The sequence below is a fragment of the Zootoca vivipara genome, chromosome 12, assembly GCF_965207765.1.
Source record: "Zootoca vivipara chromosome 12, rZooViv2.hap1.1, whole genome shotgun sequence".
Taxonomy (NCBI): Eukaryota; Metazoa; Chordata; class Lepidosauria; order Squamata; family Lacertidae; genus Zootoca; species Zootoca vivipara.
In genome coordinates this window covers 19669010-19728587 of record NC_142595.1, presented here as the reverse complement: position 1 = coordinate 19728587, position 59578 = coordinate 19669010, and the positions used below count along the sequence as shown (strand labels likewise).

Here is a 59578-nt window from a genome sequence, read left to right as displayed (position 1 = left end):
GCTTAAATGCACAGAAGCAGCCTTGGGTGGCATGGCAAGAGGGTGTATTCATAGACCCGTCCCCGCTTAGGGGACTTGTGCCCCCCCTGGGGGGGGCACAGTGGAGACAAGCGAGCGGAGGTCACACAGAGACCACTTTGGGAATTCCTGCTTCTGCCCTTGATGGCCAACCCCCCCCAAAAGGTCTTTGTACAACGTAGCAAATGCTAGATCAATGGAGGGTTGTTGTTGTTTTTAAATACACACAGGTCCTTAGATTGCACGACACATAAAACCACACCTTTGGGGTTGGGGTGGAACACAAGAAAATAAATTGGTTGGCATGTTGGCGAACATTTCTCAGGCCAGAATCCCAGGATTTCAGGCACCCACCCAGCCTACGAGAATTAGATCCCCAAATCCTCTTTGGTTAATTCCAGAACAGGTCAGGGTTTCAGAAGTTCCTCCCCATCACAGGGTTGTGTTGCTTGGAGAGATCTCGGCCGGGGAGCTCCACCTGTTGAGCTTCCATCTCTTACCACTTTTGGTATCACGTTGCCCTACTTTCAACGAACCTCAGCACTTAGTTATACCAAAAAGAAGGGAAAGATGTCTACCCTGATCCAGAGAACCCGTCATCATCTCTGGGTCAGGGCAAATGGCTTCCTCCTTGATCTTGACCCGTATGTTTTAAATGGGTGACCCTGGGGACTTATACGGTGAAAACCTGTGCATGTCTACTCAGTGGTAAGCCCCATTTAGTTCAATGGGACTTGCTCCTAGGTGTGTGCATGTATAGGATAGCATTATCAAGGACCTTAAACCCCAGGTTTAAATTGCCACCTGCCCCAGGTACTGCTGTAGAAAACAAACTAGTGTGTCTGAATCCCGCTCCCAGGGAGCTCGAGGAGTCCAATATGAACAAAAAAGTTATATTTGGATTTTGATCTGGGGGTTGGGAAGGGAGGAAATACTGGGGGGGGGGGGCTAAACTGAAACCAAAAGTAATTTTTTCTTGAGAATTGGAATGATTTAATTTTGGGGAGGGGGGGGGAGGGAAAGATCTTTTCTGCCACAGGAATGTCGAACGTCTTTATGAGGCGATACCAAATATAGACATCAGAAGAATGTAATGTGGTTACTGATCCCAGTCACTCTTATGCGAACTTTAAAAAGAAAGAGAGAGAAATGTGTTATACGAATATGAATACAATGAATTTGTGAGTATCTGTGAAGGACAGGAAACTGCCTGCCTGGCAGCCAGATTACCGAACAAAGTTTTGTCTCTGCGTTCAATCAGGCACTTGATGGGTTAAATTTCCCCTGCGGAAAACCCACCCACCCAATCCCCACAGTGCTCCAGAGAGCTTCAAACTCAGGTGATTCCAGGGCTAATTTTCCTGCGATTTGGATTCAAAATGGATTTGCAGCAGTATCATCCAAAGCATGCTCCTCTGTGTGTGTTTATGTTCCCCCGTTAACCTAAAAGAGCTGCAGGCCTGATCCCCCACCATTTAGAATTAGCCCTGCCCACTCACTAGCTTCTAAGAGGGCTTTACTCCAGGTCCGTGTGCATAGGATTGGGACCTACACAGGTTTACATGCAAGCGAGTTCCACTCCAGTTCAGTTCCAAGTAAGTGTACATGGGATTTCCATTGCCATGGCACACCCGATGTTGCTTAGTCTTAAAAGAGCAGGACGAGCTGTCAAGTCACCTTTGCAGAGGCAGCTGGGGAAGGCAATGTACCAGCCTGCTTACAAATTAGTCTTTTTCTTGCACATCTGTCACCCCCAGGGCAGTTCTGAGTAGTGAGCATGGACATCAAAACTAGCCCAGGAGGAATCATCATGTATCCAGGGCAGAGAGCAAACTATATGACTTTCTTACATGTCCAAAGATCTCAATTCCATTCAGAGAGGCTGCTGCAATGGACTTTTCGATCCGAATGTGCAGATTCTGGGGAAATCAAGATTTCTGGGTTTTAAGCTCTCTCAATTTGGGAATAAAATTGCATAGAAATAATTGAGATTTAGTCTAGAGGTACATGTGACCTGATTTTTGAAGCTAACGCTGTGATCTTAAGCCAAGCACATTGACATCAGCATGGGTTTCGGGTCGTGGTGGATCAAATTTTGCCATCCCTGAAAGAAGGGCAGTGAAAAAGAGTTCTGTGGGGCAAAGCAATCTTTGCATTGCAATGCACATCTGTATTAGCAGAGACAAGACTTCTGTTCTGATTTGACTTGCTGGATGTCCAGGTTTAACAAGTACCTTTGGAACTGGGCCTGTTTGTCCCACCCACAAAAGCCTCGAGATCCAGGTTTGGGTTGAGCGACAGCAGGCAAATCCAGTTCCAATGTGTTTTCCACGTTCCTAATGCTCGACTGACAACTTTGAATTTTAGATTGAAGCGGCTGCATGGATCTTGCTGTTTACACTGAAGCAATTTCTGTCCTTTTTTAATGCCTTCCAACAAAGAGACGTGTGCAGGAAGGTCAGGCATTGCTGTGTGTTTTAAGGGAAAAGGACGGGGGAAATAGGGAAAAAAAAGAAAAATGAGAGAAAAATGTGGAGGGGAAAAAGCTACCTCAAGGTATGAAGTTACCTCAGCAATTGTTTTGTTTTTGGGCTTGCTGATATTTTATATAAAAGCTGATAGTCTTGAATATTTTATTTTTTTAATGAAAAGAGAAGTTAAGTTTCATAATTTCTTATGAGCCAGAAGTTGTTATGCAGGTCGGCAGTGTTATGAGCTCTCTATGGAGAACGACAGAGACTTCAGACGTAGCGGAAAAGATGGCAGATCTCCTTCCACCCCTAAAAACGACAGCTCAAGTCTTTGCCTTTACTCCAAGAATCAAATAGTAATTTTCAGCCCCTCAAAAGTATGGCTGGTATAGGATCTGCACCTTTTGATTACAGTGTCCAAATCGTTAAAATTTGTGTGATTAGACGCCACCCTCCGAAAGGCATATATAAGAAAAACAAAACACCAAGCTGTAGTCTAGAGTCTGGTCCTGATTTAAATTCACTTAATTTGGGTGTTGGGGTGAGTTTACTTGATCAATGTAGGTGGTTGGTTACTTGGATTAATTAAAGTTCAGGCCTGTTCTCTCCGGATTTGGATATCAATGGATTTTGCTGTTTGGCCTACAAAAGGTGGGATTTTCTCAGCCATGTTTTCCAACAGCTGGTCCATGGTTGAGTGTCCAAGCTAGGGAGATAGTAGCTTCCCCAGCCTCATGGGACCAGGCTGTGCTTAATTTATACAAGTGGCCAGGTGAGGAAACCACCAGAGACATCACACAGTTGAGGGCCTTTGGTTGCGTAAACTCAACCTTCACTGCAGCAAAACCAGAGAAATCGAAATGGAGGTTTGAGTTAGTCGAGGATTCGGAGGCTGATGATGATCAAGGAACTATGCAGATCAGGAACAAAACTTTAAGAATCAGAACCCAACTCTTGACCTTGTAAACATTTGACCCTCTTTTCCGCTATAGTGCTGTGACATTTTTTACAAAGATTACCTCAGTTTTACTGAGGGAGAAGCAGGCCGTTATTTTTTTTAAGAAAAGAAAAAGAAATGGGAGCCCATTTTGGGTGTGGTTTTTGTACCTTCTCAAGGATAAAAAGCGCAACCCCAGCTGACATTATTTGAAAAGGTTTGTGGAGGGTTTGTTTGTTTTTTTAAAGGAAGTTGCGTTTGCTACTCTCCATTGCACTTGGAGCAGAAAGCCCTCTGAATGTGTAATTTTTCATCTGTTGTAAATGAATTCCTGAGAGGCCAGTTTGACACAGTTTTCCCCAGAGACTCCTTTACCCACATATAAGCTGGGAATTCTGGTGTTTTTGAGGGTTGCTTTATCAGGCTGCTCAATGTATCTTTGCTCTTTAAAAAAACAGCGACTACCCTTTTCTGTAGAGATTATAGAGACTGAGAAGAACAACCCCCAAAATTCCCAGCTTCTAGAATCATCAAGTACCAGATTTTCCTTTTGACAACACATACAGCTAACCATATGGCTCTCTAATCTGCTTTTTTGACTGGAAAACTTTGATGTTAGCCCATGATCAATGTTACGGGCTGGTGTGGTTTCTTTTTCTTTTTCTTTTTTCTTTTGGCCCCTTTTATCAGTTTAGGAAAGTTGCAAGGTACTCCCTTGGTAGGAAAGGAAACCAGGAACGGTTTATAAAATTAGGAAGGGAGAAGAGTATTGTTTCAAATGCATCTTATCTATTCAGGGGCATTGCTAGATCCTTAAAAATACCTGGGCCATGCCACAAATTTGCATATGCTTAAAAACGTAGAGATGCAAATTCAGGCGAACCTTTCAGAATGTAAGCAAAGAAAGGCGCTTTTAAAGTTTTAAAAAGGAGGTGGGAGGGTCAGGGAAACTGGGGTGTTTTGCAAAAGACCTGGGGCAGAGGGGCCCCTCGGTCGCCCCCTAATATCACCCCTGCATCTGTTCTTTTCCCTACAGAAACTGGGTGGGTGGTAAATCACTTTCCTTCTTTTAAAAAATAAATCTCTCACTTCTCTGCTTTTAATACAGACTTGCATACACCAGTTTTTAAAGATTATTATTCAGACATCAGCCATGACAAATAAAGTGGGTGTTTTGTTTGTCAACAGCAAGCAATTTTGGGTATTTGGTTCAAACTGCAATCTTAGAAGAGGTGGGGGGGGGGCACACACACTCCCGCCCTTCTCCCAACGCTCTTAGAATCTAATTGTTGCTGTGTGCAGTTTTTAAAACAATTCTAGATAAATGGATAAATGTTTGTTCTGGGTGGGGTGGTTGCCATTTTCCAAATAGGCATAGAATTAACCATCAGAACCAGGCAGCTTCAACACCCTGGGCTTTTTGGTGTTCAAATCATTGGCAATGCAGGGATCCTGTAAACTTCCATGATAGTTTTAACAGGCCGTGATTGGAAGAAGGGAGCTTCTGTATGTGATGGGGCGCGGGGGGGGGCACTGGGCCTGTTTTTAACTCAAATGTAGATGATGACTAGATATTGCAGTGACGAGAGTTCTGTACAAAGCTGGTAAAATGTTAAGGTTTTTGCTTTCAGTAATTTGTTGGGTTGTTTTTTTGTGGTTGTTAATGCACAGCCATTGGAGTCCGGTCGCACTATATCGTGCCACTAAGGCATGCCATTTTTTTCCGCCACCAAATTGTGAGTTTTGCACAGAGATTTGCCTCTCTTTAATGTCCACATTTGTCGAACGCTTTTGAAATTTTTGTTCGATGACTTACAGCTCCCAGTTTTACAGCTTCTGGGAAGCAGAAGCCACCACAAATTTCTAACATACTAGGACTATGTTCGTGGCTTCAGTTGAAATGAGAATTTGACATATTCAGCCTTGGACCTGGCGCCTATTTGCTGTTTCGATCTGCCTGTTCCTGCCCGTCTTCCCCCAGGACCTCAAGTTGATTCCTTCCTCCTGCTACAATCATTTTTAATTTCATGGCCGTAATGGGGTACTGAGGGCTTTGAGTTCTCACCCAAAGTACTAACCCCAGCTTTACCTCAAATTCTGATTTGTAAACAGCCAGGAAAATGCTGAAAATCCCACTGGCTTCTCTTAAAATAAAATAAAATGTTGGAACAAGCTCTCTGACAGAAAGAGTTCTGGGAATATAGGACCCCCCTCAGCCATTTCCCACCCATTGTCAAAAGTTAAATATGGGTTTAACATGATTGTGTAACGTGAGTAGCTTGGGAAACCACTTTTATTGGTTATTTGTTTCTTTCTAACTACCGAGCAGTCTGAAAATGGCTCGGAGACAGTACGCAGAAAATCTGTAACATGTTTCTGTGTAGCAAAAGCCTACTTGGCAAGGCAAGGAAAAGTGACTCCTTTCCAAAAGGGAGGGAACGAAAAATTATTTTGCTGGTTACGTTAATACCTCAGCCTATCACTGTGAGCTTAAGTTGGAAAGTTAGGTGCACTGGAACTCCACAAGAACACGGTTTGACCCGTTTGCTGCCATTTTAATTATGGTTTAGTGTGCATCCTATTTTGCCCCAAGAGTGAGGGTGAAGGCATCCCCCTGCTTGTTCAGTGCTGCTAAGCATCTTGGCTTTTAACTGCACATCATCCCATGTGCTGAAGTCCTTCTGAACTTGTTAGGGAGCAAGTATATTTTGAAAGTCCATTAAGAGAACAGGAAATGTCGTCCTTAGCGCAACACGACTGCAAATCCAAGCCAACGTAACTCTCCCGGCTCCCTCTCCCAGCCCATTGCGCCCTGGGAAGTGTAGTTATTTGAGGAGCCTAGAGATCTCTTAATCAAAGAGCTCTCAGCTCCACCAGAAAATGTTGGAGATGAGGGTGATGCTTTTTAAACAGGCACAGAACCCTGCAGTTTGTTAACAGATGCTGAGCCATTGATAGGAGACCCTTCTAAGACCCCAATTCCCAGAGTGGTTTAACACTCAACCCCTCTTCCGTAGGAACTCTGGAAATTGTAGGTTTGTGAGGAGTGTCGGGGTCTCCTAACAATGTTCAGCACCCTTAACAAGCTACAGTTCCTGAAACATAAAGAGCGTGGATGAAGCCTTTCATATCTTCATCCAGCCTTCTGCAAATTAAGCTGGTATAAATACCTCACTCAGGCTGTGTTATGGGGAACTTAGAGGGCTCAGAAGAGGCCGACAAGATTTCCCAAGGGATGGCTTGATTGCTAATACCCACCTTACCTTGCACCCAGGTGGGGGGGGACCCGTGTTCTAAGATGCGCTCTCCATTTAATGTGGGGCAATAATGGGGTCGTGCATAGCAAGTACCCCACAGAAATATAGTGTGCACCCCTTAGAATGTGCCCCAGCATCCTCTGCAATGTGCTGGGGTTTGGTGTCAGGCATGCCAGGATTCCTTGGCAAACTCAGACCTGTCCAGGCACCCTAGCCTTTGCACAATGGTGGGAGAATATCCTTACCGGCCCATCGCCCTCTGCCATATGCCCACCAGCTACGGGGAGGGACCGATTGAGAAAGAACGAGCCTCCTCTTTTAGAATTTGACATAAATGGAATTCATTGGCATGCTGGTTTGGTTTTTCCTTACTTTTAAAGGCCTGCTGGAGAGGAGGAATGGGGCGGTGGAGAAACTTAAAGACTTCAGGGGCACAAATGACTTAGGGGCGATGGGGGCAGGGCAGGGAGCTGTGAAAAGCAAATAACCCTATGACCATTGGAACTTCCATCAAGGCTATTTCTGGCGGTTGTTTTTAAAGCATGGATTTAAGCAGTGCCAGGAGGTCTAGAAACCTTAACCTGAGAGTGGCCTTCCAGATTCTTAGTGAATATGTGGAATATTCACAGCCGTAAAGGTAAAGGGACCCCTGACCGTTAGGTCCAGTCACGGACGACTCTGGGGTTGCGGTGCTCATCTCGCTTTACTGGCCGAGGGAGCCGGCGTACAGCTTCCGGGTCATGTGGCCAGCATGACTAAGCCGCTTCTGGCAAACCAGAGCAGCACACGGAAACACCGTTTACCTTCCCACCGGAGCAGTACCTATTCATCTACTTGCACTTTGTCGTGCTTTTGAACTGCTAGGTTGGCAGGAGCTGGGACCGTTCAAACTGTCGACCTTCTGATTGGCAAGCCCTAGGCTCTGTGGTTTAGACCACAGCGCCACCTACAGCCTACACAACAGTTAATATTAGGTTGGGATTTCCATGTGGAGTTCTAAAGGTGTGGGGGGGGGGTACAGTGGAACTCTTAACGGCTAATATGTTTTGGAAAATTGACTTTGTGCTCACACTTCGGTTCTCTTAGGACCAAATCTGGAATGTTTTTAAATGGAATCTGGTCCAAGGACCAGATTACTTTCGTCGTCTTCTTTTCGGGTTTTCCCCCCTCATATGCCTTCTGAAGATTTCTCAAGGTATCCCGAGTCTTAGGTCACCCACAAGTACTGGCATGTCCAAAAACGGTTGCTTAACTTGCTTTAGAATTAAGAAACAAGGCTTTGGAATCCAGGCGCATAGCCGTGAAGAGGAATCAGACTCGGGCGGTCATAATGATCCCAGAGTCATTCATCTGACCTGGCTTTCTTTTCTTTTTTTCTTTTTGAAAGATGGGAACAAAACAAGGTCTTTCTTTCTTTTTTCAAAGATGTGTGCCAGATACGAATTTGGCTTTTCAAAAAGTTTTTTGAAATTTAAGAGGCTCTGTCATAACTTTATTCCTTGGAGGATACACAGGTGTTAATAGCTATGAAATTTACGCATGCATATACTACCTCAAAGTTCACAGTAAGATACGAATTCTAGAAGAGTGTGTGTGAGTGTTTGTGTGAGTGTGTGTGGGAGAGAGAGAGAGAGAATTATCCACACTCTGAGGCTGTTTCCCTATATAAGCCTTGAATAAGATGGGAAAAAAGAATCCTAGGATCGTCCGGCTACCACCATTTCCCCCTAAATTGGGACAGCTACCTCAAGGAAGAGTAGTAAAGATAACGTATGCAGTGGAATGGTGGCTTCTCTTAACTTTTGCCATAGCTGCATCACAAACTCTTACCCTTCACTTTAGTTCTGGTGCAGTGGGATTCAGTAAAACAGGCTTAGTGGCACTGTCTGGCCAAAATACGGCAGGGAGCCCCAAAGGCAGCCCAAAAGCTCACAAGCATGTCACCTGTGAATTCTGCTCTCTCGGGAACTTTGTAAGTTCTGCAACAAGGAAACTCCTGTGGTGCAAGCAACACCAGTTTTCACAACCAGGATGTGTTATTCTGAAGATCGGCAACACTAGCCATAGCTGCTCAGAGATTACCTCCCACTTACCTCGTGGCAGCTGGCATTGCTTGGCATGGGTTTGTGGGGCAGGGTATATAGAAACATAGGAAGCTGCCTTATACCAAGTAAGGCCAATGGTTCATCTAGGTCAGAATTATCTACAACACTGACAGGCAGCAGCTCTTCAGGGTTGCAGGCAGGAGTCTTACCTGGAGATGCCAGAGATTGAACCTGGGACTTCCTGTATGCAAGACATAGGCTACATCCATCCTGGGACAGGGGCTTCGAGTTTAAAGAACCTGTGCCTTTGTTCTGTCCTTTCCTTGAGTCTCAAACTTGGGTCTCCAAAAACTTGTTTTTGGACTACAACTCCCATCACCCCTAGCTAGCAGATCCGGTGGTCAGGGATGATGGGAATTGTAGTCCAAAAACAGCTTGGAAAACACTGTTCTCTAGACCATAATGGACCTCTCTTATTTCACAGTTGAATTGATTCATATGCCAGAAGCACTTGCAGGCCTGATTTCTGTTGCTTTTCATTGAAAGGCTCTTAAGTCTTTTCAGTCTGTTACGTAGTTCAGTCACAACATCAGAGCGAATAAGTCAGTCACTAGCAGGTGACGCTTCCAAGCCACGTGCTATAATAATTTTAATAAAGAGAGACACGTCCCGTCCCCCCCAAGCCTCCTGTTTGAATCAGAGTGTTTTTCTGATACCTTCAAGAAGCAACAAGCTGGATTCTGCTGCACCAAACCTGGAGAAGAGAGGGAAGAAGCCATTACCCCTTTAGCTGTAGTTCCCCCCCCAGAAGAACTCGGAAACATGAAGACATTACAGATCTCAAGTTCCTTGGGAAGACAGCTTGAAAATGCCTTGGGGGCAGTGTTAGTGCATCCTGCTTTTCAGCCCAGGAACAACTCCTGAAAATCCAAACAATGAATTTTAGTAAACAGGCTAGATAGAAAATAAAAAAATTCCTTCTGGTAGCACCTTAGAGACCAACTAAGCTTGTCATTGTTATGAGCTTTAGTGTGCATGCACACTTCTTCAGATACCAAGCTCATACCAATGACAAACTTAGTTGGTCTCTAAGGTGCTACTGGAAGGAATCTCTTTATTTTGTTTTGACTACGCCAGACCAACACGGCTACCTACCTGTAACTAGAAGGCTGGATAGCTTAGTCCAAGGCATCGTGCCAACTGGAATTTTCTGTAAGGCCACGTTGGATGAGAGGGATCACCTACCAGCAGCTGCATGGAAGGTCCGTTCAGATGAAAGAGTTTGACTTGCACACAGCCAGCTGACCCAGGAGTTCTTCCGTAGTTGTTCTATACCGAACAGAACTGGTGGGAGGCAAGACGTTCGGCCATGTCTTGTGAAAGCAGGGAAGATTCCGATAAGGTGGATGTAGGCCATATTTTACTCTTCAGTAGCTTAAATCACTGTGCATGTGGAGCCACGGAGGAAGCTGACCATTCAAGTGAAGTTTTAGCAAGCATCCGTAGTAAGAATGAATGCAAGTGGTGTCTCTTATGCGGGAGAGTACAAAATCCCCCCCCCCAAAATCCCACAGCAATCAGCTTAAACACATTGGAAGCTGATTGTAAGAATCTGCAAAGGGTGAGAATCACTTGCCTTCTAATAGGCAAAATACAATGGTACATCACCATTTGTTCCGTTCACACCCTGGCTTAAATTTTGGCTAAACAACCCTCTTGAAAATAAAATAATAATAATAATAATAATAATAATAATAATAATAATAATAATAATACAGTGTTAGTCTTCTCACTCCTTTAAATCTGTATTTGAATCCTGCATCCTCATCATCGATTACAGAATCTTTTTACACGTTTTGACTTTTTGAAAGCTAAATTATCTTCCTTGGTTTGCAGTTGGGTGTACAGGCAAAAGAGGGCAGCCGTTTCAGGCAAGGATCGATTTGATACGAATGGCATTCAAAGCATGAAGCACGTCTAGCTGGGTTGGCAGTGACAGTAAACTAAGTAGTACCGTAGCTATGTGGGGAGTGTCAAGAGAGAAGAAGGTAAGATTCCTGTCACTGGTCCCTGCCTACAATATATAGCATCCCCTCTACCCCCCAAAAAGGGCATGTGCTTTTTGATGGAATGACTGGTTTACACAATTTTCAGGGAAACTGGTGCCTTTTGGGCATTTTGTTGCCTTCATACAAGATGATAACCATTTGGCGCAGGGGTCTGATTTAAATTGTAAGCAACTATCAGATATCCTGAAGCAGCGGGGGTGGGGGGATTGACCGGGACCCACTTTGTCCTTCAAAATATCCCAATACTGAATATAATAAGCTGGCCTGGCCTTATCTGCCTCCCAAGGGTGGTGCAATGGCCCAACAGAGCAGGTCATGGAGCAATACCTTCTACTTCTTTGATTCTGTAATCGCAAAGGGAATACAGAATTAATTTCCTGGCTGTGCCTATAGAAATGGAACCCTCTCGACCAGGATTTAGCTGTCCAGGGATCTAAACAGTTTCCCTGTTCTAGAGTGGCAGAATCAAAGAGTGCCTACTATGCAGGGTAGAGTATTTGAGGTTGTGCGTGCATTTTTAGCTGGCAGTATGAGTACCGCGCTCGCCCATTGAACACCGGCAGAACCCTTTTTTAGTAGATATAAAATCCTACTTGCACCAGATCAGGGCTGCTGTCTGCTTCCAAAAAGCAGAAACTTGGCTGGACCAGCTTGAGTCTAGCCCTACCACCTCTGCTTCCAGTTTTGCTTTCAAACAGTGAGGCCTGAGTAATAGAGAGTTTTCTGTGGGACTCGAAAGCTCACTTCTAGCCTTTAAAATGCCTGCCCTGGTCCTGCATTTCTCCAGCAGTAGGAATCCTAAGTCACGGCTTCCTTAAATCTGACTCTCTCCCTTTTAATCAGGGTCATTCCGTGCACTGTGTGTTCATGACGGAAGAGGGAAAAGACCCCTCCCAGCACCAGCCCGTGCCTTGGCTTAATTCAGGTTGGGTGCCACCCCTCCGACCTCCCCAAGCCTCTCAGCCAGCGTTATCAAGCAGCACCCCGAAGTGCCTGTTTGAGCTGCATGTCATGCCAGCCTAAAGGGCATGATGACCATATATACATATAATATGAATGAATATAACCAATTCATGTTTGTTTATCTACCTCTTAGCACCGATAGATTGAAAAAGAAAAAGTAAATAGGGTAGTGATAATACAACATGCTGTGTAGTGTAGGGAGAAAAATACTTCTGTTTGTTTTTTTCCAAAGAAATTATTGTTCTGCTTAATAAATGAATGAACTAGAAATTACGGGCGCTCTCTGCATTTTAAAGCAGCCTTGGGGGAATTTGTAGAGGGCTGTGGAATGATGGGCTAGAGGCAAGGTGTGTTTGCAAGTAGAAGCCGCGGTCTTGATTCCTGCTACGGAATCACTGGGACAAGTCGTTGGCCCAGATCCAAAGAACAACGGGAGCAGGGCGCGTTTAAGCTGTGTGTGTGTGTGTGTGTGCACGCCCAGAAGCATCAGAAGTGAGCAGGATAGGCACATACAGGAAACCACCAAGTCTGTGGCTTCTACAGGTTAGATTGCGTTTATTGCCAGGACAGAGAATCACGGCTGCTCGAGCATCCGCCTGTAAAACGGTGGCAAAATAATCCCTTGCCGCTTTGCTGTGAGGGAGGGTAAAGGCAACGGAGACTGGGAAGTAGTTTCTCTATTGAGAAACAATTCATAGCCACAAGCTATTTTGACAACAATGCTGTCTGGCCAGCTGCTGGTGGTCTACCAAGGCTGCATTATTACCCAGCTCCCCTCTACAAGTCGATTGACCCTGGTTTTTAAAGTGTGTGTTAGTTTGTAAGAGCCCCGCAACCTCAACTGTTTCATCACCCCTTTTATGACTTTGTTTTAAATACACCACCCGATTACGTGTTTCTCCTCTTTCCTAGCAAAACCCCACCATAAATCCCCACTCCCATTTCCTTTCCACGTTCTTAGCATAAGCGCTGACAAGAGTTGAGACAGCTATCCAGCAGTGATTGATTGAATTATGCCTTAGATCCACAAGTGCACAGTCTTTTGCAAATCTTTTCCTCATTTGAGGGTACTGAACACACACACACACCCCAACAGCAACCTCACTAGATCTGTGTCAACGTTTAATTGAAATAACTTGAACTGGGAGGCGAGGGTGGGGACTCGTAAGAATTGTTTTGTTGGATGGGAGTCCGTAAGTCCAGCTTTAGGCTAGCAGTCTTGATTCCAACAGTAACAACTTAGATGGCTCTGGGAAGATCAGAGTGAGGAATGACAGTCATTTTCCAGCCACCCGTTGTTTTGCCACCAGCATCAGAAATACTGCCTCTGAACACGGAAGGGTTAGTTTAGTTAACCTTGTGAATGTCTCTAGTCTTTCTCTGAAGCCATCTCAGGTGTGAAAAAGGCAACAGCAAGAAGTTTACAACTTTCAGTAACTTTGCTGGAGACCTTGTATTAAAGCTATTTTGCTACTTGGGTGTAGGTCCCAATTTACCTTCCTTCAGAGCAATCGGTTGTTAAAACGATTTTATGACAAGTCACATGTATATGCAACAAGGTTATGTGAATTTGGGGGAAAATATATCTGTCTGCCGTACAACGTTATAAGGACATGTAAAAAAAACAACAGTGTCCACTGTTTTCTCTTTTTTTATTCTAAGCCATTGAAATCATCACAAATTCAGACTAAATCTGAAAGGCTGTGCTCTTAACAATTGTTTTCCTCCCTTTTGGTCAACTGTATTAAAAGTTTTGTTTTGTTTTTTTTAAAATCGTTTCTCTCTTTCAATTCCCCTTTCTGTTCTTAGACTTCTTGTCTATTGCATGAGGCAGGTTCGTTGGCTCAGATCCAAAGTTGCGACTACAGATGGACTGCTAGCTCCATTTTTACTTCCAGCTTGGTTATTGCCACAAACTGCTTTACTCCACTGTTTCATTTTTTTTAATAAAACGGAAAAAAATATTTTAATTTGTGCCCTGAATTAATATTCAAATCATCATTAATTGTGCTTTTCATGTGCTTTCATCCTTACAACAACCCTGTAAGTAGGGTGGGGGAACTTTTCCAGACCAAGGGCATTTCTGAACATACATTCCCTGAGTTTGATGGGTAACCGCAACTGACAAACCATGGCTGCATGCAAAATGCCTAGCCCAATTGAGCAGCTACAACCATACATGATTAGAACCAGTAAATCACTTTGGGAATAGGATGTGAAGTTCTGACTTTGGTATTCCTCTCCCCCCCCCCAAAGTTGATCAGGGTATTATCACTGACCACCTCTGGCTAGGGCTACAGTTCCATTGCTTTGGCTGATCCGAGTCCCATCTTCTCAACTATGGTTCAGTTGACTCTTTTCCGATCACCCCATAAAAGCTATGCTTCTCTTCTTTTGTAGGGTTAGAACATTTCAGACAAAGCATCCCAAAGACCATTCTTGGGAGCAAGTCTGCAAAAAGCAGATTGTTCGGGACCAGCTTCCCTCGCTCCAGGCCTGCTGCAGCTGGCCAGGCACCGATCTCCCAATCGCCTTGCACAGGAAGGGAATAATACGAGACCGCTCAGTAATATTTCTAAATGCTCTGGAGTCAGGAGGGCGTCTCCACGTGGGGCCTTCTCGCCATCCCTTTCAAGGCATTGAGCAAAAGTGTAATGAGGCATTAACCACTCCCTGCACCCACTGAGTCAATCCCCACTTTTTATTTATTTATACATACCCCGCCCATCTGGCTGGGTTTCCCCCGCCACTCTGGGCGGCTTCCAACAAATACCAAAATACATTAAAATATCACAGATTAAAAACTTCCCTAAACAGGGCTGCCTTTAGGTGTTTTCTAAATGTCAGGTAGTTTATCTCCTTGACCTCCGATGGGAGGGCGTTCCACAGGGCGGGTGCCACTACCGAGAAGGCCCTCTGCTTCCCTGTAGCTTTGCTTCTCGCAGTGAGGGAACCGCCAGAAGGCCCTCGGCGCTGGATCTCAGTGTCCGGGATGAACAATGGGGGTGGAGACGCTCCTTCAAGTATACTGGACTGAGGCTGTTTAGGGCTTTAAAGGTCAGCACCAACACTTTGAATTGTGCTCGGAAACGTACTGGGAGCCAATGTAGGTCTCTTAGGATCGGTGCTATGTGGTCTTGGCGGCCACTCCCAGTCACCAGTCTAGCTGCCGCATTCTGGATTAATTGCAGTTTTCGGGTCACCTTCAAAGGTAGCCCCACATAGAGCGCATTGCAGTAGTCCAATACTAGATTTTATCACCCACGTTGGGCTGAGCTCAAGAGGGTATGCACTCAGCCTCATGGCCACAGGTGTCCTGTCCATGCCATCATCAGCTGGAATTGGTCCCCCAACAGTGCTGCTTGTGCGATCTCCCAACAAACCTGGACTAACTGGCATGGATCCGAGTGGTTTTTTGCCCTCAAAAGTGCCTTGCAGATTTTTCACAGCAGGCTACTGAGTGGTCCATTGCAAATGAGGAGGTACCAACCAATTTAACAGTCTCTAGACAGCTCTGCTGAGCGATTCATTCGGGAAGCAACAGGGGGCTGAGATACGTATATGCTCTTTGCTAGAAGCACATGAAAGGTGAGACTGTGTACTTGCACCTCTTTGTGGTCGGATTCAAGCCACAACTTGTACCACCTGTGCTCCAGTTGTCTAGCTTGCTTCATTGCCCAGAGGGCCTCAGAAAACCACAAATTCCTTAACTATTTGTGGTCAGAGAGGGAGCTTTGGAGTGATTGTGCCGATGGCCTTCTCTCCATCTCAGTATTACACTGTGAAACGTGGGCCTTGACAGGAGTACCAGTCATACTGCCTGGAAAATTTTCCCAAAACTTTCAGGAATATATCAGACTCCATCTGTCTCCAACTTAACTGGTCCCCCAGCCCTGCGGGTAGGGGCCAATCCACAACAGAAAACAATCTGCCCATGTGAAAATAGAGTGATGGCTGCCCACTCGCCATATCCTTGCCAGTCCCCTATGTGGCAAAAACCAGGCACAGGGTATATACAGTAACCTACGGCATATGTCAGGTGCATGTTGTACTGAAACAGCCCCATGGTTGTCATGGAAAGCCATGAAGTCTAGAACCAACACCAAACCAGAGATTGGCATCAAGAGAGGGAGGTGGATGGGCAGCAGGATAGTGCAGATAAGATCCCCATTGTGCCAGTTCACATTGAGTTCCCTGAGGGACTGGCCTCATGTTGGGAATGACAGGACTTCTGGATGACAGCCGTGCGCCACCTTGTCCCTCTGACCTTGACTGATGCTGCACAAAATACCCAGGTGGACAAAGCTGGGTAGGGTCAGCCGCCACCACCTGCTTGCCCTCCTGGGTCTCCGTAACATGCACCAGGTAGACCATCTCGGCCATGATCTCTTGTGGACTCACCCATGGGCGTACCCAGGAGCAAAGCTAGGGGGGCACACCAGCCACGCCCCCCAGCCACCCGATTGGCTAGCTGGCAATGACGTGGCCAGGATCCCCCCAGGAGGCATGGTCAACGTCCACGCCCCCCCCCCAGAGGAAAAGGGGCCGTTTGCAAGGCAGCACACAGAGCCACCCGCGCTTGCACTCCTGCCTCTCCCGCTCCTTTAATGGCAGCAGTGGCTAAAACGAGGCAGCAGCAGCAAAACTGCCTCCGTTGAAGGAAACCTGGACCTGGGCTAACTTCAGCCCACACTCTTTCAAGTCACGGTGAGCACATGCCGCGGAGCATTGTGGGGCAGCACTTTCTGTGCTGTGCTCACTGTGACTTGAAGGAGTGTGGGCTGAAGTTAGCCCAGGTCCAGGTCCAGGTTTTTTTCAACAGAGGCAGCTTTGCTGCCGCTGCTGCCGTTTCGCTTCAGCCAAGCAGGCTGAGGCGGAGCACAGCAGGCAGCGTCCCTGCCTGTCCTCTCCAGCTGCCCTGCTTCTAGGGGGGGCAGCTGCCCCCCGCCCCATGCTGGGTACGCCCATGGACTCACCTGGTGTTAGCCAATAGTATCACCAGGTCAGCATAGGTACTGAAGTCTACTGGGGGTGCAGCTGAACAGGGACAACCAACATCAAGAGTCTGGCTTCCCACTCTCCTATGACGATGTCGCCTACTGCCCTTTCCATAGCTCTCTTCCCCAAGACCACTGGATCTTCCCTACCTGTTCCCTGTGACTCAGACTTTTGTCTTTTGTTCGCTGTGTTTGGTTTTCTCCATTCCAACGCAACTGCTCAACTCCACCAAAGGAGAACTTAAGGCTTCCCACCCTCCCCAGTTAGGAGTTAACGGGAGGAACAAAATAACAGTATCCTACTCTGCGGGAGGATACTGTGCTCCGAGTGCAAGTGAACAACTGCCCTGTGAAAAGTGCAAAAGGGTCTAACCACCTCAATGTTCACTCCAAACCAGCTCCTTACCTTCCCACTTGCACCAGGGGCTTGACTGTCACTCAGAACCCAGATGCAGCCCCAAACTCGCACTGAGAGCCAGTGTGGTGTAGTGGTTAAGAGCGGTAGACTCGTAATCTGGGGAACCGGGTTCGCGTCTCCGCTCCTCCACATGCAGCTGCTGGGTGACCTTGGGCTAGTCACACTTCTTTGAAGTCTCTCAGCCCCACTCACCTCACAGAGTGTTTGTTGTGGAGGAGGAAGGGAAAGGAGAATGTTAGCCGCTTTGAGACTCCTTCGGGTAGTGATAAAGCAGGATATCAAATCCAAACTCCTCTTCTTCTTCAAACTCATACTCGCAAGTCCACTCCACCTTCTATCATTAAGCCTGTCTACCACAAAAATGTAACATGGGTTCTTGTTCCTGCCCCATGTCTCCCCAAAGGAGTGGTTCCCTTTGGAGTCTCCCCTTTGGGGTTGTCCCCACTGGAGTCGGCCCACAGCTGACTCCCTTTTTAATCTCTTTCAACCCAGTTAGCTGATAATTATGCTCTTAAGAGGACCAGGGGCTTACATTCACTCCCTTCAACACAGCCTCCTTCTGTTGCATTAAAAAAAAACATTAAAAAGCAACCTGAAATAAAACCAGAGTGGAAAGGAAAGGTTTGCTTCATGGTTTGAGCTGGCTTTAAAAACAGCCAGGGTTAAAGTCCGTAGAGGAATTAAATTCCACTTTAGCACAGCATACAACTTCCATATACTGCCTTTTACACAGAGTAGATAACAAAAATGGCTGCCGTCTCACCACACAGGTGTTTCAATGGAAGAAGGGAGTGTTTGTGGAGATCCATGGCACTTCAAATACGCATTTCACAGTAGGGTCCTGTTGCGAGAAATCCCCGCAACAGGGAAGTCCCACAAAAGATGATTTTGAGCAAGAACTTTGGTTTTCACTCTAGGTTTTCTGGCTCCAGTCAGTTGCTTGCTCAAGATAATCGAGAGTCCCTTCAGATGAGCCCATTTGCCACTTGAAGGGTGCCATCTAGGGGATTCGGGAGCAGTAGAGTTGAAAGACGGCCTTTGGTCAAGCCTTTGTGTAGCATTTCATCCTGTTCTTAAAGTAATGTAAAGCCAGTTTGAACCGGACCTGCTCCTCAGTATTGGCCCGGAATCTGCCGTAAGTCTTCTCGACGTCAGCCTCTCGTGCGCTTTTCGCACTGCCGTGCGGCTGGTGACCAATGACAACATGATTGCAGGAGCCGACCCGCAAAATCCCCAGTCCATCCATAAAATATTCTGAAGGGAAGATTGGGGGCGAGAGAAGTCAGTCGACTAGGGTTAGGGAACCTCTGGGCCTCCAGCTCTTGCTGGACTACAACTCCCATCATCTCTGACCATTGGCCATGCTGGCTTCGGCTGATGCGAGTTGAAGTCCAGCAACACTGGGGGGGGGGGCGGTCACAGACTCCCCATCCCTGCAGTAAGTCACTAAGAAGACATACGGTACTTTTGAATAAGAGACCTCTGTTCATACTTGTTCTCTGCATGTAGGAAGTGTGTGGAGCAGGGCCGCAACTCCTGGCCAACCCACACATTAAACCCATGGGGCCTTTCCCCTCCAAACCACACCCACCTGCCCCTACGCCACAGGGGGATCAGTGGCATAGCATGGGTTGCCAGTGCCCGGGTGTGTGGGGGGAGGGAGGGAGGGACATCCATCCATGCACATCCAACTGCCTAATGGCACCCACGTCACCCAGGAGATTTCAGCCACAGAGATGAGAAAAGAAGAGTCGTTCCGTTGTCTGGAAGGGTCACTTCCTGGTTTGCATGGAGAAGCCACTTTTAAACTGAGTCCAACAATGGAAGCGAGCAGCTGTACTAAGGCAGCACCGGGTTGAAATTTTGTGCCCTTCACAATTTTGTGCCCAGGGCAACTGCTCCTCTGCCCCCCCCTAAACTATGCCACTGTAAGGTGACGTCAGGTAGAGAGACCTGCTAGGTTGGCAGGAGCTGGGACAGAGCAACAGGAGCTCAACCTGTCGCAGGCGGTGATTTGAAGTGGCAGCCTTCTGATTGGCAAGCCCAAGAGGCTTGGTGCTTTAGACCAGCGTTTCTCAACCGCTGTTCCGCTGGCTGGTGTGCCGCGACGTGCGGCGACGAGAAGGGCGATTTGCATTGTCACGTGCCTGGCGGCCGCCAATGCACAGCACTGACCCGCCGGAAAGGAAGCCGGCCGGGTCACGACGCAGAGCGAGCGCAGCTCTCAACAGCCACCACCACGGGAGGGTGGCTTTAAACAAACTTAAAGAAGCTGGCTGGATGAGCTCAACCTGAAACTTGCTGAGCAAAGGATTGTGCTGGCAGAGAAATCAGCGGCTTGTGAAGCCTTATTACAGGAGATTGCAACCAACACAGCAATTGGCAAGTGTTTCTTACAGTCATAATTATATAGTCAATATAGGGCGGCACAGAGTTAATTTTTTTTAACTTTTTAAATGGTGGTGTGCCTCATGATTTTTTTCATGGAACAAGTGTGCCTTGGCCCAAAAAAGGTTGAGAAACACTGCTTTAGACCACAGTGCTACCAGGGACAATGTTAGCACTATGGAGGTTTTTGGAGTGGGCGGGGCATATGGCCTTACCTGAGTGAGCCACCCTTTGCAGCTTAGGGTCAAACCCAACACGCCTGCTCTCTTCAGTACGAGCGAGGAAGAAGTTGACTACGCCACTGGCGACCACACAACTGGGAAAGCCTTTCAAGCGGTGGTAAGAGCCATATCGGATGTGCAGACAGCTGCTGTCCTCTCCTTCCTCATAGATGACCTTAAACTTGTAGTCATTGCCACCAACGCTGCCTCCGACCTATAAACCACACAGGCTCCTATCAGCACTTAACAGACTTCACCATGGTAGTGCTGCCATTGAAACGCCGAGTCCTTTTCACAGCAGGGCTCCAAATCCCCTATCCCTGACCATTGGGCCATGCTGGCTGGAGGTGGAGTCTAGCAATATTTGGAGGGCCAACACTTCACCATCCCTGGACTAAAAGATGCACCCAACTAATTGGACAGCTGGTTACATATTAAAGCTGGCAATTTATTTCCAGAAGAAGAATCTGGACAGACTTACAGATGGCAGGATATTCTCACATGGAAATGAGTCTTCAAAGACGATGCTTGCTTGTGACCCGTGGATGCAACCTCCAAAAATGAAATATGCTTTCTTAAAGGTAAAGGGACCCCTGACCATTAGGTCCACTCGTGACCGACTCTGGGGTTGTGCGCTCATCTCGCATTATTGGCCGAGGGAGCCGGCGTATAGCTTCCAGGTCATGTGGCCAGCATGACAAAGTCGCTTCTGGCAAACCAGAGCAGCACATGGAAACGCCGTTTAACTTCCCACTGTAGCGGTTCCTATTTACCGTGTTTCCCCTTTTTTAAGACGTAGTCAGAAAGTAAGCCATGGCAGCATTTTTTAGCATTAGTGAAATCTAAGACACCCCCCGAAAATAAGACATACCTCCATGCGAGACCGCCGAGCGCCCCAGCCAGCCAGAGGGGCCTGGAACCGGCTGCTGTTGCTGCAGCGAATGCATGGAGCGCCCTGCAGCACCTGGACTCTTTTCTTTTCTTTTCTTTTCTTTGGGCTGCCCGAGGCCTGCCGCCCCGCCACCGGAACCGGCGGCTGCAGAGCGGAGCGCTCCGAAGCAGCGAGCGCTCGGAGCGCCCTGCAGCGCCTGGCTTCTTCTTTTGCGGGGGGGGGGAGCTGCCCGAGGCCTGCCGCCCCGCCGCCGGAATCGGCGGCTGCAGAGCGGAGCGCTCCGAAGCGCCAAGCGCTCGGAGCGCCCTGCAGCGCCTGGCCTCTTCTTTTGGGGGGAGAGCTGCCCGAGGCCTGCCCCCCGCCGCCGGAACCGGCGGTCTGCAGCGCCGAGCGCCCGGAGCGCCCAGCAGCGCTGGGCGGAGCACCGAGCCAGCAGCCTGCCGCCTCGGTGCCGCGCAGAGCGCCCAGCAGCACCCCGAGCCAGTGGCCTCTGGCCCCCTGAAAATAAGACACCGTGTGTTTTTTTGAGTAAAAAAAGTTATAAGACGGTGTCTTAAAAAAGGGGAAACACGGTATCTACTTGCATTTTGACGTGCTTTCGAACTGCTAGGTTGGCAGGAGCTGGGACCAAGCAACGGGAGCTTACACCGTCACAGGGATTCGAACCGCCAACCTTCTGATCAGCAAGCCCTAGGCTCAGTGGTTTAACCACAGCTTTCTTAACCACGTACAAATTTATACAGATTTAACTGGGCAATTAAATGCATGCAATTAGTTGGCCTGCAATCTTACACATTCTTACCAGACCTACTGAGCACAGTGGAACTTGCTTCTGAGTAAACAGGCACAGGATTGTGGTGTAAGATTTATTTAACTGGGCTACAGCTGCAACCTAAAAGCACAGCCTCCTTAGGTCAGGCATAGGCAACCTTGGCTCCCCAGATGTTTTGGAACTACAACTCCCATGATCCCTAGCTAACAGGTGCTATAGAATCTGTTAGAGCAGTGTTTCCCAAACGTGGGTCTCGAGCTGTTGTTGTTTTTTGCACTACAATTCCCATCATCCCTGACCACTGGTCTTGCTAGCTAGGAATGATGGGAGTTGTAGTCCAAAAACAGCTGGAGACCCAAGTTTGGAAATCACCGTGTTAAACGGATTCAGAAAGGGACCAAAAAGTTGTTCGGAGCAACCGTTGATCTCTCAGACCCATTCCTGTTGTGTGGCTTCTTCTAGGAATGCAGCAAAAAAATCCACACTGGCCAGAATTGGGTTGGGAGGCTAGTGGACAGCATGGCAAAGAAATACATACCACATCCAAGTTGCTGTTCTCCAACACATCCACTAGTTTCTCGATCTTGGTGTTTGCAGTGAACACGAAATCATCATCCACCCAGAGGTAGTATTTGGTTGTGACCTGAGATATGGCCAGGTTCCTTCCTGCAAACCAGCCCTGATGAAGTGAATCAGGAAGTAGCATCAGGCAACAAGAATGGCTTATGTCAGTGGTGTGTTTTTGTTAGGGGGCTCTTTCCACAGCAGAATATCTGCCTCTACCCCCTGCATAAAATCCAGCCTGTTGGTTGGGTGCTACTCCTGATGCAAGGCTTTAGGACAGTCTGTCTTGGTGGCCTTCCCAATGTTGCAAGGCTTTAGAGCAGGGTTTCCCAAACTCCATCTGTTTTGGACTACAGTTCCCATCATCCCTAACCACTGGGTCCTGCTAGCTAGAGACCAGAGGGACATCGCCCGTGAAGTCCGCTCCCTGCAAGGCCCTTTCCACCTGGCCTAGCAGACGGGGCCCAGACTCACCAGCTCTACTAAAGAGGCGCCGGGTGAGACCAGAGGGACATCGCTATGCCTGACAACGAACCCTAACTTTTGGATTCTTTTGCCCCATCTTTTTGTGCCTGCCAAACAGTTGTGTCATGCTTATTGTCAGGGGGACTCCCTACAGGGAGCCTCCCCCCCATCATCCTGAGCAGCACTTCGCCCAGCGACAGCGCTAGCAGCGGGTCAGGGGGAAGCGGAATGGAGGAGGGAAGGCTCAGTGAAGCGTCAGAGCCCTGGCAACGCTCTGGGGAACAGATGGTGGAGGAAGGGCTCAGCGAGGCATCTGAGCCCCTGCACTACTCTGACCAAGAATTGGAGGAGGGGGACGGCTCAGGGAGGCGTTGGAGCCCAGGCACTGCCCCAGCCAGCAAGGGGAAGAAGGGGCACAGCTCCTTCCGGTGCCCGAATTGAGGTGCGCGCCCAAACGCAGGGCTAGGGGGCGGCGTTTCGGGGTGCCCAGGTTATTATGCTGGCCCCGAAGCAGAAAGGCGCCATTGCCGGATTCTGAGAGTGACTAGGAGGTCATGTTTTCTGCTATCTCTGCACTGTAAATAGTATGCACAATAAAACCTTTAAAGACAGAACGGACTGGAGCGTCTTTACTCGGGAGTAGCTGCAACAACTCCCTGACACTTATGATAACATTTTATCCTCTTGTTAATTATGCTGTTTTAAATGTGCTTTTAATATTTGACTTCACTTAGCAATGTTTTTTTTTATGTTTTAAGATTTTTTTTTGTTAACTTTGTTTATGCTAAATACAGTGGTGCCTCGCTAGACGAATTTAATTCATTCCTCGGGTCTTTTCTTATAACGAAAAATTCACCTAGCGAATCCCATAGGAATGCATTGAATTTTTTTTCAATTTTTTTTTGCCCATAGGAACGCATTAATTAAATTTCAATGCATTCCTATGGGAAACCACGATTCGCTAGACGAATTTTTCATAAAACGAATTCGTCTAGCGAGGCAACCTCCGCTCGAAAAATCCTTTCGTTAAGCGGAAAGTTAGTTAAGCAGGGCATTCGTTAAGCGGGGCACCACTGTACGTCTTCTGTAGTTGACCTCTCCTTTGTAATGTTTTATTTTGAAATCTTCAAGGTAACATTTTAGTTTTCTGTTAATTATATTGCTTTGACTGTATACTCTATATCAGGCATCCCCAAACTCGGCCCTCCAGATGTTTTGGGACTACAATTCTCATCATCCCTGACCACTGATCCTGTTAGCTAGGGATGATGGGATTTGTAGTCCCAAAACATCTGGAGGGCCTAGTTTGGGGATGCCTGCTCTATATATTTCACTTTATTCAGATTGGTTTATTGATGTTTCATTGATGTTTTAATCTTCCGTAAACCGCTTTGAGATTTTTCTTAAAAATATAAAGCGGTATAGAAATGAAATAAATAATTAAAAATGATGATGGGAGTTGTAATCCAAAAAAACCCTTCCAAAGCAGCTTACAATTAACATCCAAATATTTCAATAAGCGGTTTTTTTAAAAGCATTATAAAAATGTAAGTTTTCACAATTCTACTCACAGGCCAATAGTTGGTGGCAGATGGCCCTAGAGATAGTTGGGTGGGAAAAGTGTGGACAGTTCAGCTCAAATAAGCTCAGGGTCCCTCTCTTTTTTACTCAACACATACATTCTTCTCCTACTTCATCTCACAGAGCAGTTAGGGGCAAATGGTCCTCTCTGGGGAGGGAAGCAGAGAAAGGCATTCTCCCTCAGCCTTGCAAGATCCTCTTTCCATATTGCCTCTCTTCTCATAAGTGCTCTCAGCTATTTTAGTTGGGACACAGAGGACACCAAAATACAGCGGTACCTTGGTTCTCAAACGCCTTGGTACTCAAACAACTTGGAACCCAAACACTGCAAACCCGGAAGTAAGTGTTCCGGTTTGCGAATTTTTTTCAGAAGCCGAACATGCTCCATTTTGAGTATTACACTTTCAATTTGAGTGCCATGCTTCTGTTTTGAGTGCCACATTTCCAATTTGAGTGTCACATTTCCGATTTGAGTGTAACGCTGAGGTCTGTCTGTTTTTGCCATTTATTTTGCATTTCTGTTTTTGCGGCGCTTTTTTGTTTCATTTTTGTGACTGTGTGGAACCCAGTTCAGCTGCTGAATGATCTCAGAGCAAAGGTGCTTCCAATTAAGTTGTCCTCCCCCCCCCGGTCATCATCACTTCCCCTTCTGGCAACCTGACCTCGCAACCACTGAGCCTTCTGCGTAGCAACTATAGGCTGGACACTCTCAAATGAAGGGGAGTCAGTTCTCTCTCTCTCTCTCTCTCTCTCTCTCTCTCTCTCTCTCTCTCTCTCTCTCTCTCTCTCTCTCTCTCTCTCTCTCCCTGTTCTGCTGCTTCTAGCTGTTCCCCACTGCCCAGCTGTTGTTTTCTGAACTATGTCCCTCTGCAAACCAAGTCTCTAAATCTATACTGCTCCCCTATTCCTGAGCAGCATCAGGATCCTGGTCAGAAGCAGGAAGAGAGGGAGGTTCCCACCATTCCTCTTCCGAGCTGTAATCCTCAGCCTGGTCTCTGACAGGCTCTCAGCACCCTTCACTAACTTCACCTCCTAGGATTCTTCTGGGAAAGCTGTGGCTGTAAAAATGACACGATACGGCTTTCAATTTATAGCGCAAACTATATCAAATTAAGAGGGAATCATCTCTCTTAATAGCTAGGAACTAGGCACAAAGTCTGGAAGTTCAGCATACAGCTGGGGTAGGGAACCGCAATGTTATAGCGCTTATTAGAATCACAGAGTTGTGGAGATGGAAGAAACCCCCGAGGGTCATCTAGCCCAACCCCCTGCCACAGAGGACTCTTTCGCCCAATGTGGGGCTCAAACCCACAACCCTGAAATTATGAGCCTCGTGCTCTAGCGACTGAGCTATCTGGCTTGGTTGTTGGGACTGCAGCTCCCATCAGCCCCAGCCAGCACGGCCAATGGTCAGGGATGATGGGAGTTGCAGTCCAGCAACATCTAGAGGGCCACCAGGTTCCCCCATCCCTAGCATGCATCATGGGCCCATCGAGCTTCTCCATGTCACCTGCCACACTGCTGCCAGAAGGGCCCAGGATTGGCTCACTTGACCAGGAGCTGGGAAATCCCTCTCAGCAGTGGAAGAAGCTACACCTGCACATGTCGGTAGGTACCTTTCCAAAGGGCATAATGTACTGCTCAACGTTGGCTTGTTGAATCATCTCGGGGTGTTCGCTGTCGTCCGCCACAATGACCTTCATATTCGGATAATACTGCCGTATGCTCTCGAGGAGGACCCTCAGCTTGTGGTAGCGCAAGAAAGTCTTGGTTGTGATGGTCACCATATTACTGATGTTGTAATCTGAGGGACAAAGACAGGGAAGGAAGAGTGAGCCAACACACTCTTTTTTTTTTAAATTTTAAAAATAGCTTTATTTTCGTATTAAAATTACAGAATAATACAAAATAATATAACGTGAAACATAACATAACATAATTAAGCATAATTAAACATAAGCAAACATAATCTCCAATCAAAACATGAAAAGAAGAGAGAAAGGAAAAAGGGGAAAAGAGAAAAAGAGAAAAGAAAAAGGTGTGTGTGTGTGTGTGTGTATATATATATATATATATATATATATATATATATATATATGAAAAAATATGAGGGGGGGAAATGAAGAAAAGGATAAAATTGAAAATAAAAATATCAACTTCCAAACATTTAAGATCGGTTCCCTCTCATCAATAATTTCTACTAGACTTTCCCTTATAATTTGAAATCTAAACCATAACCGATTTCCTTATAATTTCCACTTACTTTACCAGCTTGTGCATTTCATTCTAAACATATCACCAACTTCGAATTTATACCTTGTTTATAAAAGTAATCATCTACATATTTCCACTCTTCCTTAATTTTTTGTTTGGGAATCCTCCTAATTATCACAGTTAATTTTGCTAAGGTCATATATTCAGCCAATTTCACCTGCCAATCCTGTGTAGATGGGATTTTATCTCCCTTCCCATTTTGTGCAATCAACGTTCTAGCCGCCGCGCACGCATAAAGGAGTATGTTCTTTCTGTCAATCGGCACACTTTCAGGGATCATGCTCAGCAATAAGATTTCCGGTTTTTTCTCAAATGTAAATTTTAACATTTTTTTCAATTCCTCATATATTTCTGACCAAAATGTGCTAATCTTTTTGCAGCTCCACCAACAATGGAAGTAATCCCCAACACACTCAACAATCCGTGTGGGTTTGTTTCCCACGGCTGTCCTCTAGGAGTCTTGTATCCAGCCTCCCATTCAAGTAGAAACATTTCCTACCACAACCCAGAGTAGGACTCTTCCTTGAAGGTTCTGTTCCTGAGCCACTGTTTTCACTCTGGGTGCCTGGTTAGGTCACCTTCTGCAGAGCTGAAGTAACTTCTCTCCCCTACCACAGAAGTAGCCCATGTGGTGCCCTCCATCAGCCCAGGCCCTCCAAGTGTCCCTTTTTTTCCAGGGCCAGTCTGGGTTTACAGGAAGCCATCCTGGTTTCTGATTTGATCCGATCCCGGAATGTCCTGCTTTCCCTTTGGACGCTCCTGTTTTCACCACAGAAACGTTGGAGGGTGTGGAGTTATGCAACTCCCAAGCCAAGAAGATAAGTAACTACACAACATTTAGAAGACACCTGAAGGCAGCCCTGTATAGAGAAGTTTTTTTTAATATTTAATGCTTCATCACGTTTTTATATATGTTGGGAGCCGCTCATAATAATAATAATTACTCTTATGGAATTGTTGTTTAGTCGTTAAGTTGTGTCCAACTCTTCGTGACCCCATGGACCAGAGCATGCCAGGCACTCCTGTCTTCCACAGTTTGGCCAGACTCATGTTGGTGGCTTCGAGAACACTGTCCAACCGTCTCGTCCTCTGTCATCCTCTTCTTGTGCCCTCAATCCTTCCCAGCATCAGGGTCTTTTCCAGGGAGTCTTCTCTTCTCATGAGGTGGCCAAAGTATTGGAGCCTCAGCTTCACGATCTGTCCTTCCAGTGAGCACTCAGGGCTGATTTCCTTCAGAATGGATAGGTTTGATCTTCTTGCAGTCCATGGGACTCTCAAGAGTCTCCTCCAGCACCATAATTCAAAAGCATCAATTCTTCAGCGACCAGCCTTCTTTATGGTCCTATTCTTATGGAATAGGACATCCCTACTTTCATCGGAGAAACGTTGGAGGGCAAGTTAGCCCCAACTAGTTAAGTCAATGGTCAGGGATGATGAGAGCTGTAGTCCAACATTTGCAAGGCACAACATTGACTACTCCTGCCCCACCTTAAAATGTTTGTGTCTGCATTGAGATGTTCTATTTGATCTTTCTACAAAGATATAAAATAATAATAATAATAATAATAATAATAATAATAATAATAATAAATTATTTATACCCTGCCCATCTGGCTGGGTTTCCCCAGCCACTCTGGGCAGCTCCCAACAGAATATTAAAACATGATAAAACATCAGACATAAAAACTCCCCTAAACAGGGCTGCCTTCAGATGTCTTCTAAAAGTAATATACTGTAGTTGTTTATTTCCTTGACATCTGATGGGAGGGCGTTCCACAGGGCGGGCGCCACTACCGAGAAGGCCCTCTGCCTGGTTCCCTGTGACCTCACTTCTCACAGTGAGGGGACTGCCAGAAGGCCCTTGGAGCAGGACCTCAGTGTCTGGGCTGAACAACGGGGGTGGAGACGCTCCTTCAGGTATACTGGGCCGACACCATTTAGGGCTTTAAAGGTCAGAACCAACACTTTGAATTGTGCTTGGAAACTTTCTGGGAGGCAATGTAGCTCTTTCAGGGCCGGTGTGATGTGGTCTTGGTGGCCACTCTCAGTCACCAGTCTAGCTGCCACATATCTTTAGGGCAAACTCCAGGCTTATACTCCACTTCTGAAGAAGTGTGCATGCACACAAAAGCTCATACCAATGACAAACTTAGTTGGTCTCTAAAGTGCTACTGGAAGGAATTTTTTATTTCGACTACGTCAGACCAACACAGCTACCTACCTGTAATCCAGGCTTACTGTACATCATCTATTTTGTTTTTCTGCTAGTACCCCAAGATCCACCTACAAAGGACATATATTTAGCATTAAGGAATTCTGAGCCCGGGAATTTGTTTTGAGTACGAGAACTGAGCTCACAGTCCTTCCATGGAGAAATCCATTACAGGTTGCAACCACCCCCTGCTTCCCGTCATTTCAGGAGTATGATTTGAGGCAGTAGGTGGAAGCATTATTTTGTTGCTGCTGTTCTTCGGGATTAGGTGTCGGAAACCTTTGCCGTTTGCCTTAAAGTAATCCAGAGATCTACCTTCTGCCCATCTCTGCTTAAGAGAGCCGATAAAGGTGTTACATCAACATAGTTTTGCTATTTGAATGGGCCTCAGAAGCTCACCTGATCCTGGGTCAAACAGCTTAGGAAGGCGCGGCTGATGGATGGTCACAGGAAACCTCACCTGATGAGTCCCCGCGGTAAATGTCACTGGAAAGCAATGGATAGGTCGGCCGGCAGTTATCCATTTCTTGGCTCCCATAGTTCAGATGGCACTTGGACTATAACCCCCCCCCCCACTTATAGGAATATGCAAGCCATACTCCAACAGTCCCACATATGCCTGTTGTCTTTGTGCTGATAAATTTCTATGATTTCTGTTGTGCTGATAAATTTCTATGTGGGACAAGAAGCTACAGTTAGAACTGGATATGGAACAACTGATTGGTTCAAAATTGGGAAAGGAGTACGACAAGGCTGTATATTGTCTCCCTGCTTATTTAACTTATATGCAGAATTCATCATGCGAAAGGCTGGACTAGATGAATCCCAAACCGGAATTAAGATTGCTGGAAGAAATATCAACAACCTCAGATATGCAGATGACACAACCTTGATGGCAGAAAGTGAGGAGGAATGAAAGAACCTTTTAATGAGGGTGAAAGAGGAGAGCGCAAAATATGGTCTGAAGCTCAACATCAAAAAAACCAAGATCATGGCCACTGGTCCCATCACATCCTGGCAAATAGAAGGGGAAGAAATGGAGGCAGTGAGAGATTTTACTTTCTTGGGCTCCTTGATCACTGAAGATGGTGACAGCAGTCACGAAATTAAAAGACACCTGCTTCTTGGGAGAAAAGCAATGACAAACCTAGACAGCATCTTAAAAAGCAGAGACATCACCTTGCCTACAAAGGTCCGTATAGTTAAAGCTATGATTTTCCCAGTAGTGATGTATGGAAGTGAGACCTGGACCATAAAGAAGGCTGATCGCCAAAGAATTGATGCTTTTGAATTATGGTGCTGGAGGAGACTCTTGAGAGTCCCATGGACTGCAAGAAGATCAAACCTATCCATTCTGAAGGAAATCAGCCCTGAGTGCTGCTCACTGGAAGGACAGATCGTGAAGCTGAGGCTCCAATACTTTGGCCACCTCATGAGAAGAGAAGACTCCCTGGAAAAGACCCTGATGTTGGGAAAGATTGAGGGCACTAGGAGAAGGGGACGACAGAGGATGAGATAGTTGGACAGTGTTCTTGAAGCTACGAACATGAGTTTGACCAAACTGCGGGAGGCAGTGGAAGACAGGAGTGCCTGGCGTTGCACCAGAAGCAGTTTAGTTCTGCTGGCCACATGACCCGGAAAGCTGTCTGTGGACAAACACTAGTTCCCTCGGCCTGAAAGCGAGATGAGCACTGCAACCCCATAGTTGCCTTTGATTGGACTTAACCATCCAGGGGCCCTTTACCTTTTACCCTTTTACTTACATTTGCAAATCTAAGCCTTTTAAAAAATGCCAGGACTTTGAACCTTGGACCATACACACCCAAAACATGCTCCCCATCACTGAATTATGGTCCACACCCAGTCAATCAAAGAATTGAAGGGCTAAAAGGGACCCCAAGGGTCATCTTGTTCAACCCCCTACAATGTAGGAATCTATCCTTTTTTCTGCTTTCAGTGCTATTTAGTGGGTGCCTATTTTAATCAAGCATCTCAAATGTCAGTTCTGACTGGGCAGCAATATTCTTCCATGAAACTTTTTCAATCCCCCCGCCCCCCAGGTCTTAAAAACGAGAAGGAGAAGCCATTTTCAAAATCGCAAAGCATTTTATCAAGAAATAAAGCAAGACCTGAAAAGATAATAATTCGCTGCCTCCTTGCGGGGAAATGGCCGGAAAGCTGCTCAAGCATCTTGCAATAATTATAACACGGGTTTTAGGCTGGTGAAGTCAAGGGGCAATCAATGCTTGTTCCACAGTAGCAATCCAACTCACCCAGATCCACTGCATCGAGTAGATACTCTGTGCTTGTGTACGTGATGTGTTCCAGGATGTAATTCAGTAGCTTCACATGGGGGGTGGAGATGGTCAGCTTCTTTTGCCCCCGCCCACCTACCACGTCTTCGGATACATCAGCCAGGGTGTTGAGAGCACCAAATGAAGCTTGTAGGATCACCTAGGAAAAGGGCAAAAAAAGTCTTAGGAGCAAATAAAACCCCTCCATTTTCATCTAAATCAGGTGATACACAAACGGACATCAGCAGGAAATGGGGGGTAAACAGAAAGTCAGAAATCAGGGGGTGTCCAGTTCTGGGTACCACAATTTAAGAAGGGATGCTGACAAGCTGGAATATGTGCAGAGGAGGGCGATTGGGAAGATCAAGGGTCCGGAAACCAAGCCTTATGAGGAACGGTTGAAGGAGCTGGGTAGGTTTAGCCTGGAACAGAGGAGAGTGAGGAGATATGATAGCCATCTTCTAAGATCTTAAGGGCTGTCACATGGAGAATGGAGCAAGGCCTGCTCTGGGGGGCAGGACTCCAATGGCTTCAAGTTACAAGGAAGGAGGTTCCGACACAACATCAGGAGACATTTCTGACAGTAAGCTGTTCCGACAGTGGGACAGACTCCTTTGAGAAGTTGTGGACTCTTATTCCTCGGAGGTTTGTAAGCAGAGTTTGGATCACAAACTGTCCATGGAGGCACAGGTTAATTCTGTGTCCAGGGCAGCTGTCTATCAGCTCCATCTGGTACGCAGGCTCAGACCCTACCTGCCGGCAGACTGTCTTGCCAGAGTGGTGCATGCTCTAGTTATCTCTCGCTTGGATTACTGCAATGCGATCTACGTGGGGCTACCTTTGAAGGTGACCCGGAAACTACAACTAATCCAGAATGCGGCAGCTAGACTGGTGACTGGGAGCAGCCGCTGGGACCACATAACACTGGTCCTGAGAGATCTACACTGGCTCCCAGTACGTTTCCGAGCACAATCCAAAGTGTTGGTGTTGACATTTAAAGCCTTAAACGGCCTCGGTTCCTATATACCTGAAGGAGCGTCTCCACCCCCATTGTTCATCCTGGACACTGAGATCCAGCGCCGAGGGCCTTCTGGAGGTTCCCTCATTACGAGAAGTGAGGTTACAGGGAACCAGACAGAGGGCCTTCTTGGTAGCAGCACCCGCCCTGTGGAATACCCTTCCATCAGATGTCAAGGAAATAAGCAATTATCCTAATTTTAAAAGACATCTGAAGGCAGCCCTGCTTAGGGAAGCTTTTAATATTTAATGCTGTACAGTGGAACCTCAGTTTATGAACACCTCGGTTTATGAATTTTCGGTTTATGAACACCGCGGACCCTTCTGGAACGGATTAATTCACTTTCCATTACTTTCAATGGGAAAGGTCGCTTCAGTTTATGAACGCTTCAGTTTATGAACAGACTTCCGGAACCAATTACACCCATGCTTCGGGTTAAGTACGCTTCAGGTTGAGTACTCCGCGGACCCGTCTGGAACGGATTAATCCACTTTCCATTACTTTCAATGGGAAAGTTTGCTTCAGTTTATGAACGCTTCAGTTTAAGTACTCCGTGGACCGTCTGGAACGGATTAATTCACTTTCCATTACTTTCAATGGGAAAGTTCGCTTCAGTTTATGAACAGACTTCCGGAACCAATTGTGTTCATAAACCGAGGTACCACTGTATTGTTTTAATGTTCAATTGGGAGCCACCCAGAGTGGCTGGGGAGACTCAGCCAGATGAGCGGGGTATAAATTATTATTATTATTATTATTATTATTATTATTATTATTATCCTCATGAGAAGAGAAGACTCCCTGGAAAAGACCCTGATGTTGGGAAAGATGGAGGGCACCAGGAGAAGGGGACGACAGAGGACGAGATGGTTGGACAGTATTCTCAAAGCTACTAACATGAGTCTGACCAAACTGCGGGAGGCAGTGGAAGACAGGAGTGCCTGGCGTGCTATGGTTCATGGGGTCACGAAGAGTCGGACACGACTAAACGACTAAACAACAACATGTCATGGATGATCTAGTTGAGATTCCTGACTTGCAGAATATGGATTAAATTCGACTCTGGAAGCAGAATTAAAATAATTTATCAAACCTGTAATTCTAGCACGCAGGGGGGTGGGTACCAAAATTATACAATTGGAAAGTTGATTAATTGATGCTTGGTATTTGTTTTGGTCATGTGATTTGATATGGCTATAATGAGGCTGATTTTGGATGCTTGTCATTGAAAACTAATAAAAATTATTATATTTAAAAAAAGATTCCTGAATTGCAGGGGGTTGGACTAGATGACCCTTGGGATCCCTTGCAACTCCATGATTCTATGAGAGCTTTGTGAGCTTTGTGAGCTGGGTGTTTAACAGTGGTGGTCCGTTTCCATGTGCAGGCATTTTTATTTTGTGTCACCTATTTAGTCCTAAGGAAGCCCCATTTCTAAAATGTGAAAAGGAGCTACTTGAGAAATATGCCCTCCCTCCCCCCAAGCAGTGGAATAAATAATCTTTTCTTCCTCAGGCAACAAAATATTTTAGATGCGTCATGGATGCCTGCTTCTCTCAGGGAAACTGAAACAACATTCAAGACACACCCAGCTTTCAGAGCCTGGGAATCTAGACTACTAGACTACACCATCTCAACCATGCTATCCATTCCATTGTTACGCACTGACTCTTTCAGCTGCGTTGTCTGATCATTCAGAAAGTGGGAGCATATACTGAAAAATAATTAAAGAAAATGCAAAGTTACCTGGAGGTTTTCTGTACTTGCTCCATGGAAACCAAGCCCTTCAAGAACAAAAGCAAGCACAGGTCTGGCATTAATACTCGTCCAATTTTCTGTTCCCCACACCCCCAAGTCCAGCAAAGCTTGATTTACGGAGTTGGCTGCAATACTCTCCCGAGAAAGAAACTATTGAGCCCAAACCAGCACGCTAAGCAGACAAAAAGCTATAGGGGCACTCTTAAGGAAAATGGCCATTGTGTCCAAAAGTTTGAAAGGAAATAAAATTATTTCAGTTTGTGAACACCAGCATTTCTGTGACCTTTGAACTGCCATTCTTTAAAACTTTGCATCTTATCAATTATAGGCAATGTTTGAAACAAGAATAACATTTTTGGCAATACATTCATTTTCACAACAGAAATACGACCTGACATAGACAATTTCAAATTCGACCATCTATCTAAATCTCTTTTGATCTCATTCCAAACTTTCTCATAATTGTCTTTATACAAATTCAAATTTTTTGAAGTCAAATTAACCCCCAGGTATTTCACCTTCTTTACAAACAATAGGCCAGTGGCCTCTTCCAACCTCTTTTTCTCTTCTAATAACAAGTTCTTATCTAACACTTTGGTTTTTGTCTTATTTAATTTAAAACCGGCAACACTGCCGTAGTCCTGAATCAAATTCAGTGCATTAACTGCACTGACTTCCGGGTCTTGCAGAGTTAAAACAAGGTCATCCGCAAAGGCTTTTAACTTATATTGCTTCTGTCCCACTCTCACACCTTCAATTTTGTCATCTTTCCTTATCATAGATAATAGTACTTCCAGAACCGATATAAACAGTAAAGGTGAGAGAGGGCATCCCTGTCTCGTTCCCTTTTCAATTCTTATCTCTTCTGATACCACATTATTTACGATAATCTTTGCTTTCTGATCAGCATAAATTGCATTAATCCAGGGGCGTAGCCAGGATGAAAATCAGGGGGGGCAAGGGGCGGGGAGCAAGGGGCGGGGCCAAGGGCGGGGCCAAGGGGCGGGGGCGGGGCCACATCGGAGCAGCCCGAAATTGGGCTGCTCCGACTCCCTCCTCCCCCTCCGCGATAGGAAGGGACGAGGGGGAGCCAGGATCAGCCCGAAATCGGGCTGCTCCGACTCCCTCCTCCCCCTCCGCGATCGGAAGGGACGAGGGGGAGCCAGGATCAGCCCGAAATCGGGCTGCTCCGACTCCCTCCTCCCCCTCCGCGATAGGAAGGGACGAGGGGGAGCCAGGATCAGCCCGAAATCGGGCTGCTCCGACTCCCTCCTCCCCCTCCGCGATCGGAAGGGACGAGGGGGAGCCAGGATCAGCCCGAAATCGGGCTGCTCCGACTCCCTCCTCCCCCTCCACGATCGGAAGGGACGAGGGGGAGCCAGGATCAGCCCGAAATTGGGCTGCTCCGACTCCCTCCTCCCCCTCCGCGATCGGAAGGGACGAGGGGGAGCCAGGATCAGCCCGAAATCGGGATGCTCCGACTCCCTCCTCCCCCTCCACGATCGGAAGGGACGAGGGGGAGCCAGGATCAGCCCGAAATCAAGCTGCTCCGGCTCCCTCCTCCCCCTCCACGATCGGAAGGGACGAGGGGGAGCCAGGATCAGCCCGAAATCGGGCTGCTCCGACTCCCTCCTCCCCCTCCGCGATAGGAAGGGACGAGGGGGAGCCAGGATCAGCCCGAAATCGGGCTGCTCCAACTCCCTCCTCCCCCTCCGCGATAGGAAGGGACGAGGGGGAGCCAGGATCAGCCCGAAATCGGGCTGCTCCGACTCCCTCCTCCCCCTCTGCAATCGCTGGGGCAGGTGGAGGGAAAGCCCCAGAGCCGCGCAAAGCGGTTGCCTGGCTTTCCCTCCGCCCGCCCCACAGCCAGCCGGCTAGAAGGGACGTCTTCCCTTCTCCCTTGCTGGCTGTGGGGCGGAGGGAGGGAAAGCCAGCCAAACACTTTGCGCGGCTCTGGTGCTTTCCCGCCGCCCGCCCCACAGCCAGCCAGGGAGAAGGCAGACGGCACTGGGCGGGCAGGCTGGCCAGTGGCCCTGCTTCTAGGGGGGGCAATTGCCCCCTCCTGCCCCCCTGCCTACGCCCATGCATTAATCCCATTCATAAAACCTTGACCCACCCCCATCTTCTCCAAATTTTTCTTCATAAAATTCCAAGAGATATTATCAAAGGCTTTTTCCACATCAATGAAGATCAGCATAGCTTTTGTATTAATTTTCTCTTGTAATAATTCCAAAACATCAATTATATTCCTAATATTATCTTTCATGTGTCTGCCGGGTAAAAAACCGGCCTGATCGTGATGTATTTGTTTGTCTAACACTTTTTTTAATCTAGAAGCTAAAATATTTGCAAAAATTTTGTAATCCACATTAAGCAAGGAGATGGGACGGTAATTCTTCAATTGTGTTCTATCTGTTTCCGGTTTAGGTATCAGAGTAATATATGCTTCCTTCCAAGAGTCTGGTGCTCTCCCTCCTCTTAAAATTTCATTACATAACTCAGTCAAAGGTTGTATCATCCATTCTTTTAAAGTCTTGTAATATTTGGCTGTAAGCCCGTCTGGTCCTGGTGCCTTCCCCATTTGCATTTGATTAATTGCATTTTCTACTTCTTGCGTTGAAATTTGGTGATTGAGTAAGTTAATTTGGTCTTCCGGAATCTTCTGCAATCCATTTTTATCCAAAAACTGCTCAATCTTTTCTATGTTCTCTTTTTCACTTTTATAAAGCTGTTAAAAATATTTCTGAAAACATTTTCTGATCTCAGCTGGGTTCTCTATATTTCTTCCGTCTTGGACCAGATTTGTTATTGTATTCTGCTTCTGTTGCTTTCTTAATTGCCAAGCAAGTAATTTTCCACATTTATTTGCTGATTCAAAAGTCCTCTGTCTCATCCATTTAATTTTCCATTCAATTTCCTGATTAATCAATGATGCAAATTGGGCTTGCAATGCTTTAATTTCTTTCTGAATTCGTATACTATTCGGTTTGGCCCTCAATTTCTTCTCTTTTTCTTTTAATTGCGTCAATATCTTATCCTTTTTTATCATTTTGGACTTTTTTTCCTCATTGTATTTTGTTGAATCAGAAAACCTCTCACCGCCTTGCTTGCATCCCATACTATTCTCTTATCTGTCGTAGTATTCAAATTTATCTCAAAATAGTCCTTCAATGTTTTCTGTGCTTTGATGCTTATTTGTTCATTTCTCAGCAATGCTTCATTCATCCTCCATCTGAAAGAACCCTGCTCCGATATTCTTAAGTCCAGAAAAACAGCATTATGATCTGAACATGTTTTTGGCCATATATCTGCTTTGCAGATTCTTGGTGTCAGTTCTCTTGTTATCCATATATAATCTAGTCTACTCCAAGAATGATTTGATTGGGAGAAAAAAGTTTGTTCCTTTTCCATTGGATTTTTCAGTCTCCAAGTATCTATTAAGTCCAATTCGTCAATCATCTCAAAGAATGTTTTAGGTAATCTTCCCTCATTTGTAATTTTGTCTCTTTGTGATCTGTCCATCAATGTGGAGACTGCTCCATTCAAATCTCCCATCAAGATCATCTTGTAATCCATATAATCATGAAGGACCTCGTGTAGTTTCTTATAGAAATCCGCTTTTCCTTCATTTGGTGCATAGATTCCTACTATCAATAATTTCTCGCCTAGCGTTGTTATTTCCACTGCAACATATCTTCCTTCCTCGTCCTTGAACAATCTCTTTGCCTTATATTTCTCTTTTACATAAATTACAACTCCACGTTTTTTCACTTTATCGGCTGTGATAAAATCCTCTCCCAATTTTTTATTTTGTAAAATTCTTCTGTGTAATCTAGTCACGTGTGTCTCTTGAAGGCAAATAACATCTAACTTTTGTTTTTCCAAAATATGAAACACCTCACGTCTTTTCCTAGGTGAATTAATGCCGTTCACATTCCAAGATAAAATTCTTAACGCCATGTTGAATTAATCGTTTGCTCCTGGTCCTGCCCCCAGGCCCAAATCTGAACCTGTTCCCAGAGGTCTCGAAGGGGTATCGACGTCCAACTCTGGTCCTGCTCCTGTCCCGGTACCAAGGTCTCCTGCGTGTTGTTCCAAAAATCTTCTCTTGTCCTCCACTGATCTTATCTTTATCTTCTTTTGTTGGAATTGAAAATGTAGACCCTCCGGAAAATCCCAGGTGAAGAAGATTCTATTTTTACTCAGCACTGTTGTCAAATCTGTATAGTTCTTCCTGAGGTCCAACAAGAGCTTTGGCACGTCTTTATAAAGAATGATCTTTATTTCTTTTACCTTCAATGTTTTCTGGTAATGAAGCTGAAGTATTCTATCTCTCTGTTCTCTTGTCTGGAAAGTTACTAAACAATCACCCACGAATTTTTTATTTTTTCTTGATTTTGTCCCAAACCTAAATGCCTTTAGAATCTGACCATCCAATTCTTCTTCCGACAAATCCCATGTACTCTTGAATTCTTGTATTAAGGTTGCCTTCAAATTATCTTGTTCGATCAATGGCAAGGCTCTTATTTTTAAATTCACCTCCCTCTCTAAGTTGTAGCATAGCAATCGAGATTTGAGCCTGGAGGTTCTGTTTCTCTAACTCCTTTATTTTTTCCGTCTCCAAATGCGTGACTCTCTCCTCTACTCCTGTCACTTGTTTCTTCACCTGTTGAATTTCTTTGTTTAGTATTCCCAGTTCGTTTTTAATTAATTTCAGTTCCTCTGTAGTTTTCTGGTTACAGGTAGGTAGCCGTGTTGGTCTGGATCGAAGTAAAATAGTTTTCCAATAGTAGTTTTCTGTTGCTCCTGTGTCGTTTTATCCTGCGATTCTTTAAGAGAACTTAGCATTTGAAGAACCTGTTCCTCATAAGTAGGCCGTTGCAGCTGAAGACTGAGTCTCAGTCATGTTTTTTCCCTCTCTTGCAGCTGCTTCTATACATAAACTCTCAAGGTCATTCTTATCTCAGCTCCTTTCTCACGCTTATTTCCCACCAGAGGCAGCACACACAGTCTGAGTTCACTTTATACTGTAGCTATTAAATGCTCAATGGCGAAGAGAAAGAACGTTGCACTTTATAACCTTTTAGTCTCTTTGCCAGCTTCTACTGTCAATACGACAGACAGCCTGCCTGTCCAAGTAAAGCAGTGATTAAAAGTAACTTTGTAAACACTTGGCTCAGTCGCTGTAACACTGATCGGTCTGCGCTCCCAGGGAGGAAGAGAAAACGTTTCTCCTTTTAAGAAATCAGAGTCTTTTCAGGGGAGATTAACACATCAAAGTCCCGAACTCCCATTGTGCCCCTGACCCAGTGGGGGTCTTTTCTTCTAATTTACTGAGTAATAAAGCTATCCGCTTTCAGTTCTTATGCGGCTGCAGCATACAGTCTCTGCTTTTTTCCTTTGCGCTAAACAGGGAACCCGACCTCCGCTTCTAGAGTTCTCCCGCATCCAGAATTAGTCCAAATTCGTAAATTTTTATATCTTTCTACTCACGGTAGTCCATTCATCCGATTTATAGCATTTTTAGAAGAAATCCGTCGCTCACCGCCCTTCAGAACCCGCAGCTTTGCGTCCTGAAGATAGTGAAAGACTTGAGTGACTCACGCCGTCCGACTCCGGCCGCTCTCAGCCCCCTTTAATTAGGGGTCTGGGGGTCGGAGGAAGCGAAAAGGAGCCTCTGCCAAGTGGCCACGTCCGTGAGAAGCTCGACCCACGGCTTTTTTGGGGTTCGCGTAGCTGCCGCGATTAAACCCCTTTCCTCAGGACGCCAGAAAAGCTCAGAGCGAGCTTTCTGCGTCTGATCGGGCAGGCGACGGATCAGGAAGTCCAGGTCTGGCATTAATACTCGTCCAATTTTCTGTTCCCCACACCCCCAAGTCCAGCAAAGCTTGATTTACGGAGTTGGCTGCAATACTCTCCCGAGAAAGAAACTATTGAGCCCAAACCAGCACGCTAAGCAGACAAAAAGCTATAGTGGCACTCTTAAGGAAAATGGCCACTGTGTCCAAAAGTTTGAAAGGAAATAAAATTATTTCAGTTTGTGAACACCAGCATTTCTGTGACCTTTGAACTGCTCATCTAATTTTTCACTCTCTTGCCTCAGTTTGCCAACCATAGGCTCCTTAGATGCCTAGAGGACCTAAAATCCAACCGAGGGCTTTGTACGATACCGTATGTTTATTCAATATTAAGGAACACAGGTGCCCTGTCTATGTTCTCCTTGATACCAAGTGAAATGTCAAGTAGTCAACTTAGAATTTCTGCTGTACAGAACCGGCTAAAGCCTTAGGTCAGGGGGTGGCAAACTACGGTCCGCGGGCTGGATCGGGCCCAATTGCCCTCAGGATCCGCCCCGCAGACGTTCCGTGGATCGGTGATTCTGTTAATTCCCCCCTGTTAACCCCCCATGCGCCATTTCCTCCACCTCTCCCTTTCACACACCACGGTGCCTCCTCCCTCCCTCCTCCTGGCTTCTCCCCGCCCTGCGTAGTGGAGGAAGGGGGCTGGGCTGAGCTGGCTAAGCGCCATTTTGGGCAGCGCCTCTCCAGAGCCAGCCAGCCTTTTCGGGCCGCTAGTCCCGCCGCTGCCGCCAGCCTCTGCTGCTCGCAAGGGCAGGCACAGGAGCCGCAGTTGGCAGAGCACAGTGCTCTCCGAAAGGGCTGGCTGGCTCCGGAGAGGCGCTGTGCTGCACTCTGCCAACCGCTGCTCCTGTGCCTGCCCTTGCGAGCAGCAAGGACAAGCGGCCTGAAAGCAGCCCTCACAAGGGCAGGCACAGGAGCCGTGGTTGGGAGAGGTGCTGTGCTTTCCCAACCGTGGCTCCTATGCCTGCCCTTGTGAGCGGCAGAGGCTGTCGGCTGTCGGCAGCGGCAGAGGGACAAGCAGCCCAACGGCAGCAGCATAGGTAGGCAGGGGGAGGGGAGGGGCTGGGAGAAAGAGGGGGAGAGATGCCCCCTCCACCGTGCACACGCAGTCCGGCCCATAGCTGCCAAGTCTCCCGTATTCCCCAGGAAACCCACGTTTTTCTAGCCGTTCCCAGCTGGAAAAACAGATTTTTTTGTTTTCTCCCGGTTTACTTACCGTCCGGGGGAGGCTCCTTCTGCGCATGTCTGAAGTCTCTGGACATGCACAGAAGCGATTTCTGGCGCTGCCGCCATTTTGGAACTGGGCAGAGCATGCTCAGAAGTGACTTTCGATGCTGCTCTGCCCAGTTCCAAAATGGCCACAGCGCGACTTCCGGCGTGGCAGCCATTTTGGAACTGGGCAGAGCAGCATCGAAAGTCACTTCTGAGCATGCTCCACCCCATTCCAAAATGGAGGCGGCGCTACTTCCAGTCTGCTGATCCCTTATTTTCTGGCAGAAACTTGGCAGGTATGGTCCGGCCCACCACAAGGTCTGGGGGACGGTGAACCGGCCCCCTCCAAAAAAAGTTTGCTGACCCCTGCCTTAGGTCAATAACCTTCCTTAACTGTTTAACGCTTCCAAATGTCATTCAGCTACATCTGTTAACATACCTGGAATTACCATAGTGTGCAAAGGCATCACTTCAGCTCCTTGAATCGGATAGCTTAAAGGAGTGCTTGGCTGAGCAATAAGGACATCTTTCGTCTGGAAGGGATACCTAGGTCAAAGCAAAGAGACAGGACTTGAGCCTTCAGAAGCCATGTTGCGAGTGGGGGCATCACAAGTAAGGAAATTGTTTGTTTAAAAAATAAAAAACAGAAGTAGAGAGTGCAATATTAGTTATAAATAGAAACGTGGAAGGGGGGAAGGAGGAAGTCGATAGAGTAAGAAAGTATATTTGAGTGTTATATTGTTAAGGAAACCTAAGTTTGATGATATGTCAGCTCAAATGTGAATAAGTATTTGTTTTTCTATGGTTTTTCTTTCTTTTTTCTTTTTATTATATCTACATGTTTCTTACATTTCTTGTATTTGTTATAAAACCAATAAAATATTTTTTTTAAAAAAAATTGATGCTTTTGAATTATGGTGCTGGAGGAGACTCTTGAGAGTCCCATGGACTGCAAAAAGATCAAACCTATCCATTCTGAAGGAAATCAGCCCTGAGTGCTCACTGGAAGGACAGATCCTGAAGCTGAGGCTCCAATACTTTGGCCACCTCATGAGAAGAGAAGACTCCCTGGAAAAGACCCTGCTGTTAGGAAAGATGGAGGGCACAAGGAGAAGGGGACAACAGAGGACGAGATGGTTGGACAGTGTTCTCAAAGCTACCAACATGAGTCTGACCAAACTGCGGGAGGCAGTGGAAGACAGGAGTGTCTGGTGTGCTCTGGTCCATGGGGTCACGAAGAGTCGGACAAGACTAAACAACAACAACATTTGTAAAGGAGCATTCGTTTCAAGGAAGAGTGCAAATGAACCTCATAGAATTAGGTTGGTTTCAAGAGGCTTTTAACTGTGGTCCAGGTTTTATTTTGAGATGCTGTTGGCGCTGGGGAAAGTGTCATTTATATGGGACACCAACTGCAAGGAACTGAAGCTTTTTGGAAAGTACTGCATGGTTCTCTAATAATCTGTTGTGGAGACAACCATTTTTGCCTAATCCAGATATGGGGAACCTCCAGGTGTGATTGCCCTCATCCCACAACATCAACCATGGTGACTGGAGCTAATGGGAGCTAGAGTTCAATAACATATTTCAGCGGGGAAGGCGGATGAACACAGGTTCCCGATCCCTGGTCAAATTCATGAAGATAACCCTTGTGATCCACCAGAATTCTTCCAGTTATTTTGTATAGTTCTTGAAAATGCAGTTCTGTGCACGTGGGTAAGTTAACATTACCGTCGCTGATAATCCACGAATTCCTTTTCGCGCCTTTCTGTGACAGCAGCAAGCTTATCCTTATCAATATAGTTCCCCAACTGATAGACTGTCAGTTTTTTGGCTCCAACACACTCGCAGCGGTTTTTTGGTCCTAGCCTGTTTTGGACAGGGTGGAGAGGGGCAGACAGGAGAGAAAGGAGGAAAAAATAAATAAAAGTTATGGGCCATTAATACTGTATAAAATAAAGTCACTTTTCGTGAGTAGCTGCACAACATCTTACATTGTAAGGAGACCCAACCATGCTTGAAATCATATTAAACAATAGGAATTGTCCACAAAGTATAAACCTTAGGGAGAATTAAAGAAAAATGTTCTTATATTAAATACATATTTGTATATTCCAGAAATGCTTCAAGAACACAGCTTGCAACAAAAAGAGAACACACAGTTCTTCGATAGGGAACACTGAAACTATTGGCAGTTAATTATTTCTCAATTGGCAAGTCTCCGTGTCAAGTCAAATCAATGTTTATTACGGCAAACAGCCAGCATATTAAACCAGAAATTCTGCAGAATTCTCTACATGAACAATAAAAGCAACTGATATGGGGTTTTAACAGTCAATATACAATACTTAAAATACAGGTCCAGCAGAATAAAACACCATAAAAGAATAAGAAATTTATCTAAGAACTGTAGCCGCAATATCATCATCAGAGGGCAGGACAAATTGTTATAATATGTTATTCAATAAAAGAGATTTACGTTTTTTAATAGCTAAGGCGCAGAATTTGGCCACAGCGTAGGATACTGAGCTCAAAGAGTCTTCCAGAAGGAATTTGCGTAACGTTTCGGGGTTATTGCAAGGGTGTGAATTTTGATAATAGGGGTAAAAGGAGTCGCAATCGTTCTTCATTATAGAATTCAGAGAATAGAAGAATGTGAATAATAGATTCCACCTTGTTTGACATGCATGGACAGAGGCGCTCTTCGATTGGTATACGCAAGAATTTGCCGTGTAAGACAGCTGAAGGCATCGCATCAAATCGGGCTCTGGAAAAGGCCCATCTATAAGATTCATAGATAATATTGGATAGGTACGGGGCAGCTGCCAGATTAGGCCAAGATTTTAGACACCTGTAGTTCTTAGGAAGTAAGGCATCATCTTTTTGCAGTTCAATTTCAAAAAGCCTCTGAGTAATAATTGTTTTTGCCTCTTGTCTTAATATTACATTAGATGTGCTTTTAGGGGTGCCGAATAGGGATCAAAGAAATTTTGATTGAACTGTTTCGAGAATCTTAAGATTGGCAGAGAGTCCGATTTGTGAACCATAAAGAAGTTGGGCCAGAGATTTTGCCTGAAAGACTTTTAAGGCCATAGGAAGGAAGCCAGCACCTTTCCTTTTAAATAGTTTAAGAATGGCGTTAGGTGAGGTGGCAGATGTGGTCCAATGTGCTAAGAATTTGGCGTTGTAAGAGAAGGTGATGCCTAAATATTGGAAGTTCTTAGTTTGATCTATGGCATTTCCCTTCATATTCCAATTGTATTTCCTAAAGGAGAGGCCAAAGCGGACAATTTTAGTTTTAGCAAAATTAATTGTTAGCAGTTCGGTGTTACAATATTCTCGATTAATGAGAATATTAAAGAATTTTTATTTAAAATAGGAGAATATTCATTTTAATGCATTGAAAATTATATAATTAGTTAACATATATGTTTATTCATGGGTAAACTTGTTCAGAATGCAAACAAAAACTGTACAGATATTTTTATTCAATGGGGCAATGCAGTGAATTCACTTTTTTTTTGCACCATACTTGAAAATTCAAAGTGAACGACTCAAGTTAATCACTAAGCCTGCCACTAACCATATATGTGCCATGAACTTTGAATTCTAATTATGTTGTGTATGTATGAAATGTAGCTTTTAAAGTGAAAGAATATTTTAAAAACTCAGGTCCGCTACATGAGTACGTTCTTTAATAAGCGTATCTACATGGTACAGTAATTTCAGTGCAACACCAATAAAATCAATGTAAAGTTTGAAATAAATGCTATTACTTCCAGAAAATAAAACACAAATCAGCAATGACAAGTTACATAACATCAGAAATGCAAATTACTATCTGCTTAGACCAGTGTTTTTCAACCACTGTTCCGTGGCACACTAGTGTGCCGCGAGATGTTGCCTGGTGTGCCGTGGGAGAATTACTTTATATATAGTCAATATAGGCACAGAGTTAATTTTTTTAACATTTTCTAATGGTGGTGTGCCTCATGATTTTTTTCATGAAACAAGTGTGCCTTTGCCCAAAAAAGGTTGAAAAACACTGGCTTAGACAAGGCAACACAGAAAATATTTAAATTGTAACTGATAAATTGTCACAAGAATTTTTTTAAAAGGCTTTAAGTAACAAGTCTCAAATGTATATAAATTTATATTGACTCCTCAAACATAAGTCACCATCTTCGTTTCCACTGGTAACATAGCTTTCCATCTGCGAGATCATAGAACGAAGTGGATGGTTGTGTAAAATTCAATGCGCTTGTTAGAAGCTGTGTTTTCTTCTCTTCCGGGAGTTTTAAGTTATGAGCTACATCTGGTATGATGTATTTAATTGTAATAAACTGAACAAAGCACAAACAAACAAATAAAGCAATCTCAGAATACAGTAGAACCTCTGGTTTCCAAACCAGCTTTGAGTGTATACAAAAATACACGAACAATATTTACGAATTCCCAATCACAACAAGAACAGCACAGGAGTCGCTATTCCTTGCATGAATGTCTATCAGATTTTGACCTACAGGTATTGGCATAAATTCCGGATTTGTTCCAAATCTATTAAATACCTAGGTATGTTAATACCAAGAGATGCATAACACAGTCACAGGTAATATAAATTAATAAAAAGAGGTTTCTTCAGAAGGGTGGTGGGCAAGGGTGAATGCTCTCAAAATGAGTATTATTCCCAGATTTATTTATATTCTGAAATGACTTCCAGTTTATATATCTGGATCATATTTCCTGTTTAGCAAATGTCTTTGGGGCTCAACACCACCAAGAATATCCCTGCAGAGAATGCAGTTACAAATTAAAGAATTTGGAACTACACCATTATACCAAGTATTAGATATTGGAAACCCATTGTTGGTCTTAATTTTTTGACGTGGACAATCCTAGAATATACCTTTAGTTGGTTGGACAATACCGGTACTAGGATCAAAATATTTGAAATCCCAGGCGACTCTGGAAACAACTAACTCAGTTAGAAGGATTTGGAATATATTGTCTATATGACAACACTCACAACTTATGAACAGACCTATGCTTACAGACGTAGCCTTTGGATAAATATTGCAACATTTGGAATGAGTTTGTACAGAGTGTAGTAGACTATTATTATCTGCATAAGTACTAGGTCACAGGCACGTCCAACAGGTAGATCATGATCTACTGGTAGATCACTGGACGTCTGTGGTAGATCACTGGCAGATTGCTGGCTCCCTTCAAAGAAGCTCAACAACTTTGGCTCCCCTAAAAAAAAAGCTGTAATGGTCGGTGGCTCTCACTTGCCTGTCCCAGCCAATCTCCTGGCTTGAGCAGCTTGTGGGAAACACACAACTCGGCACTTCTCTTGTGAGCTGAATTTCCCAGTAGTTCGCTACCACCACCCTTTCTCACTTGCACCTGGCCAGAGAGCCCAAAAGGGAAAGCTCTCCGCCTTGTTACAAGGTTGCAAGCCTCTGACTACTCTTAATAAAGCAGGCAGAAATTCAACTGGTTTGGTTTCTTTACTCAAACCCAGGCACACTCACTTGTGCAGCCCAACACTCAGTATGCGACCAAATGGTCAAGGGACCGGACTAGTTGCCCCACCCTGAACAATACTCAAGGTCCAAACCAAAATATACCTTTTCAAAGCTTTATTAAAAAGTGTAAAACATACAACTTAAAAATAGCAGTGCACATTTCTTGTGAGGGTACAGAGATCGCAAATAATAAACATAAGCATACAAATTGCTCTAACTAAAGGATACATACGGTTATGCAGATACAACTTGTTGCAAAGCTTTCAGAAGGCGCAGCCCGCAGGCCCCCCTTCTCTTCTCACAGCTTCATACTGGCAGAAGCTCTGGCAAAATTGCAAGTGGCAAAATGCAAAGTTCTAATGCTAGAACTCCCAAGTTATGGGGAAAGGGTCAGGTGGGTTTCCGTTTTCCCACCAATGGAAATGAGGCTCCAATTAGCAGTTTACCAATGATTTCAGGTGTAACCCATTTGTCTTCACCTGTCTTACTTCACACTCTGATCTAATACTAGCAGATAGTAAGACAGTTCTCTCATTCCCTCCCAACTCATCAGGGTCAAGCCGACCCCAGGTGGACAGGATAGAGTGATTAAACCCCCTCCCATCCGTACCATAAGGAAATAGGGAACACCGGTGTTTCTTCTTCAGCCAAAGGCAATTACCACATTCCTTTGCAGGCAGCTAATTGGAACTAGCAGAGAGGGACTTGGCAAGTTTTGTTAAAGGCCCAGCCTGCTCTTGCTGTCTCTCCCAGCATCCATTGCTCTTGACCAAGGATTCAGAGTTGTTCATACTATAACTCCCATGCCATATCCATGACAAAAGCCTTGACCCCCTCCCAAATGGGAATTCCCTCCTCCTCCCTGGAAAAAAGCTCAACAATTACGTATGACCTGAAGCCCCCCAAAACTGACCTTCCTCCTCCCGAAAAAAAACACAACAACAACAACCAGGGCTTTCCTTCCTAAAAAAAGCTCAACAGTTTTGACCTGAACTGAACCCCCTAAAAGTGGGTAGATCACTGCCAGTTTTTAACTCTGTGAGTAGATCGCAGTCTCTTGGGAGTTGGCCACCCCTGGAGTAGGATAATAACACCATATATATTTATATAAGAATGTATGGGAGCACATTGCATTGCATTTTTGTATATTGTTCCTTTCTACACATTTTTGTTCTTTTTTCTTTCCTCATCACCCCCCCCCCCCCCCGCAGGTATCACTTTATATCTTCATAATTGACATTATTTCAATAAAATATTAATACCAAAACAAGAGCATAGGAGTCACTTAGAAGACCATTGATCCAAATGCTTCTATGATAGCCGATATAAAAATCCTAATGTGCCAGGGAGCAACCAGCAAAGTGAGCTTATCAGATGCATATCCATCACCAGAAGCTATTGCCTCCCAAGGAAGTCAATGACAATTTTATGACGCTGCTGCGATTTCGGGGCAGGGCTGTGTGTGGTCTGCACGATGCCAAAGTCCCTTCCAATTCCTGGCGTCCCGGATCTAGCAAAGGTTAAAATTGAATGGAGGATTCCATTGCTGAACTAGTCAAGCAAGTAAGCTTGTGAAGTGTCCCTCCTTCACCTGGCTGGAAGTGAGGAGGACAAAAGCCAGCCGCTGAGCCAAGAGCCGGCTAGGAGTCGGGAGGCAGAAGCTGAGAGTCAGAGCTGTGTTTTTGACTTAATAAAGTTTGAAAAGAATAAAACAAACAAGCCGACAGTCATTGTACACCAAGAAGAGGAAGGCCTGAAGCACTTGTGATGGGCTGAAAACTTGCTTTAAAGGAATAAGTTGTTAACTGTACGGTAGAAGTGTAACAGATTATTCCTTTGAAGGAAGTGCTCCTCCTTTCCAGTAAATCGGTGTTTCTCAAGCTTTCTCATGTGGTGGACCAGCAAACCCCGCCTCCCTCCATCTGCCAGGGTGGAGGGTGAAGGGTTGCTTTCTGCTACTCCAGAGAAGTGGACACAGAGCAATGGATTCAAACTACAAGAAAGAAGATTCCACCTAAGCATTAGGAAGAACTTCCTGACAGTGAGAGCCAGGGCCGATTCTAGGTAGACCCCCGGTGGTGCGGTGTGCCAGGGCGATCTCCACCCCTCAGCGCCAGGGCAGCCGACCTGCTCGAGACTGCCCTGGTGAGAGCTGTTTGGCAGTGGAATTTGCCAGCAAGTAATGCGGTGGAGTCTCCTTCCTTAAAGGTCTTGATAGCCTTAAAGGTCTTGATAGCAGAGGCTTGATAGCCACATCAAGAATACTCTGGTGGTGTTTCCTGCTTGGCAGGTTGGATTGGACGGCCCCCATGGTCTCCTCCAACTCCACAATTCTCCGATTATCTGTTTTCAGCTCATGTCTCGTATTTCCTAAGGCCCTTTGTAGCTGCTTACTTCGTAAGGAATGTTGTCCCTGCAAGGATGAGTATGTAGTGTTCTTGCCCACTGTAGCTGCTCATCCCCTTTGGCAGCTGCTCTTGCGAGGGTAGGTATGTGATGATCTTATCGATAGCCGAAGGCTATGTACTTCCTTCAGGGGTACAGTTTTAAACCGATTAGTTTTTGTAGTATTTCATACTTTTCTAATATTTTACTTTTACTTTATATTTTGAAGAATATTATCATTTTCAAAGTAATCCACAATTAGAATTCTTTTTATGTGTGTCGTTTTTGTTATATTTTATAAATTTCTGATGAAATTCTCCCAAATATAAAAAGTAAAATATAATTTTTGAAGTGATTAATAATTATAATTGTCTTTTTTTCTGCATATATGAAATAGACTGTAGAGTCGATTGTTGGTCATGCAATATACGTAAAAAGTGAAAATGCTCCTAATTTTAAATCTTAGTCACATCTTAATCTTATTTTTAAAAAATGTATTCATTTTTCTAGTGATCTGTGGCCGATAAAAAAAAAAGAGAAACCATCACAATTCACAAGATTATTCAAAATGATCTCTGTGCTAAAACATTTTCTTTTGTATTTGAGAAATATAATGAAAGATTGTTGCATTACTTATTCTTGCAATTTAAAATAATTTTCGCAGTTTCAAGTTTTGTGCTTTTCTTTTCTTTTTTTAAACAAGACATTTTCTTTTCTTTTTTTTAACAAGACACCTGTTTTGAAAACTGAAGTTAGCGGGTGGTGGTGGTGGAAATTAGCAGGGGTCACAAGTAGTTAACCTTGCCTAGGGTGGAGAATAGCCTGGCACCAGCATTGGCTTAATCACACAGTGAAAAGCAACATTTCAGCTGAATGATTTGGGATTCAGAAGCGAGGGAGAGCTGGATTTCCCTGGTCTCATGCCTTAAAAAATAATAAACTTTTTTTAGAATAAGAAATTGCGTTTGCAGAGCTTACCAAAATCCATCAAACAAGAACATGGACTTGTATTTTTCTTCTGGCAAAAGCTTCAAGGACAATGGAGTTTCATCCCACCCCAGTTTGATTTCGGTTAGCCGCCCTTTCATCATGGAGACATAGAATACAACACATAAACTGAAGATTATCACACAGATGTACTTGAGTCTGTAAGAAAGCAGAGCACAGGATCAGTTTCCAAGCCAGCCCAGTGTTTACTGTTCAGCTAAAGCAGGGGTAGGCAACCCAAGACCCGTGGGCCGGATGCGGCCCAACCGCCTTCTCAATCCGGCCCGCGGACAGTCCAGGAATCAGTGTTTTTACATGAGTAGAATGTGTGCTTTTATTTAAAATGCATCTCTGGGTTATTTGTGGGGCATAGGAATTCGTTCATTTTCCCCACCAAAATATAGTCCGGCCCACCACATGGTCTGAGGGACGGTGGACCGGCCCACGGCTGAAAAGGTTGCTGACGCCTGAGCTAAAAGTTCTTATAAGGTAACAATATTGTTTGTCGTTGCAGTGCATACAATGTAATTAATTTGGTTCCCGAGAATTCACTCCCTTAAATTCAGCGAATTACCTTTTTGCAGATTAAAAGGTAAGCAGTCACAGCTGGGAAGCTGACACTGCTGTAGGAACGATTTTAGGATCGTGTTGGCAAACCACACAAAAGCATAATTGATAGTATTGCACTGGCAGGCCATGCAATACGTTAATATAAATGTACAGGTTTGTGGAAAGAGGTTGAAGGGACATAGCAGGGCAGGAGGTCATGACAGATCCAGGGATAGCTGAGTGGGACATGTCAGATCTGGAAGAAACGGGCTTGAGCAAGGGAATCAGGACAGAACCACAGGGGTCACGCCCAAGTCAGAGGGAGAACAATGGAAAGGTGGAAAAACACCAAGATGGAGAGGAGGGGGATGTTTAAGGAGTAGGCATGTGACAGGGCGAGGTCTGAGGAGTATGTGAGGACCAGGCACTTCCTCTATGGCGGAGATCCTATGACAGGATGTGACATGCTCAGGAACACCACCTCTCTTGGAATTGTCCAGCTGTCATTGAAGGTTGTGCTGCCTGTTAATCACTAACTTTGTGACAAATTCTTAATAAAAGGGAGCTCCCGCCTCATTTTGGGGTGCCTTCCGCAATTTCATCTTGTCATCATGGTTTATTGCTTTATTGCTAGTGTAGCACCCGCTGCAACACACTGCAAATAAGAAAATGCAGTTTGCAACATACTTATCCTTTGTATGTTCTTATAAGACAATATGCAAATAATCATACAAATTCCAAAACCATTTTTGTTTTTGTTTTTTTTGGGGGGTGAGTCTGAAATTGCAGAATACTACTCTTGGCATTTCAGAATATTTGCAACATTCACATTTGGAATTTTACTTCTCAAACCTTTATCAGGCATTTTACAAATAAAACCATAAAAGAGAAAATAACATAGTGCATAAGAGCCTTGAAATATATATTAAGAATTATTTGGAATTTTACTTATGGTTCATCCTGCTTATTATGGGTTGTGAGCCCTTGTGCCAGCATTAATTCTTCCTTGTTCATAGGGCGTTATTAAAGTACTGCTGTCCTACAATTTCTCCTTTCTAAATCTCCACAATTTCTCCTTTCGGAATCTGAAAATTCCCTATACTTTGAAAATACAAATAGGAGTATTACATTGATTCCATGTTGCTGGGTGCCACTTAGCTATATTAAATTAGCAGGAGAAGTTGCCATTTGATTTCCCACTTCCAGCTCCAAAATGTCTTGGGGTGACCTTCATAAAAGCAGGAAAAGGGTTAGTTTTAAATTTTACAAGCAGTTACAATAACATTTTCTTTTATACCCAGAAAATGGGAACCTGCATGTGGCAAAAACTGCATTTCGGATCCTATTTACGTGTATGATTTCTGATCATCATGTGTATGCATTTTATACAAGCAGCATGTGCCTCTCCCACCATATGCAACCAAAGTCCAAGATATTTGCCATTCGCCTTTGTTTAACATGCAGAGGGAAACAAAGATGAGACCGAAGTGTAACTTCTATGCATCTCAGAAAGTGATTCTGTATCCCCAAGTTTGATAAAACCTCCCACACGGGAAAACCAACAGTTTTTTAAAGCTGAGCACATAAAAACAAGCGCCTGAAATTCTCTGCAATTCCAAAATCCGGCTGAAGTCTCAAATGCCAAGAAAATGGGACTGTATGCAGAAAAGTCTCCAGGCAAATGGGCATCATTATTCTCTGCGGGCCTTTGTGTTTTCAGCCAACCTTCAATTCACGAGAGTTGCAGCTCTTAAGAAATAGCCCCATCATGGCAACCCACTCCTCATTCAGCTACACAAAACAAATGACAACCCACAAGCAACACAGTAGGCTAATAATATGATTACAACACTTTTGTATCATTACTGGATTGTATCTTAATTTGCAATCAGATAGCATACAATATATACATGGTGCCACCAACTAATGTGAGTTAATAAAATGTAAGGGATTTTTTGGCTATTATAACACCACAAAGAACTACTCGCGCTTGAGGCAACATGCCTTCCAAGGTAAGTGTAAAAGTCGAATTTCCTCCTAGTTAAAAATCCACGTATATTGGAAAGAAACTGGAGCTTTTCATGTTATTTCCTCCTCATCAATTTTTGCATAAAGACCCCCAAGTACCACATAGGTATTTCAAAAGCCACTCACCTCCATAACTTCTGGAAGATCTGAAAGCAACCCGCTTCCATTCTGAGAAAACTCCCCACTGGACAAGAGCCAAGCATATACCTCTCACCTCCACTAAGAGAGTCAGTCAGACTAAAATCCTTGCACATCCTACTGAAGAATAACATGCTCCACCTCCAGCCCTAGGGATGTAGCCTTCAAGCACCTGTGAGCCTCTAACCCCACCCAGCCACAGGTGTGGCAAATAACGTTATTGAGACAATGCACATTGCAAGCTTATCTCACAGAACTTTTACCTTTTGTTGTGACCCAATGTCTTGAACACCTCTGGGTCACTGTAAGAACCTGCTGGATCCGGCCCTTCTAGTCCTGCATCCTGTTCTCACAGCAGCCGAACTGATGCCTGCAAGAAACCCCCTATAGGACCCCCCCTTTCTACTTGCACTAGCTAGAAACGTATTTTTAAGGCGTTTCCAGGTGGGATTGACTCACATATTGGCAAATTCAGGTGGTGCAATGAAGATTCAGTAGTTACTGAGTATAATAGGAGATGAAATACCACAAGACAGGGGGAAATTATTCTTTTATGCAACTGCAGCAGCCAGGTTACTCCTTGCAAAGAACTGGAAGGGAAATTATATACCCTCAAAAGAGGATTGGCTATACAAATTAACAGAATTTATAGAATTGGAAAAATTAACTGCAGCAATAAGATATCAAACACACCAGAAATTAAGGTCACAATGGTTATGGTTTGAAGAGTACATGAGTAAACACTGCTCTAAGGATAACATGCTGATATGTTTAGACTAAGCTCGTAAAGTTGTCTTGATAATATAGGTTGAAAGTTGAAATACTTTATTGTCACTTGTACAATTTGTATACAGTGAGATTACACAAGCACCTCCACTCAGCTCTCTTAGTCTTAATTCCCCTCGTTTACTGACACACACACACCAAACCCGAAAGTCAGTTGCCCAGTTGTTATCCTTTCATTCAGCAGCCTAACAGCCCATGGATAGAAGCTGTTCTTTACCCTGTTGGTGTGACTAATCATGCTTCTATATCTCGTCTCCATGGACGAGATGGTTGGACAGTGTTCTCGAAGCTACGAACATGAGTCTGACCAAACTGCGGGAGGCAGTTGAAGACAGGAGTGCCGGGCGTGCTCTGGTCCATGGGGTCAGGAAGAGTCAGACATGACTAAACAATAACAATGGCCCATTTTCTCCCAAGCAATTTCCTGGTAGGGGGTGGGAAACCTGGCCTGTATTTTCACACTGTTAAATTCAGCACCATTAGAAGTGAGGAATTTAGCCGTCAGGTGAGTCAAGGCACCCACAAACCCATAATAATATGTTTACACGTAGCAAGGGCATTTAGTTCTTCAGTCCATTGTGTAATAGGTGTAATAGGTCTGGAGGCACAGGCTGCGAAGGCTCAGTTAGTTCTGTTGGACTCAGTGCATGCCCGGAGCTTTCCTTTCGTTGTACCATGCAGGCAACTTCATGACTACATAGCACTTGTCTCTTGGCAAGGTGTTCCCAAGTATGTTCAGAGGCTGCCTGTTCTGGCACTACCCATGGCTAATGACTGATACCAGTGTCCACTTTACTTTGCCGCAAGCCACTTCTCACGGTATGATGCTCTCGGAACCTCCCTGCCCTGGCACTCAGCAGGCAGGGATTTATTGAGTGAAGAGTTCAGGCTTTCAATATATCTACTCCATTTGACTTCACCCCCACAGGCACACTCCTCCATCAAAGACAAATTACACCAATTAATTCAGCAATAATTGCTGTGGTTTCTGAAAGGGCAACACCCCAAAGGGCGTGCCTCAAATCTGTTAAGTCACCACCATAAGCAGTCAGGCAATACATCTCTTCTGTACCTTACCTGCAAATAGAAGCTACACATTGACATAAGGAGTGGTGGTGGACATGGGCGTAGACAGGGGGACAGGGGGGCAGCTGCCCCCCCAGAAGCAAAAAATTAATGTATTTTACAGACCATAATCAGCACTTTTCCCCTCCAAAAACTGAAGTGGAAAGGGCTTTGCTTTAGCGAGAGCAGCTCGGTCTCCGCTTGCTGGGGGGCGGGCGGAACAGAGTTGTAACAAAAACACATCAAATAAATAAAGCAAAGTGGCCACCGATAGTTAAGCAGTTAAGACAATGGAGCAGATATCCCCTTTCAGGCAAGATTTATAGCCCACCACTTCACCCTATTGTTCTTCAGTGGGAGTTGTTAATTAGAATTCAGGGATCACATTAAGAGTTCTATTGGCGATTTAATGAGGGTGCAGAGGATTCAATTTGACTAAGGTGGCTCTGCAAGGCTAAAAGGAAGTGAATAAGAAAAAGGGGGGACTGTAGCTTTGATAGACACAGTGGTTAGGGGAGTTGCAGAGGAAGCAGTTCCCTCCCCTTCCCTCCTTGCGTTTTGGCGCCGCTGGGGTTTGAAAACCCCGCGCGCGCGCTCCATCAATTTGCATCGGTTCCGGATCTGGGATGGCCCTGGGTGCTGCTGGGGGCGTGGCTTGGGGCAGGGGCTGGTGATGCTGCCTCTCCTGCGAGCGTGAGAACCAAGGTCGATTTGCGTGCGTCGCCTGTTTGTCGTTCCACTTGGATTCTTGTCTCACGCCCACCGCTAGTGCTGCTTTACTCAATTGATCCATATTTTTTGGCTTTGGCCCCCTCGAAAGTTCATCCTTCACGTCCGCATGCAACCCCAGGTAAAAGGCAGATTGTACCGGATCACTGTGCAAGTCCCACCCCAGTTTGTGGACTAGCATAGTAAACTTCGCCTAGTATTCTCTGACCGTCATTCTGCCCTGTGTCAAATTGTGAAGCTCCTCCTTCGTGGCTTCCATCTCACTGTCGCTTGCATACATTACTTTTAGGGCTTCTAGAAATAATTTTACATTCTGCATGCAAGGATTTTTTGACGCGATGAGCGGCCTAACCCATTCTCTTGCCCCCCCCCCCTGTCAAGTGTTCAATGATATATGAGACTCTGTGCACGTCATCAGGAAACTCCGCGTTATGCAGTTCCAGCGCATAAGTAATCTCTTTTTTTTATAACATTTTATTAAATTTTCCATTTAATATGCATTTAAACATCCAATCAAATTTACAAATAACAAATAACATATACTCTATTGTGACTTCCCTCCTTCCCCTCATAAGGTTTTCTAACCAAAACTTATCTCGCAGTTTCTTTATTTCTTCCCCTTAAGTTCAATTCGCAGGATTTACTTCAACCCTGCAAGAGTTTTTAAACTTCTACAGTTCTTTTCCATGTAGTCCACATATTTACTCCAGTCTTTTAGGAACCTTGCTTCCCCCTGGTTCCGGATCCCACTTGTAAGTCTTGCTAATTCAGCATAGTCCATCATTTTTGTCTGCCATTCTCCTATTGTCGGTAAGTCCTGTGTCTTCCATTTTTGGGCTAATAAAGTCCTGGCCGCTGTTGTTGCATATAAAAATAATACATTATCCTCTCTTTTGATTTCTTGTCCTAACATTCCTAACAAAAATGATTCAGGCTTTTTGGGAAAAGTATATTTAAAGATTTTCTTCAGTTCATTATATATCATTTCCCAAAATTCTTTAACCTTATCACACTTCCACCACATGTGATAAAAGTCTCCTTCCCTCTCTTTACATTTCCAGCATATTTTATTATTCATTCTATACATTCTAGATAATTTCACTGGAGTTAGATACCATCTATATATCATCTTCCAAAAATTCTCTTTCAATGCAGTACATGCAGTGAATTTTAACGTATGATTCCACAGCTTCAACCAACAATCATAATCTATATTATGCCCAAAATCTTTTGCCCATTTAATCATCACCTCTTTTGTCAGTTCATCTTTTGTATTCCATTCTAACAACAAATCATACATTCTAGACAATAATTTTGTTTTGCCTTCTAGCAGTTCTATATGGAATTTGGACTTTTTGTCCTCAAAATATATTTGGACTTTTTGTCTTTAGAAAATATATCATTTATTTGATGGTATTGCAACCAACTGGTCAAAGAGTCCTTAATTTCTTCATATGTTTTCAATTTCCATCCTTGTTCTGATTTCCTTAAAAAATTTTCATATGTTAATCTCTCTCCTTCCATATTCACCTTTTTCACAGTAAATACGTCCACTGGTGAGATCCACCATGGAGTCTTAGTCTCTAACAGCATTTTATTCCTTTCCCATACTTCAAATAATGATCTTCTTATCACAGCGCATAAGTAATCTCAGTTTCAAATCTTAGATACTCCTTGGGGTCTCCGTTAAACTTGGTTACTAGGGCTTGTCCCCTCCGCACTGGTAATACTTGTGGCTGCGGAGCCCCCCCACCTCTCGCTGCCTTCTCCGCATCCAGTTTGTTTTGCAGATCCACCACCATGGCCCTTAGCTGCTTCTCAAGTGCATCCTTTGCTCTCACCTGCTCCACTGCTTTCTGCATCTCCTCCTGCGCTCGGCGCGATTCCTCCGTGGCAACGGCCAACTGTTGCTGGGCTTGAGCGGTCAAGCTCTGCATCTCCTGCTTCAGCTTCTCCACCTCCTGCCGCCAGTGTGCCGTCTCCTGCTCACTCATCGCGGCAACTCCAAAGTAGCCAGAAAGACTCGGAGGTTGCTGTCACAGGGTGGTTAGCGGCTACTCTAGAGCAACGACTCTTCCACTCGTTGCCTTTTCATGATTTTATTGGTGCTGAGTATTTACAGTGCAGAGCAGTGCTATGTACATGATGTCAGTTAGGAGTCAGAACCTCCGAGTGGATGTTCATGCGTTTTTCTCCAGCAAAATAGTCTCGGGACACTGAATCTCCGCCCCCGCCGTTTCCGGCGCAATTCTGGGGTAGGTGGGATGGGTCTTCCCCCCTTGCTTCCCACTTCCCTTCTCCCGCTGGGCATGGGTTCCGCTACCTTGCCTGAGCCTCGGACCCCACTTCCTGCGTCACCGTTTGAGCTATCCCCCTCCCCGCTACTACTGGCACTGGGCGATGAGCTGGTGTGCAGAATGGGAGGGACCTGCCGGTATCTCTTGTCCCTCACACTCGGGTTAAGTACGCTTCAGGTTGAGTACTCTGCGGACCCGTCTGGAACAGATTAATCCACTTTCCATTACTTTCAATGGGAAAGTTTGCTTCAGGTTAAGTACGCTTCAGGTTAAGTAAAGAGAAATGGATCTTGCGATCTGATGGTGACTCGCAAGATGAATTCGTTTTGTGAAAAATTCATCTTGCGAATCGCGGTTTCCCATAGGAATGCATTGAAATTTAATTAATGCGTTCCTATGGGCCAAAAAAGAAATTTCAATGCATTCCTATGGGAAACTGCGATTCGCAAGATGAATTTTTAGCAAAACGAATTGACTCGCGGAACGAATTAAATTTGTCTTGCGAGGCATCACTGTAATAGGTTAAAATCTGGTGAGGTACAATAACAACCTTGTAAAATATACAGTTTTTGATCCCTTTGTTTTCCCTTCTGCACGGGTTCTCTTTCTCTCTCTTTTTTGTTTGCATCTCACCATATTTGGTGTACATATAGTTACGTACTTTTTGAACTTTCAATAAAGATGTTACCCCCCCAAAAAAAGTCGCCTGAGTTGGTTGCCATATACCTTGTGGTACCTTGGTTCTCAAACTTAATCCGTTCCGGAGGTCCGTTCCAAAACCAAAGCGTTCCAAAACCAAGGCGCTCTCACCCATAGGAAGTAATGCAAAACGGGTTAATCTTTTCCAGATTTTTAAAAACAACCCCTAAAACATTGTATTTCACTATTAATATACTTCTTCTTAATTGTATTTCAGTTCAACAATTACTTTGATAAAATACATATTTTGTTATGTGCAAATGGCTTGAGATACCTATTAGGTCCGTAAATTACCATATAGCATATATTCAACACAAAAAACAGTGACAATTTGCTGTTGACAAAGGACAGCTGGACATATAAAGGGCTCCATTACCTTCAGTAGTTTAGGGCCTCATCAAACCAAAACATTCCAAAACCAAGGCACGCTTTTCCATAGAAAGTAATGTAAAATGGATTAATCTGTTCTAGACTTTTAAAAACAACCCCATAAACAATGATTTAACATGGATTTTACTATCTAACGAGACCATTGATCCTTGTGGCTATATTCATTAATGAGAAATGGTTCAGGAGTAAACCCCAAGGAAAAAATCTGCTGCCTTACTGGAGTCCTTAAGATGGTTGGGTGGTGCTTCCTTCCAGCAACTCCTGCAGCCAAGTTGGTGCCAAACATATTGCTCTGCTTTCCTTTGGACCACATCAGCGAGGCAGCCGATGACCTCTATAAACACTGCCCGGAGAGGTCACTTCAGTTTCACTTCACTCCCGGATATGAAACTCCATTGTTTTTCGAGGCAGATGGTTGCCAACAACCCCCTATTAATCTAGGCTGTGTACACATTTCTGGTTTAAAACTATTCATTGGCTGAGAGCTGATTCACCAGTTCCAACGACAGCAAGTCAAGAGAGCCAACACATTGCAATGTGGCACCACTGCGTCACCCGAATCCCGTTCCACCCGCTGAAAGGGCAGGCGGAAGCACGGATGGCAGGATTTCCCCTGGCATTAACTCCGGGTATTGTGGAAAGTGGCTAAACTGGCCCAGGATCTGCAGAGCCCCTTTGCTGTCACTTGACAGCACTTGACCTGACTCTTCCAGGCTAATATAGTGCAAGCCAAGGGTTTGCCCGCCCATCCCTCGCCTTCTGTCCCAGCCTGCATGAGCAGGGGGGCAGTCAATGCAGTAGTAGTTATGGCAGTGATGGCGAACCTATGACACGCGTGTCAGATGTGACACGCAGAGCCCTCACTGCTGGCACGCGCCCCACGGCCCATTCGCACTGTTGTTGTTGTTTCCCCCTCCCATTTGTTCTCCCGCTCCTCCTCACGCTACAGCTTGTCTCCGCTGTAAAAACCCAGATCCTTTTTTTGTTGTTGCTGGTAGCCAGAGATTGGTTTTTAACCCTTTCTGTGCTGTTTTTTCTGGCGCTTTGGCAGACTATGATTGGGTGTAACAGCATTCATTTTTTAACTCATTCTGTGCTGGTTATTTTGGTGCTTTGGCAGACTATGTCAGTGCTACGTGTTCGTTCCAGCGAAGGTATTATTCGTCATTTATTTCTGTTCTCTTCCCCCCCCCCAAAAGCACAGCAGCTTTGGGGCACCCACCCAAAAAGCAAAGCAACTTGTGCACCCCCCCAAAAAAACCTCCAAAACTTTGGTCAGCAGCTCCCCCAAAAGAGCTCAACAACTCTGG

General features: G+C 45.1%; 1 protein-coding gene across 7 annotated transcripts; it reads right to left on the bottom strand.

Moving 5' to 3' along the window:
* Nucleotides 1–1121: 1121 nt before the first annotated feature.
* Nucleotides 1122–52385, bottom strand: B4GALNT2 (beta-1,4-N-acetyl-galactosaminyltransferase 2 (SID blood group)). 7 transcript variants are annotated; one of them, XM_088654572.1, is made up of 12 exons: nt 52291–52385; nt 49579–49746; nt 42419–42556; nt 41127–41233; nt 33603–33640; nt 30818–30998; nt 28944–29030; nt 25675–25862; nt 21987–22127; nt 19779–19998; nt 9445–9482; nt 1122–1145 (listed from the first exon to the last, which is right to left on the bottom strand). In XM_088654572.1, the coding sequence occupies exons 1-12, from the start codon at nt 52365–52367 to the stop codon at nt 1137–1139; spliced, it is 1392 nt and encodes a 463-aa protein (XP_088510698.1). In that variant the 5' UTR covers nt 52368–52385; the 3' UTR covers nt 1122–1136. The 7 variants fall into 7 exon arrangements, with proteins under 7 accessions (XP_088510698.1, XP_088510700.1, XP_088510696.1 ...); XM_088654574.1 differs by lacking the exon at nt 1122–1145 and adding an exon at nt 51265–51364 and having other exon boundaries at nt 8134–9482; XM_088654571.1 differs by lacking the exons at nt 1122–1145; nt 9445–9482 and adding exons at nt 14123–18429; nt 51265–51364.
* Nucleotides 52386–59578: the final 7193 nt, after the last annotated feature.

Bases quoted from the DNA above. Each gene is read 5' to 3' on its own strand.
- B4GALNT2 (XM_035135150.3), bottom strand. From the start codon at position 52,367: ATGCTTGGCTCTTGTCCAGTGGGGAGTTTTCTCAGAATGGAAGCGGGT. The intron at 42,557-49,578 runs GTAAGCTCTGCA...TGTCCAAAACAG, and splicing joins TTCTTGTTTGATGGATTTTG to GCTAGGACCAAAAAACCGCT. The intron at 19,999-21,986 runs GTATGTATTTCT...TGTGGTTTATAG, and splicing joins AGAACAGCAACTTGGATGTG to GTCGGAGGCAGCGTTGGTGG.